At 40.4% G+C, this 72089-nt stretch overlaps 2 protein-coding genes and 1 pseudogene across 12 annotated transcripts; 2 read left to right on the plus strand and 1 right to left on the minus strand.

Annotated features, from left to right (window-relative positions):
• The first annotated feature begins 25781 nt into the window (after positions 1-25781).
• LOC147880463 (DNA cross-link repair protein SNM1-like) lies at positions 25782-45476 on the plus strand. 2 transcript variants are annotated; one of them, XR_015540580.1, is made up of 9 exons: positions 25782-26441; positions 29778-29958; positions 30125-30364; positions 30478-30622; positions 30805-30939; positions 31600-31668; positions 44632-44709; positions 45011-45063; positions 45183-45225. XR_015540580.1 is itself a non-coding variant. In XM_087371050.1 (9 exons), exons 1-9 carry the CDS (start codon positions 25790-25792, stop codon positions 45285-45287), a joined length of 1653 nt encoding a protein of 550 aa, XP_087227176.1. In that variant the 5' UTR covers positions 25782-25789; the 3' UTR covers positions 45288-45476. The 2 variants fall into 2 exon arrangements, 1 of the variants encoding a protein (XP_087227176.1); XM_087371050.1 differs by having other exon boundaries at positions 31600-31663; positions 45183-45476.
• On the plus strand, positions 34982-36103 carry LOC147880464 (uncharacterized; annotated as a pseudogene).
• A 4685-nt stretch (positions 45477-50161) lies between the features above and the next one.
• On the minus strand, positions 50162-56601 carry LOC147880465 (pleiotropic drug resistance protein 1-like). Of its 10 annotated transcripts, none has more exons than XM_087370799.1 (21): positions 56517-56601; positions 56241-56400; positions 56047-56123; positions 55911-55964; positions 55689-55779; positions 55213-55514; positions 54782-55063; positions 54325-54641; positions 54055-54215; positions 53850-53953; positions 53547-53709; positions 53270-53363; positions 52950-53079; positions 52513-52845; positions 52113-52403; positions 51828-51911; positions 51598-51731; positions 51249-51476; positions 50950-51121; positions 50544-50798; positions 50162-50435 (listed from the first exon to the last, which is right to left on the minus strand). In XM_087370799.1, exons 1-21 carry the CDS (start codon positions 56598-56600, stop codon positions 50163-50165), a joined length of 3789 nt encoding a protein of 1262 aa, XP_087226925.1. In that variant the 5' UTR covers position 56601; the 3' UTR covers position 50162. The 10 variants fall into 10 exon arrangements, with proteins under 10 accessions (XP_087226925.1, XP_087226920.1, XP_087226922.1 ...); XM_087370794.1 differs by having other exon boundaries at positions 52950-53184; XM_087370796.1 differs by having other exon boundaries at positions 52950-53124; positions 53246-53363.
• Positions 56602-72089: the final 15488 nt, after the last annotated feature.

The following is a 72089-nucleotide window of genomic DNA, read 5'->3' on the forward strand; positions in this document are numbered from 1 at the left end:
AAGGGACAACCGATGGGTGAAGCCTACATGATGGGGGGACAAAGTATGTGTAATCACATAGTTTTGTGTTGAGAGACTTGGTATTAAGGTGAATTATGTTTTGGGCTATAGGTTTAGATTAGCCAATCATGGCAACGTGAACTATTTGGGTGTCTTGAGGAAGTTCGATGTAAGGGTATTTGGGATCAGTGGAAGAGTATGTTTTTATGTAATGTCAGCTAGTATGGGAGTGTTCGTACTTATTTTGGGTAGACCATGTTTGGGGTTAATGTTCAGGCAATGCAAGAGGGGGGCAAGGGAACTCTCACACTTCTAGATAGGGAAAGAATTTGGCACAGTGGATAGGAACTTCTTAGGTCAAGAAGAGGAAGAAGAAGAGTGGAGCTCAAGTGAGAGTGAAGAAAGTAGTGGAAATAAATCTGGGGTCATTGATTTGAGTGGAGATGAAGTGGGAATGCTAGATTTAGAGAAGGTGGTGGAAGAAGAGGGTTATGTGGTGCATTTGGAGGTTGAAGAGAAGAGAACCAAACTATAGAGGAAATGGAAACTTTTAGGGAGCTTAAAAAAGGTCACAAAGAAGATTATTTGTCAAAGATGCTTAATACTGACTTGACTTGTGATGAAGAAGAATCTTATAAAATGATGCTAGCATAGTTCCCTAATCTTTTTGTTACCTCATATGAAGAGATAGGGACTTTCAAGGGTAAAACTCCATATAGCATTAAAGGAAGGAGCAAAGCACATATGTCAAAGACTAAGGCTTTTGAGTAAAGATCAGCACAAGAAGCTATAAGGGAAGAGATCAAAAAGTTTTTAAAAGCCGACTTCATCTATCTAGCCAGTTTCTGATTTAGAGTGGGTGAGTCCCATGGTCATATAGCAAAGAAAAAGTATGGGAGATGGTGAATTTGCATTGACTACAAGCATCCCAATGTTGTAACAAGGAGGGATCACAATCCTTAGGCCTATGTCAATGAGATCCTGGACTCAATGTCCTATCATGAATGGTATAGCATTTGTGATGGGGTACTCTGATTACTGTCAATAGCCCCAAAAGATTAGAAAAAGATTGCATTGCCATGGGGGTGTTTTAGTTATAGTGTGCTTCCTTTTAGTCTCAAGAATGGGCCATATCATTTCCAAAGGAGGGCATATTATGTGTTTGCTCCATTCTTAGGTAACTTTGTTAAAGTTTTTATGATGACATTTGCATTCATTCTAGTAGTCTTCTACATTGTGCAAGGTTAGATATGGATTTGGAAAGGTTGCCCTCTCAAGGTGGTTAGCTTAATATAAAAAGTGCTTCCCAGCTCAAAAGAGTATCAAAATACTTGGGCACATGGTTTTCAAAAATGGCATAGAGCTTGACAAGAATAATATAAAAGATTTAATTCTTCTACCACCACCTAAATGTGTCAAGAAGCTTATAACCTTTGTGCAAAAAGTCAAATATATGGCGATATTCATTTCCATGTCGTCAAAGGTATTGTATCCTTTATAGCAAGTGGCCAAGAAAGAACCACCCGTATGGACTATAGAGTGTAATGCAATATTTGATATGTGAAAGAGTTCTTGTGTAAGATGTCATCAGTGTACATGCCTAAGTGGGATAAGCCTTTCTATGTGGATGCTTTATGGGCAATGCTTTTGTAGCAGGGTTTTGGTGGCATGTATATGAGACATGTTATTATGCAAGTCATATGAAACTAAGTGGAGAGGAGCTACAAGGAAGCATATTAGATTGTGTCAAGCTTGATTTTTGCATGTCACAAATTTTGACATTATCTCTTGCCTAATCCATTTGTTATTCTTACCACTTATGATCATTTGCCTCAATTATTGAACAATAATAATTCATCTAAACAAATGATGAAGCGGCTTATTGAGCTATAGGAATATGAGTTTTCATTCTTGGTGGAAGCTTCCACAAGAGCAAGTCTAGCTGACATACTCACTTATCATGAAGGTCCAATCCATGTACGACAATTCAAATCCCATGAGGAAGATTAGGAGGAAAACAAGGACTTGGAGGGAGCTTTTGTTATGTATATTGATGGTTATTTTCATAGACCTCATAACAAGCCTTCTAGAAAAATTATATTGTATGATCCTATGGGAAAGAAAGTTACACAAAGGGGTGTGTCCTTGAATGCAAAAATTCATAACGAGGATGAGTACACGACTCTTGAAAAAGGGTTGGTTTTGCCTTGGACATGGGATTCAAAATAATTAAAGTTGTGGATGACACTTTACTTGTGGTGAGACAAGCTTTGGGTATTTGGCAAAGGAAGAATGTGGTTTTGAAGCAGCTATGCAACAGGGCAAAGAGTTTACTGAGAGAGTTTGAATCTTGGACCATTAATCATGTAGAGAGACCACATAATGAAGAGGCTCATGCTATGGCTGAACAAAATGTTTCTTTTGTTTTTTCATTCAGCCTAACTCTACCTTGTATTATGGTAGGGAGACATTAAAAAGAGAACACAACTTGTTGACAGGAGAGTTGCTAAAGGACTTGGAGAAATCATGGAAGTACGGATGAAAATATAAACCGGATATATCTTGTTATGATGCCTTATTCATGAAAGGAGATGATCTTATTCTACTAAGAATTCCTCAAAAAGAAGAAGTTTATAGGATATTGGAGGTAGATGTAGCACATTGGTGCAATTTTTGTGTACAATATCAACAAATGGGAACAATGGAGTGTATGTGAGGAGCGCGTTTTTCGAGCGAGCTTTGGAATGAGTTTTTTTTGGCAAACCACTATTTCTTATTCCACCTATTCCAGTTAGTCCTCTCTCTCTCTCTCTCTCTCTCTCTCTCTCTCTCTCTCTCTCTCTCTCTCTCCTCCCCTCCCAACCCTCTGTGTGTGTGTGTATGTGTGTGTGTGTGACATCTCTCTCAACTATTCAAGGTTGAGTCCACCTGGGTTCAACACTTGGATCATGGGATATGTTGAACTTGGATCATGGGATATGCCTTTGAGGCATCTTGGGATTGTTTTGACCACATTAAAGCCTCTCTCTCTCTCTCTCTCTCTCTCTCTCTCTCTCTCTCTCTCTCTCTCTCTCTCTCTCTCTCTCTTCTCTCTCTCTCTCTCTCTCCCCCTCCCTTCCTCCCTCCCTGCCTCCCTCCCTTTGTCCCTGTGTGTGTGTGTGTATGCATGTTCTTTATATCAGAAAATTGCTTTTGCTATACAAAAACACCATATGATGTTGATGGAGCTCCACTACCTGCATCCATCCACACAAAGGAAAAATTAGAACTAGGACCTTTGAATGTGGGACTGCAGGCTTCACAACACAGCTCCACTTGTTATCAATGTTGCAACATCATACGTTGTTCATAATAGCAAATTTCATGAACCCTTGATTATGGTGCATACTAAGGCACCTTACACTTGATTTTGACAGGTTTCCAAGTGCTTCATCAAAAGATCTTTTCCTTGTCATAGGGCGATATGAGCTATAATTGGAATTTTCACTCATACAATATACCATAAGTGCTATGTGAAAAAGTGACATAGGATCACCATACCCTAATGTAACACAAATGACCATATTTCCCTGCACAAGTAATTTTGCCCTTATTATTCTAAACGTGTAGCCTTGAGTATCAAAGTATGAATACCTACCATGGATACAATCTTTTGAACCCATGAAATAACCACTGGGTCATGTATTTAGGTTGTATCATGGGAATGATAATTATGGTCATGAAAATTTTAATAAATGCCATGTAAATGGCAATAAGTCATTCTTAATTCATACACACATATATCACATGAAAAATTCATATCTAATTTTCTAGCAGAGTTTTATTAGCACGTAGCTAGTCGTATATGAACTCGTCAAGGTCTAGGTGTGTTAATAGACCTAACTGAGTCATGTGCAAGGTAATCATAGTAAAAAATAAGACATTTATAAGTAAATCGATGATCATTGCAAATACCTCCATGGAGTATCCAGTGGTCGTTCTTCCTTAGTTTGTGCATCTCAATGCTGAAGCTCTTCTCCATCTCTTATTTGGCTACCTGTGGGCTATCAATATTGACATAAGTCCATCCCCAATCATAGCATATTATAAGATGGGCTATTAGTCTGCCCTATTGTTATTTTGGATCATCTTGCAGAGTGCCCTCTGCGTCAGTCTTCATATAATCCATCTTGTAGTATAAGACCCAATAGCATTGTGTCCTCCAAAATTGCGAGTACTGCCACTGGTTGTGAGATCCATCGTCAACTTCTACTACCATGGTCTTCATGAAGGAGTTTGCTCTGTGTGTGTGTGTGTGTGTTTGTTTGTTTAAAAAACAAAACCTATAAACAACACGGCACACGATGCTCAAATAAATGTGGAAAAAACTTTAACATTGACATATGGATTCTCATGAGTACAACTGGTACAAAAGTGTGGAATCCATTTGGTAGTCTAGGCTCCGAGTTTGGGGTCCACTTACTTGCCACCATCCAAGAGAAACTAAGTGTTCGAACATCATAGCTTTAATTGGGTAGACAGGCAATGCATGTTTACCTCGGCTTGTTATCGCTTTTACCAAATAACCAAACTACCTTCCAGATTCAAAAGTTGTAGGTGAATTGTGTATGAAGTAAGATGTGCATTAGAGTAGGGATTAGTATATTTGTGAAGGCTTATCCTTGGGAGGGTGATCCTTGTACTTATTATGTTGCATCATTGTGTCTAGCAACCCTATGTTAGAAAAAGGCCTGCAATGACTTTAAAATTTTGAAATGTATGAGATCATACAGGCATAGGAAAGAATTCTAATATTAAGAGGAGAAAGATATGGGGTTATCACATTAATCAAGTTCACATAAAGGAAGGGGATGTAAGAAATTTTAATGAAGAGACATACCTCATTAATTAAGTCCAAAACCAAAGTTTAAGGTACATTTTAATAAGCCGTGTTTCATAGTCTAAAGAACATTTAAATGGAAGACATCTATTTGGATTCTAGAAGTGAATAGAGTCCAAGGAAGATTCAATAAGGAAAAAGAAGGGTTTTATGGTCAAATAGTCTAGGAGAAATAGTAGAAAAAAATAGATTAAACAAGTAACAAGTGGGGAACTAAGGTAGAAGACTTAGATTAATCAAGAAAGAAATTAGTAAAAAATTAAAATTACACTAATGTACAATGTAGAAGTATATAAATATGTTGACATATTACTAAGTAATTGACACAATGAGGGCAAACCATTATTGTTGCCTAATAAGTGAAGGAATTACCATGGAGATGTATATATTTATATTCATTATAGAAGGAAGGAGAGATAAAGGATGAGAAGGTTAAAGAAACCAAATTATTACAAATTTAAATTTAACTAAGAAAACTATAGGGATCTTATAGAAATAATTATTTGAGCAATTATATATGTATGTATAGCCAAGAGAAACTAAAAGTAGGTCTACAAGAACTAAAAAACTTTAAATCAAACTAAAGAGAAATATAGATTTAAAAATGGGAATGTATATGTATGAAAAGATTAGAGGCCAAGCAATAAATGCAACATTTGAAATGCTCCTCAACATCTGATCATATGTGGACCTATAAGCATGGTCGTGGTACCAAAAGATAATTTGTAGAGATCCATTCACGCTTCAAATTGAAACATGATCATAAAAATTACTTATGGGATAGGGACTAAAGTGCAGAGACCTAAGTACGTGATCCTTGTACCAAAACCTTCAAACTACTGTACTTACCAAAACCTCGAAACCACATGAAAAAAATTGTATTTAATTGTAACTAAGTACCTTAGCACCCAACTTTGCTTGTACTATAGGAAGGCTCATAGCTTGTTCAGAGTTTGAAGGTGAAATGGCACATGAGGCCTCCTACTCGCATGAAAATTGAAAGAAGAAGCTTGGCCAGCCCAACCGTCAAGGCGCAATGTAGCAATAGTTTTTAAGGTGGGGCCATGCAATAGTTCAAGGCGCAAGGGGGTCACCCAATATGCACCATTCACCATGCACTATAAAGCAGAGCCGGTACGAAGGGGCCAGAGACTCAGGGAGTTGTAGCCTCTATGGTCATAAAGATCTGCACAGCGCATGGGAGGGCTTGCAAAGTACCTACAATGTAGCCTGCATACAATCTAATCTGACTCTAGCAATGAAAAGAGAGGTAGGGAGGCTATGAGTGCATAGAATAGTTTAGAAGCTAGCGAGGCATAGTGAGACTAGGGTAATAAAGGTATTTTATGGGCTAAGTAGTCGGGGTAGTTGGGTAGAGGGTTCCTAGGGAGGCGGGTAGGTAGTCTACTCTAGGGAAGGTATAAATACATGTGCCATGTGGAGAAAGAATTCAGCATAAGTAGGGGGGGTTTGATAAATGTTCTAGAAAAGTGAGTAGTTTAGGTAGCTCTAGGAAAGCATAAATTTGAGTGCCATTTGGAGAAAAGATAGAGGATGAAAGAATGGGGGGGGAAAGAAAAAAAGGGGGGGTTGGATTTTTCACTTCTAAAATAATTAGAAAATTAATTAGAAAGAAGGGGGAAGTAAAGGAAAGATAAACTAGGACAAGATAACTAATTAAAAGATAAATATAGGAAAATTAGGAAATTTTGAAAAAAAGGGGTTTTAATAGAAAACATATTTTTAAAGGAGGTAAAAAATGAAAAAAAGGAAAAAGGGGTTTTCATTTGGGGAGAGAGACAGAGACAGAGACAGAGAGTAATATATATATAAATACACACATATATACATATATTAAGAAGGGGAATAGCTTTGACTAGGGATAAATTAGGGCAAAGATTAATTGGGGGGGTTGCCTAGACAAGAGTCACTAACTCCATGAATGTGTGAAAGAGTGTAGAAAGTGTGTGTGTGTGTGTGTGTGTGTGTTTGTCCTATCAAACAACTATCCTACTACACTACTAGACCAATTTCCAATGTCAAAATAAATCAATTGCAAACATCCGCTCTTGCCTTTTTCAAACACTTAATGAAAGTAATCCATCGTTAACCAATCTCTTAATATTGCCTAAGTGAGAATAATTCATATCATACCATTCATTCTGACAAAGTTACAAAGTGAAAGTCAATTTTTATACTCACATTCATGTCAGAACATTGCAAAAAGAACAACAATATTGATGGCTAGTCTCCAATAGAATGTTCAATTTTATTTAATAATACTTGGAGATAATCTGCTGTAGAGTACGCTTCGAAGTTGCCAACACCGTCTTCATGCCTTAGAATTTTCAATGCAAATCTGATGGAGAGGTATGCCAACTCACCTACATCCATCCACAAACATAGCACGTTAGAACATGCACACTATGAATCGTGGGATTGAAAGCTTCAATGCTACAATTGTTATCCATGTCACTCGATCTAGATTAGCATAATCAAATCTTGGCATTTTACTATTCAATAGTAATTAGAGGTGGGCAATTAAATATATGAAGAAATGCATATAAAATATTAGTGAAATCCAAGTTATAAGTGGGAATCTCAAGTAAACCATAAATTTTGGTACTCCAACCAAGTCCAAGGGGATTCCCAAGGTCAAAAAATCCAAATATAACCTCAATATACTTATACCTTTCTTCGATCTCCTGTTGGCACTTTCCAAATGGTATAGTTATAGTATACCCTTCTAAAATAATTAAAGGGCAATTTGCTCCAATTACCAATAAGTCTTGGAGCATTAAATCTGCCAAATATATACTTATGGGCATTCCAACAGAATAAATGGATGGCCCAACCATTTCCAATTCTAACAAGCAAAGAATATCTGGCCAAGAGTGTCATATAATTAAAAAAGCTTCCCTTACATATAAAGAGACAATGAGAAACATAGAAAGTAAATGCCCCTCCAATCCAATGTAGTATGAGATTATTATTATGGGCACAGTACGTAGTTCCAAATTTGAATAATATAGATCTAAGCATAATGTCTCTATTGTATACATATAAGCTAAGTAGGCATTTGAATCCATGCAAACATAAAGGTCTTCTTTGCATAAATAAGAGTTATAAAGTGCTATAATCCACTAGGGCCCTATGAGTGGCTCCTCATGACATCAAAAGCCCCTTGAACTCAATATATTATACAAGAGTCAAAGTATATTCTTATTTTTAGAGCCGCATGTAGACTGACATCCATAAATAAGTCATGACCAAAGAGTAAAAACTTAATAGACATATGTAGAATGTATGTACTTCGGGTAGGCCAGACAACTAATCTCAGAGAACAAATCTCGGTTGTGGGCAAAGATTTGGAGCTGTGGGAGGTAGTGCAAGGAGGGAAGAGCCCCAAGAAACTTCATTGATGAGCCCATCCTACTTGAAGGGTTGCCCTTCATGAAGTTTGAATGTAATGCCCATGTATCAAGCATGTTTTTAGTAGCAAACACAAGCTTTGGGCATCGAAATACATCTTTTACAAAGAAAGGACTCCATTTATAGCCAGTCATAGCTTTCAGTCCCTACAAGCATATCCCAACCCAATCAGTTAAACATATCATCATGTCAGAGCTCCAAACAACTTTGAGGCTCAACTGTATGGCCTAAAAGGCATATGTAAAGAAGCATATTCAATGCTTATGGACATCTTCATGCTACGTGCTTGAAAGCCACCTTTCATGGTAGTAATTTTCATCTACTTATGCTATCATGACACTGCTCCCTACGACCAACAATGCTCATTCTTGCATGTTGCCTTTGTTACGTATAATGAGAGTTTTGGAGTATACAGATGAGAGTATACGACCCAGCCATGTTGAGTGTCAACCCTGGTGGATCAAACAAAAGAATTTGGGATATCCCTATGGGGGCTTTACCATGATTCAAGTTTCACCAAGGCTAGTCCCTTGGATTTATGGGAATCATAGCTCTAACCATGAGAGCCAAGACTGACAATTAAGGACATGCTATTACCATAGACCGTAATGGTGAGGTCCTAAGAAATAGAGGATCTCTCGATAGTACTAACACAGAGTGATAATTTGAAAGGAAACATAACCATTGAAGACAGATATTAGTCATGCCAACGGTTAGATCACTATGAATAGAAACGGTAATTGTGTTGTAATTAGGAAGGATGTGACCAAAGGTCCCCTTGGCGTGCATTAATGACCCTGTGGGAAGACTAATAATATACCACTTATTGGGAGAATGGGTCAAGTACAAGAATTATGAAGGGCAACCATGGAGCATATATGGAAGTACTGGCTCAAAAAACATGGGAAAGATTTGACCTCCAAGAGACGTACTCTAATGGCTTCTACACAGCTCCAAGGAGAGTATGAAACTTTAGATATCCTCACAAATTTAGAAGCTCATCTCCATGCACTTTGGATGCCCTTGCTCTTGCTAGCGTAATGGGATATCTTGGAAGGAGCACAGACAAAGACAAAATGCAAACTTTGAAGGCATGTTGCTTGCGATACCCTCCACAAAATTCCAGCTGTCTTTTGAGAGAATGGTGGATACAAAGGTACACAATTTACTGTTGTTTAGAAGCTTTTTGCTTTGGCATATGTCGTTAGCTCTGAGTAGTAGCACATTGTGTGGGCAAAAGGAGATTGAAATACATCTACTTGGAAAAGGCAACGATGAGCAATGGTTACTAGCAGACACTAGTTAGAAGCACTATACTATGCTCGTTGCTTAGACAAATATTGGTTTAGGCTAGTTGACTGGCCTCTATTCTATTCGTAACTAGGATTTCACATCGGTTATCTTTTCTTGCTCCAATCAGTCCCATGAACTTGCGTTGTTTCGACAGATTTTAGCATAAGTTTCTGAGACCTTCATAGGTTTGGAAAACCTTCTTATTCTACTATGCAACTGATAATTAGAATAGTGATACACTGCCTGATTTCTTATCCCTTGTAGAGGCTCTGAGGCTTTAAAAAGGGCCATCTACAACAATTTTAGTTGGAGATCAATGTAGGAATGTATATGCCAATAGCTCATTGTCTCCATTGTCCCCGACTTGCCGAGACATGAAGGACTTGCTTAGTCCTAGGCTTAGTCCACATGCTAGTTCTGTATGGCTCATTAGACTATGAGAAACATTATACTCTCCTTTCAGAGCTCATACAGAACCCCTTCCTCAAATTATCACTCTCGTTAGACGCTCAAACCATATGAATGAGAAAAAATGACATGCCTTAATATTTTATCTCAGTCTCCTTAGAGATTTGGAGCATCGATTTGCATTGGAAAATTCGTATGTCTAGATTCTAGAATCCATGATTTGAGTACTTCTTATATCTATATTCTACAATCAATGATACAATGTTCATTTATCTAGATTCTAGAATCCATATACTTTTCGCTCTATATATACTAAATGGTGTAAACTTGTAACTTGAGAATTAAGATTAAAAGCTTGACATAAATTTGGAAGAATATGGTTGTGATTTGAATTGTCTTCCTAGCTGTCTTGACTTGTATTTCTCCTGTTCACTCTAAACTTGAAGATAGCAAGCATTCTTTGCTACTATCTATTGCATTGAATTCGGAGTGACCTGTTCCTAGGTAGATATTCATATCAATATAGAGTAATTGTTGAAACATCCTATGGTTATTGTTGGCAAGGGCCTTTAGGACATTATGGAAAAGATCTTGTACGTTAAGAAGCAATCATGGTCTTACTATATTCATTATGTTTGGAAAAAATGATTTCCTAATTGGAAGTTATGATTGCCTAATTCTTGTTATGAAGAAATTGATAAGGATTGAATATAGGCCTTAGGATTTTGATTGGATTTTTTACACTTCGGAAGGACTTATTATGCTGAATATCTAGATGTATGGGAGTGCATCATGTCAAATTGTCTAGATGTATGAGACATTATATCAATCAAAACCTATCCATTGATACCAAACTTTTTTATATTGGGCTAAACGTGTCCTAGAGAGACTATGGAGATGGATAAGGATGCTAGTAGAGGAAGCACTAATTCTCTTTAGATGGATTCATCATTTACACTTCACTTTTGGGAACTGGCTAACTGCAGTAATTTATTGGTTGTAACAACAACAACTTTTAGCAGCCTTGTTGCTACAAATGTGGATTGATATACTTCCAAAAGAAAAATTAGAGCTTGTCCAAAGATCTGAAACTTATCATGTATTGGAAGATATGCACCTTGCAATATGGCTGTCCACAAATTTCCGTCACTACTTGAGAAGGCAGTAATTTACTGGCTATAACAACATCAACTTTTAGATGTATTGTAGAGAGTATAACTTTTTCTACAAATCTCTGATTGATATGATTCCAAAAGAAAAATTATAGCTTATCAAAAGATCTACAACTTCTCAGCTCAAGTCAAAATGAGATTCCTTATGTATCGAAAGATATGCTATCCACAAATTTCCATCACTACTTGAGAAGGGAGCCCTTTGTAAAATTGATTACCATATTCTTATTTTTGGGTCTTACCTTTAATTAAACATGCCAAGGTTTGAATTTTGTTTATCTAGATGGTGTGACATGGATAACAACTGTGCGCTAGCTTTGAAGCCTGGCTTCCACAACATGGATGAATGGTTCTAACTTTTGTCTTATTGTGATGGTGCCAGGTGAGTTGGCACACCTCTCCATCAGATTTACAAGTAGAGTCTTGAGTTGTGGAAAAGGATGTTGGAAACCTTGAAGGATACACTCAGGAGACTTATAATGAAAGATACAGTACTCTAGACCCTGTTATGCACACTTGCATAAATATAACTGTTGGCAATGAGAATAGGAAATTGAACTACCTTATAACTTGCTGAATTTAGAAACTATCTTATGGTTTTTATCATTGGAGAAATTGGTGAGAAGTTATTCTCTTGGACTCTTAACAAGAAATGTAGTTAGAGCAATCAGATGGAATTCTTTTTGCTCGGTGATTCTCTTTGCTACACCCTTAAGCATTAAGTTAAATGTAAATATAGTCATAATGAAACAATGGCTACCAGGGGCCTTTTGAAGCTTAAACTAAGAATGTGGATTAGTGGAGATTTAGATCCATTGATATAGTAGGTAACACACACACACACACACATGCCTCTCTTTAAATTCTCTTCTCATATTTCCCATACATGTGCTTAAAATTTTATAGCTTGAAATAGGCCTTTGAGTTGTTGCCAAATCCCAAATCTGAGCACACAACCAGAAAGAGCTTGAAATTATGAAAAGGCTATTAGAAAAGAGCACAGCATATAGCCAAGGCACCAACTCACTACCTAGGTTGCCTCAAGAACAAGGGTTACCAGCCACAAAGATGGTCTATACATCCATCAGATATCACCCATGGAGAAAGTGTAAAAAATCCCTGTAGGCCAAGCCTTGCAAATTGACTGTGCTGTGTACCATTTTTCATTAAAGTATCACACATTATCACTAGAACCAAACTTATGACTTGGAAATAGTAGTTCAAAGAGTTAAGAGGCAATGCCAATGTTTATACTTTCTAAGCGCAAGGTTGGCTCTAGTGATGATGTGCACTAGATCAATGTTGTAAATATGGTTTGGATTGATTAAAGTGTGTTATAGTTTGTTATTAGTGCCCATATTAGGGTTTATTGTTAAGGATCATGAAAAATCCAAAAAATCAATTGATGTAACTTGCACACATTTTAATGGTATCATGTATATTTTCATGAGTGTGGATTATGTAACTTATAGTTTGTTATTAGTGCCCATATTAGGGTTTATTGTTAAGGATTATGAAAAAATCCAAAAAATCAATTGATGTAACTTGCACACATTTTAATGGTATCATGTATATTCTCATGAGTGTGGATTATGTAACTTGATGTAACTTGCACACTTTTCAATGGTATTATGCATATTCTCATGTAATGTGCTAGTATCTAAAGAGCAAGGATTATTACATGTGTGTGCATTGGTTTTACTATGTGTGATTTGCTAGCATCTTGAGAGCGTGGATTATTACCAATTTGTGCTTCTAATGCATTATGTGCTCATTGGTTTAATGTTTGACTGCCTATGTTGATGAGCCATTTTGATGTCTACATGTTTACTATAAAAGATTACTTAAATGGGTTTGCTTCAATGGGTTTGATCCAATGGGTCGCTTCAATGTCCAAAAACATTCAACTTGGAAGATGCTATCTAGACAATTTAATGTTAACAACTCAAGACACATTATGCTAATTCCTAAAAGATAAAGGTGGATATATTCAAATGTTGGAATTTATTTAGTTTACATAAAGCATGAGCTAGCTTAGCAATACATTTCCAAGTCCAAAAAACATAGTACAATGATGGTGGAAATCTAGCACAACAAAAAGTGGACACATCCATTCCAAGGAAAATGCTTGGAATGTTCCTAGTAAACATATAAAATGAAACATATGCTCACAAGATGAGATATAAATTCAAATTAGATGCATAAAAATAGGGCATAAGAGTGCATCATCATTGCCCACTAGTAGCGCCTCCATGGGAACATGTAGGTTTGTAGGATAGGGACATATAACCATCACATTTCCACAAAATGTTCCCCATGCAATGCTACTCTTTTATCAATGCAATTTTTCCATAATGTTATAGACCATGAGGGATTTTTCTCTTTTCTTATCACCCAACTGTGGGTCTTTCAAAGCTACTACTTCTCTTTTCTATGTGAACTTCCCTTGAGTTCTTCCTTTCTTTATTCTTCTTAGTTGGAGATCCCAACAACCCTCCCTCCAATCCTATTGCTTAAACTTTGCATTACTCACTCCCATGGTGCCATGTGTATTTCAAAGGACTTATCATACTAGCCCTCTAATGGGATGCCCTATGCACCCATTCATTAGTGGCAAGTATACTTAGGTTTTATCCCAAGTTGTTGTGGCAAGCACTATCAGGCCCTCTTGTTTCCCCTTGTATCTTTTCCAATTCTCTTAAAGCATTAGTCCCACAATACCTAATTTGCACTTTTACTCATCTTTAGGGTAATTCTAGAACCCTAAGATAGAATTTTTCATTTTCTTCAAACTCGAACTTTTTTTTGGTGTGGTTTGCATAACTTCTTGCTCTATCTTGAGCCTTTATAATGCTATCATTAGCTAGCTTAAGCATTCGATTCATATCTTCAAGAAAGTATCCGGTTGCTTGAATCTTCTCTTTTCAAGTCCCACCATAATTATGGCTCTAGATTGAAGTCCATGCATCACCATGGATAGACTAAAACCTTTTGATGAATGTTTGGCACTATTGTATGCAAAATCTAATATAAATAAATAGTGCTTCCAATTATTTTGCATTTTACTTGCATATGGTCAAAGCATATCCTCAAGGACTTGATCCTTTTTTGTTTGACTATCACTCTATGGATGATCCACAATGCTCATAAACTATTTAATTTCCAACCTCATAAAGATGACCCTCCAAAAATGGCTACTAAGTTTTCTATCCTAATCACTAAAAATAAGGATTGGTAGCCCATATGACCTACAAATATGCTCCACAAATAGTTTACAAATTCGAGAGCCTTAATATCTTCATTGGTTGCAATAAATTGAGATATTTTAGCCAAACAGTCCATGATAACCCACACACATTTGTGTTTCTTTTGTGTCCTATGTAAATCTGTGGATGTTCTTTACCATTTCTTAGAGGGGATCTCTAAAGGATGTAGCAAATTGCCTACCCTAAGACATTCAAATTTATTGACCCAGCATTTTTGGCATTTTAATACATAATCTTAAATATCCTTATCTATTCTAGGCCAACAAAATTGTCTTTTCAAAAGTACATACATCTTTTGAAATCTTGGGTGTCCTACATTAAGATTATCATGACACTAAAAAAAAAGTCACCTTATGTCATGATTATCCAAAACATATACTTGAAATTTGTAGAGTAGGTGGCCACCTCCAATACTATACTTCATCCATTTAAGTCCTTTATCACACCAACCTATGGTGTGTCACCATGAGCATGTGTCTCCTCAATGAAAACTCCTCAATTTGTTGGATAGTTCCTCATATTTTCTTTCCATATTTAAGAAAGTGAGGATCAAACTCACATTTTCCTTTCAGGGATTCTAGGAAATTGTTTTCAAATTGATTAAAAATCACTTCATTAACCATTGGCATTTGGCTTAGGGAATCTACTACTAGATTTAAGCTCCCCTTCTAATATTGAATTAAGCTATGGCTGACTACAATCCCTAGTTGATCCTTTCTTGGTAGAATGATCTCAAATTTAGCACCATATAAATAGTGCCTCCATTAGTTAAAGCATAAACTATATCCTATTTCTCATATACCCAATAATTCTCTTGAGTGAAATCTAGCTGTTTGTTGGTCAATTCTTTTGTAAAATTACCACCCAAGAGCAAAATCAGTGGTGTCTATTTTGACCACAAATGGCTCATTGAGGTCCACTAACTCTAAGATAAGATCTTTAGCTACTATAGCTAATTTTAACTTTTCAAAACTCTTCCTTTGAGGCTCATCCATATGAAGGTACTTCCATTCCTCTTAAGCTAATCCATCATCAAAATGCTATCTTAGCATACTATTAGATGAATCTTTATAAAGTTTAGGCAAACCCAAGAATATCTATGATTCCTCTAGGTCTATAGGATGTGACCATTTCAATATGGCTCTTTTGGGATATAATGTGTTCCAAGTACCATATGTATTTTGCAAAGAATTCACTTTTTTTTTCAAGAAAATGACTTCATTAAGTATGAATGAAAACTGCGAGAGCAAGCTCAAATGCAGGAGTACATCATGCAATGCATGAGGAAAAAAACAGTTCAAAGTGAGCTAATAAAGAACCAAGGTGGATTGTTGAGGGGTATTTAGGCACCTAGGCTAAGTCAAAGTCATGTGGAAGTTGGAAGGTCACAAGTCATATACATGAGTGGTAGTTACAAAGAACCATAGTGGGTAGTTATAACTCCTTTTAGGATCTTCTTTGTAACAATTCTTGATATGTAACAGTTGGACTGCTATCTGACTGCATTCAGCCTACATATTTCCTTTTGGCAAACTGATCATATGCAGATTGAGAGGACATTTGTCCATGTTCTTGAATGGAAATGATGTAGCTTTTGCTTCTATTCCAATGTTGAATGCTGTTCTTTAATGAAAAACTACATTTGGATTGCTCTTTGTCTTCCGACTATGATCCGTCGACCATCATCTAACTGTGTATGCTTGTGCTTGCTTCATGTTAATGGTTGGAAAAGTGAAGTTCTAAAATGTTCAAGGCTGAATGTCTATGAGGGGCTGAATGTTCAGAACATTTGTCCATGTTCACGAATGGAAATGATGTAGCTTTTGCTTCTATTCCAATGTTGAATGCTGTTCTTTGATGAAAAAGTACATTTGGATTGCTCTTTATCTTTCGACTATTATCTGACCATGATCCGATTGTGTATGCTTGTGCTTGCTTCATGTTAATGGTTGGAAAGGTGAAGTTCTAAAATCTTCTCCCGTCCCTGAGAATGCTCCCCACCAAGTGGACTCTGTAAGCGGCATGTCATCTATGTCATCCACTCTAGTGGAATGGCTGCCTGTATTTGCTATATCCTAAGTGCACTCCCTCTAAGGTGGCCAACTGCTAAAAGTCTTTGATCCTCTAGAAGTCTCATAAAGTCCTGCCAAGTGCCTATAGTAGAGGCAGGTCCCCTCTCCCATCTAGACCACTGCATATAATGTGACACTCCAAGTGGCTTGCCATGATGATCCAAAATTGAGTCATTCCACATGGCTGGCTACCTTTGAATCTCTTCACGAGAAGTGGATGGAACTCTATGAAGTGTATTTTTGAAGTAACCCCAAGCTTTCAGAATAGCAGCCATGAGAGGGGAAGGGGGGGATTTGAGATGGGCTGAAGTAAAGATCCATGTGCTGCTGTCCAACCAATCTCCCCCATGAGAAGGGGTGCAAGACTGAATGTTGCATGAGAAAAAATCCTTCCAGGGCTCCTGTCCAAGCATCAATCCACGTACTACAAACTTGTAGAGCAAGCCATACACTGCAAGCTCGAGTTAATAATATTGAGACCCCCTTCTCCTGTGGGAAGAATGAGGGTCTCCCAAGCCACCCTAGCTACAACATTTGAGGTGCCACCTAAACCGCTCCATAGGAAATTCTTGATAGGTCCCATGAGCTGAGCGATACAACCTCTAGATCTGTACCAACATAAGCAGACAAACCAAGCAGTGGCCAACAATACCTGGTTCACAACCACAACTCTGGATGCAAGGTCAAGCTTGGTTGAGCTCCAAAAGATGAGTTTCCTCCTGATACTCTCCAACACGGGAGCAAACTGTTGTGCTGGAGAGATGCCCAACCCAACCTGGCATCCCAAATATCTAGCGGAGACTCGACTATGAATCCAAGTGAACCCTCGATTCCCCAAACTGGAGTGTCCTCATCACTGATCCAAAAGACATTAGATTTGTTCTAATTAAAGTGTGCACCTTTTGCAATGCAAAACAAAAATCCAATGTTGTCCTGAATGAATTCAATGTGTGTGGAGTGGCATCCAAAAATACAATCCTGTCATTTGCCAACTCACTGTCTAAGAGCTCATCCTCCTACCTCAGAGTAAGACTGAGCTCTACGATTCCAAATTGAGCTCTAATGTAATAGCTCATAGCCTCAGCCACAAAAAGGAATAAAAATGGGGCTAGGGGGCATCCCTGACAGACTGATCATGTAATCTCAAACATGTCTCCCTTGACTCCACCAATAAGAACCTAGTTGACACCCCTCTGATCCATGCATCTGAGAAGCTAAAACGAGTAAATGTGCCCTCCAGAAAGCCCTAGTCCACCCTTTCATAAGCTTTCTCAAAGTCCAAAAGTAGAATGGCCCACTTGTGGCCATTATGCATGGCCCAATTTGAAGCCTCCCAAAATGAGAAGATGTTATCAAAGATGCTCCTGCCATGCACAAAACCCATCTGCATATCTTGGAGAAGTTGTTTCTAAGAAATTGGAACACTTTTCTCAAATACTCTCTATGCTACTTTTTGGTTTACTATAGATAAGGACATCATCTAAAAATGATTTGGGAAAGTTTCCTAAAATTTTCATTAAGACACTATTCCTAAGTGTCAAAAAGGTTGCTAGACATTAGTTAAACTGAATGGCATTACTTGAATTGATAGTGCCTATACATAGCACAAAATGATGTCTTAAATACGAACTAACTATTTATCTCCTTGCAATTAATTAAAGAGCTCATCAATGTGAGGAATAGGTTGTTTATTTTTTATTGTGATTTTATTTAAGACCATTATTTATGCATGCAAACATAGTACCATTAGGCTTCTTCACTACTAATACTATGAAGGCCAAGTTCAACTACTTGGTTGAATTTGGACTTTTCTAAGATATTTACTTAGTTTCTTTCTACCTCACATTCTTTGTCTTGGCTAAGTCTATTATTAGGTTTACATATAGGGGTAGATTCAAGAAATATATGATCTACTTCTCTCTTAGGAGGTAAAACATAGGCAAGTCAAATGGAGAATCCTCATTAAATTTGACCATTAAATCTTTAAAATATATCTTGCATTCTTGTTAGTGTAAAGCTCATTCCAATTCCATGACAAACGAGTGGAGAATTAGGTAGATCATGTTCTCCTTGAATCTAGAAGACTCTACCTTGTTTTTCAAAGATGATGGCATTATTTAGATAATTCCATTTGCAAGCTATGCCTAATATTGTAAAGCCATTCTCGAACCAAAACCACATCTATTCCTTCCAGATGCATAATTTTGAAATCCAAAGTATCTTAATAGCCTTGAATTGTTCACCTCTACACCATGTATCATCATGTCCCAAACTTACTTATCATTTCCCTTTGCAATAAAGGTCACATATTTATGAGAACTTGGACTCTGATGCAACTTCAATTTCTTAATTAATGAGTAGTTTAAAGGTGTGTTGGATCGTGTCTAGCAAATGTTGTGGAGGTGTAGTGTCAATCTTCTAGATGTGCTCAAAGCATGCACTAATTGCATGATTATGGTCCTCTTATTCTTGATCCTTCTCATGTGTAATTGGTCTCTTACTTGCTCTTTTGGATTTTCATCAAATGGTGGCTTGTCTCCTTTTGACATTTTATTAGGTGGTGTGAAGCTAGTTGGCACGTATATCCATGATCATCAATTGCACCATGCATGAAGTGCAATGTGTATTTGTAGGCAAGGTATTTTGCACACATAAATTCAAGAATATGGACAAATATAATTTCATTACATGGAGAATAAAACATTTCACATTTTAAATTATGACACATGTATGTTTAAAATTTAATTACATGTGCAAGTTTTGAAATGTGCAAGCATGAAGCAACACTATCAACACACTATGAATAGACATGAATGTAGATGATGCTACATGATATGATGTACATATGATGCAACATGACAATGCTACATGACTATGTAACATGAAAATGTAACATGATATGATGCATGGTAGGATGCAATAAAGACGATACATGTACAATCAATTTAATGCTACTTTTAGGAAACTAATCTTAAGATGGACAAACTTGTCTTGTATTCTAAAGGATAATTTGTTTAAGTTGGAAAATAGGTTACTAGTTCATGAGCTTTAGTGCAAGATTCATCTCTTGAATGGCCCACATGACTGGCTCCCCATCATAACCAAATGCCTTAATAGCTCCTATTGCAACTTCACATGTTTTCCTCTCCATCGGACTTTTTGCAATAATCTTATTATAATACGAAACACAATAGCAATGATAAAGCCATTATGGATGGTGATAGCACTGTAACTGGTAATAACATTTATCGGCACTAGTATTGATAACTTTTAAGGTAGTAATACTATCTATATTGATAGTAGAGTGGATGTACTGACAACAAATTTCTCCTAATTGATGGTTCTTTAAATAGTACCAATAGTACTTTGCTAACTTCTAGGTCTTTTAAACTTATGATATTATCCATGATTGCACTAATACAATGATGTTCACGTACATAAATCATGAGAAAAATGCATATGATTATGTGAAAATGCAATCCCTAGTCAGATTGAGGTGAAGAACATCCTCTTCTCCCCCTCCTTTGTCATGTCCTTCTTTACCTTCTCATTTGCCTTCTTCTAGCTCTCATCTCTTTCAAGCATTGGCATCAACATCTACCTCCATCTCTCAACCTCTACAAGAGCCTCATCGTTGAAGACGACAAAGAAGAAGAGAAACTAAGCAAGTATGGGTCCAAAAGGATCTACTAGAGGCCCAGGGGTCCTTTGAAGGTGAATCATATATTTGAGTTCCAACAAAACCTCGACATCAAAAGCCACCCCATCATGTAAACAGCAAACCTCGACATCAAGAAACAAAACGACGCCATCCAAAAAGGAAGGTGCAATATCGTTGGGTTTCCAAAAGACTACTAGAGGCCTAGGGATATTACCTTCGAAACACTTATGTTTGGGTACCCAATGTACTTAGGGCAACAAACGTACCTCCATCACCTTCAAGCAACAATGACAAGGTGCTCAATAAAGAGTAGAAGAATGACAAAGCCTGAAAATTTGTCATCACCAACAAATGAGAGGCACACATCAACATCGGGCCTATCGATTATGAAAAATCAAGGCAAAGATTGGAGAGTAGAACCACAAGAACCTACCTTGAAAAAGATAGAACCACAAGAACCTTCTTGCAAGGATAAGGGTAAAGAACCAATACAAGTGCATCGCACTCAAAGATCATCCTCTACCTCCTATCGTGTAATTACATAAGAACCTATCTCAAAAAGAGAGAGAGTAAAACAAAAACCTACTTGACCACCAGTCTATCAAAATGCCTTTGAATTCATTACATCATCTTCAAGGAAAATGGCAGTCACACATAAACTTGTCTCCAAAAAGAGATCATAACACAAGAACCTACCAAGAAAAGAATGGAATCTACTTTGGAAGCTACACAAGAACCTTCCTTAGTAAGAAATTCAGCATCAAGCTTCGTAATAGTTGCACAAATCACACCAACCAGGCTAGACATAGTGGAAGTCACACATGAACCTTCCAATGAGAATGATGAATTATTTTCACTGGCAACTTTCTCTGAAGCAACTTGGGCACAACAAAGGAGATCTCTGAGACACTACAGTCCTTCTCACATTTGCTCCATAGGACATATATCACTTTATTATGGTGAGACAATGGAAAGTGAATAGGGTAGAAGATGTAATTGACAAAGGCACCAGAAAGATGGGATTAAGAAGGACTACTGCAAGCTCAAAGATCTTACGATGGCAATGTGGATCCCTAAGCATCATCAACACAGTCGTGCTTGTGTCATGGCCAGCTTCACCCCTCTAGAGCCACAAAAATAAGAGAGATCTGAAAGTGTTAAGTCTACAACACCAACAACGAAGAATTCACCAACAATAGCTACACAAGACACTACTCCTAAAAAGGGAGTTGTAACATAAGAACCTATTGCAAGCTCCACAAAGGACAAGACAATGCTAGTTCAAGAACTTCATCAATTTTCCCACGAAGAAATACAAACCCACTCCTTCAGTATGGCATTCAATCCAAATCCATAGAAGTAGACCCACAAGAACCTACTCATAAAAACTAGAGTAGATCCACAAGAACTCGATGTGACAAAAGATACTAGAGCCCTTCACAACATTTTGTTATCATGAAACAAGCTCCTCACCAATAAAAATATGGGGCCTGTCAAAGATACCTCAACGCCGGTCTCCCAAGGCACTCCTCCACATAAGGGACAATCAAGGATCCTACACCAACAGTTCTACTAGATGAGTCTGATTATTGCAGGGTGAATTTGATGGCATAGAAAGGGGTTGGGATGAGTTTCTTGTGATCCTCAAAGATTTATTTTTTCTCACTTTCATTTACTAACCCACCCCTTCCTTCACTAACTCCAACTCTCCCTCCTCTTTTTATTTCTTCTTATTCTTTTTCTTTTTGATGCTTATTACTAGTACCCACTTAACCATTTGGGCCTCCCAAGATCCAATGAAGACCTATGAAGTACTGCAAATGGCAAAAGTTCACACGAGTGCACATCAGGAATGATCTTCATCGACAGCGCTCTAACAACCATGACCTTTGCATGATCCAGAGGACTAGATCGAGATTAGCAGGAAGGGGGGCATGTTAACCGATTGGTTAACAATATGCCACTATTGGTTAGTGATGTCATTTGATGGATAGTGGCAAGTCCATAGAGCTAGGATTGTGCCTTGGACCCAAATAGGCCCAAGTTGCTTGTAAATAATGAGGAAAGAGAGTGATATAAAGAGATTAGGGTTGGCCCTCCCTTCAAAAGGTGGCATGTATAAAAGGCCAAATGGTTGACTTTGGTCGTCACTTGTTGGGTTGCACAAATTGGAATACAAGCTCTCCTCCTCTTCTTTGGAGTTGTCTCTTGTTCCCTCATAGTGCCTTTCGTGAATGCCATGTCCTCTTCTCCTCTCCCTTCTTCTTCTTCTCCTCCTCCTCTCCCTTTCCCACTCCCCTCTCCTCTCCCTCTTCTTCTCCTTATGGATTCATGATTACAACAAGCCAAGAGTCGCTAGAGTGACACTAGTGGATAGCATTTGCATGCATTGCTCTCAACCCAGAGTAGCTTGGAGGAGTACTCCATCGGCGTTCTTGTAAGATCCCGATGACACTTGAGTCACCGCCGGAGACTACACATTTTTGGCACCGATTGGTTAACAAGGCTTCTTGTCTTTTTTCTCATCCCTATCATCCATTTTCCCTTTAAGCTTGCATTTTTGGCAATCCCGTGCGACATGTCCCTCTTCCTTCTTGTAGTGAAAGCATTGATTTGCCTCCATCAAAGCTTTCCTTTCCTCATGTGATAGCCAATTGGAACCTGGCCTATCACGCTTCTTCCCTTTGTTAAAGGGGGCCTTGGAAGCATTCCTTGGCTTCCCTGCTTTCTTAAAATTCTCAGACTTAATGCTTTTATACTCGTTAGTTTTTCCCAACAGCAATGCATTAGCTGTAGTAGCATTCTCAATGAGCTGAGACATGTTGGTGACCCTTGTCTTCGTGCATAGTCTATAATTTCCTTTGGCAGCTCACAACAATATTTTTCAATATATTGTGACAAAGGCCCATGACAAAGCCCATCCATTGCTTGAAATATTGAACCCCCACCAAAATACCTTGGATGCAAAAAGGGTTGAGGAAAGGTTTGCTGCTATTGATTTAAATTATAAAAATCTGTCCCTTGGCCGTGCATATCCATACCATGACCTTGAAAGGGCTGGTGCACTAGAGCACCCTGTACATTTGGCATTAGTGGAGGCTATCCATCCAAGGGCATCATGCCAAGTGACTATTTTTGAACCCCACTAGCCATCTTGCAGGAGAATGCTTCTTTCTCTCCTTAAACCTCAAAGGAGTCGGCATAAACTCAAAGAACTGTGGGTCCTGCGTGAGTTATGAGTGTTCCCCCAGCGCTCATTAACTGTGCCTTAAACATAGCATCAACATCATCTGCATCCTCAGCATCTTTTGACCTTTTGACTAAGAGGCACTCACACCAAAAGAATTTACAGCTTGCTGTGCCTCAACATTTTGGTCATCTTGGGAGGCTCTCTCTCCATAGATCGCTCTTCTTGCTCATCCTGGGAGGATTGCCCCTCCATATCTCAATCATTAACTGCTAGAGACGTATTTGCTGATTTTCTTCTTGCTGTAATCCAATTGCAGTAGGCAACACTTCACCAGAGACAATCACAAGCTCACCTCCTTAAGAAAGATGGTGATGTCTCGGCAACAACGAAACCATGAAACCAACCTTAAGACCAACAAGAGGGCAGTATAGACAACTAACCAGCCAAAGACTTCACACAAGAATATTCAGCAAGTAACTCAAACACAAATTGGGGGAGCAAAAGGGCTCTCGCTCAATAACAAGGACACAGATGGGCCCCAAACTCTTGGCCCCCCTTTCGGTATTTCTTTATTAATTGGAGAGTCCAACAAATAGATTACACAATGAATTCAACCTCACTTGCATTCAATTCTCTTCCGACTCTCAGTAGGCATCAATATCTCAAACAGTAGCCCTACCCAGCCTGTCCCTCTATCAGCAAATTTGTTGTTGCTTGAGCCCCTCCTCTTGAGTAGGGGCCAAACCATCCCCGGGCATACCAAACATACCCATAGGAGCTCCAAAGGTCCCTAACCTTCCACTTAGCATTCCTGCCTGCATGCCGAAATTGCCATACATTATGTTAGTCATTACGGGTTGCATTTTCCCAGATACATTGACTTCCATCCCTTGCATCCAAGGCTGACAACCATCAGGGTAATTTCCAAGCATTCCTTGACCATCATTAGCCCATCCATTGCTTGAAATATTGAACCCCCACCAAAATACCTTGGATGCAAAAAGGGTTGGGGAAAGGTTTGCTGCTATTGATTTAAATTCTGAAAATCTGTCCCTTGGCCGTGCATATCCATACCATGACCTTGAAAGGGCTGGTGCACTAGAGCACCCTGTACATTTGGCATTAGTGGAGGCTATCCATCCAAGGGCATCATGCCAAGTGACTATTTTTGAACCCCACTAGCCATCTTGCAGGAGAATGCTTCTTTCTCTCCTTAAACCTCAAAGGAGTCGGCATAAACTCAAAGAACTGTGGGTCCTGCGTGAGTCATGAGTGTTCCCCCAGCGCTCATTAACTGTGCCTTAAACATAGCATCAACATCATCTGCATCTTCAGCCTCTTTTGACCCTTTTGACTAAGAGGCACTCACACCAAAAGAATTTACAGCTTGCTTTGCCTCAACATTTTGGTCATCTTGGGAGGCTCTCTCTCCATAGATCACTCTTCTTGCTCATCCTGGGAGGATTGCCCCTCCATATCTCAATCATTAACTGCTAGAGACGTATTTGCTGATTTTCTTCTTGCTGTAATCCAATTGCAGTAGGCAACACTTCACCAGAGACAATCACAAGCTCACCTTCTTAAGAAAGATGGTGATGTCTCGGCAACAACGACACCATGAAACCAACCTTAAGACCAACAAGAGGGTAGTATAGACAACTAACCAGCCAAAGACTTCACACAAGAATATTCAGCAAGTAACTCAAACACAAATTGGGGGAGCAAAAGGGCTCTCGCTCAATAACAAGGACACAGATGGGCCCCAAACTCTTGGCCCCCCTTTCGGTATTTCTTTATTAATTAGAGAGTCCAACAAATAGATTACACTATGAATTCAACCTCACTTGCATTCAATTCTCTTCCAACTCTCAGTAGGCATCAATATCTCAAACAGCAGCCCTACCCAGCCTGTCCCTCTATCAGCAAATTTGTTGTTGCTTGAGCCCCTCCTCTTGAGTAGGGGCCAACAAAAAAAACGGGCTTTCCTTCCAAGTGAACCCAAATTCAAATTTTTGGTTTGTAACCCCTCCCTTCGCGTGAACGCCTAGGCTCTTACTCTAGAGCAGGGGCCAAAGGAGTAACCCGGTTTTCGGTGGAAAACCCTTAGAGAGCATTCCCACGACGAGTCGGCTTCCTTCGAGCGAAATTTACGGAAGGCCAAAATATAGGCGTGCAACTTGAAAATCACCGTGCTCTACGGGAAGAAAGAGGGGCCCGCTGAAATCGTCCGATGTTAAGCCGTACATGTCTCCTCGAGAGTAGGGCGGTGTTCTCCGGGTTTGTGTGGCGGAGAAGTGGGTACTCTCGCTCGCGTGAACAAGCTCGGAGGGGGCACTGTGTGCTGACGTGGCTGGCACGCTCATATTTTCAAAAAATGTTTGAAGAAGATGACCGGTCGCCTTCGAAATTTGAAGCTATGGAGGAAATCTCTCCTTCGCTTTCTTCCAACGAAGATTTCTGCTTCGATTTTGATCCCCATCCTCTTTCTCCTGCTCGCAAGAGACCTGCTTCCGATCTTTCCCTCGATCCAACAATCTTTTGCGAGGAATCCGCCCTTCAAGCTCCACTTCCACCACCGACAAACCATCCTTTGAACGACTCATGCCGTGATCAGAGCTTCAGAGAATCGTTCTACCGCAGCGGCACTGACTACAGCTGCCTCTATGACGTTGACGATTATGGAATGCCTTGCAAAGGCAATGACAATGCCGGGATGCATCAGAGGCCTGAAGTCGACTTGCTCAAAAGCGAGTGTGCGTCTGACCGAGAAGCTCTCGGAAAACCAGAGAATTTAGAAGTCCCCGGTAAACTTGTCCAAAGCACTCTGGCCGCTTGTTGGGGAACTAATTCCAAACCAAGGGGCAATCCCCAACACACTACTGGGGCCGTGATAGTCTCTAAAAACGTTGCAACTCCAGCATCTAGTTTTTGGGCCAAATTCAAGAATCCAAAAGTATCCGCTGTCGATGCCGGAGGAGAGCGGTCGTCGAAAGCTGCACGGGGACCGGTCGACATAAAAGTAGCTTCCGCGACCGGCAGAAATTGCCCTTTCTATAAGCGGATTCCCGGTAATTTTTCTCGTGGTATAGTCCCAAAGGTTTGCAAAATATTTACTAGAGTGCGAGCCCAGTTTGAGCATATTTTGAAGGGGGTTATAGAAGGGCGTGTCACTGATTGTTCTCTTCCTCTGGGAAACTGGGAAGCAAAGGGAAAAAATGAAACTGGGAGATTCTTGTTACTTATAGCTCTTTTGAATAATGCATATTGTGCGCTCTTGCGTCTTAGGAGCTACCTGCCTTCGTGTTTCTGAATTTGCTAGCCACGAAATGCACTAGGAGTCACTGAACCCGGAATGCTATGGCCACGACAACCAACAGCGAGCTATAGCACCGAAGCCAATGCACCTTAAGACTTAAGGTCCATAAAGCGCACTGCATTTTCTACATTCGTTATTTGTTGCATTCATTGAGAAGACTTCATCTTTTTGCAGTAATACATTACCTGTGATTTAGCTTCTTCCATGACTAGGAACATTTGTGGTTAAAAGCTTTCTGAGCCTTTCCCTCTAGAAGAATAGGAAATGAATAAGTTTGGAAGTTCCTTTCTACTCGTGTGCCTTAGAACGTGATTAATGGAGAAAGCACAGATTGGCATGTTCACCATACCTGCCTAGTTTTGATTGCATTGAGTACATGCACTAGCAAGTAGTAATGCTACATCTTGTGAAGTTTTTGTTTATTCCGTAACACTTATTTCTTCTTTTGTGCTGCATCATCCCATCGGCTATCATTTCTAAGATTTTTAGTGTGGTTGTTTGTTTTGGAAAGTGAGGAAATGTGCATGTCCCGTAAGTAAATGTCATGTCTGATGCTTATGAAACTTTCAGCGTGTAAGGGCCGTCTCTTTAAAGTTTCGAGACTACACATAGAGGTATTGTATAAGCATACCGATACACAATATTTTGGTAATTATGCACCGTGCATGTTTGAAAATGAGAAAATTGCATGTCCCACCACACGAGTGATGTCTGATCCTCATAAAACTTTTCAAGTATAAGGGCCTACCAATTTGAGGGTCTTTGCAAAGTAACCATTGGACACGTGGAGATATGGTATAAGCATACCAATGCACAATTTTGCACTATGCATAATCGAAAGCGAGAAAAATATGCATGTCCCACACGAAACTAAATTGAGTTCACTAGTAGTTGTACTTTGGATGAAGAGACTTCAGACTACTTTTTGATTGGTCTCTCCTCGAGTGCTATGTCATGACTGAGTTTTCCCTTCACCTTTGCTAAATATGAAGATGTTTATATAAATAGATGCTCGTCTGTGCAGGTGTTTCGGTAGGTGCATGTGTGGGAGCCTATGTTAATACATTCGGTATGTGCATGTGTGAGAGCCTGTGTTTATAAATTCTCCCACCCCCACTGTTGGGCACTGATGCTTCCGTTAGGGATCTCACAGTGGCTAGTTCTGGCCATGTGATGGAGTTAATGATTTTCAGCCTTGTGGGTGACTATCATGAGTTTAAACTGTTTTTGTTTGGGCATGCCCAACTAGACATTTTTTAAATACAGTAGTCTACTTATGGCCCACTTTTGTGATCTCTGATGCACATGCAGCAAGCTATTCCAGGCACATTTTAGTGCATATTCTGCAGTCTTCCAGTACTGCAATTGACTTCAAGGCATTAGTCCTTCCGTTTGACTAACCTTTCATTAAGGGATTCTGGGATTTTAAAAGTTGAAATGCAACTAATCCCGGTACCCAAACACTTAGAAATGGCCTGTTCAAGTTGGTGGGTTAAACCATATGGAAAGAAGGGTATTGTTGAGTACTTTCACCTCCTTGGATAACCGAGATATGTGACATTAGTTACGAGGGCATAGTTGACACATATGCCCAAGACCAATTGATTTAATTAGAGCCTCATACGGGCACCTAGTGTAGGTAGCTTAGGGGATTAGAGATGTAGAGATTAAGGTCCAAGATTTGATAACAGCTGGGCCTCAGAGTCAGACTCTTCTTGGGCGTTAGATGGCTAACATCTGAACCTAGATACATAATAGACATTCCACACTTCGTCCATCTCTTACCGGGTGGAGACACACAGGATCTTCATAGTATATATTAAGGAACTTCACAGTGTTCCGCACAGAGCAAAAATCTAGCTCATTGAAGACTACTTACTGTAGCAGGATCAATTGGTTTTAATGATTACAGACCAAGAGATAACTGTGTAGGTGTTCACTGTTGAGACTGCAAGAGACCAGAGTTATTTTCCCACAGATTGGTGACTAGTTGGGCCCGAAAGAGGCAACTCTTCTTCTTTGTCAAAAGGGGACTAGCCTTCCTCATTCATTTGTCATTTGGAGAAGCACATAGAGGGAGCAATTAAGCTTGGAGGATGTAGCTTCCACTAGGGAAGTTGGTGTGGCTCATCATTTGCCTCCTCTTTAGTTAGTTTTCTGAAATGAGGAGTTGAAAACAATGAGAGTGCCTTAGTTTTTGGAAAAATGTGAGATGTACTCCTTAAAAAGGGAAGGAGGCGAGATAAGCAAGTCCAAATCAGATGAATACATCTGTAAAGAATGTGGATTAGTCAATTCAATTGTGAATTAAAGAGAAGCTCCATCAGGTGGTAGGGCCAGGGGTCCCTTTGATGGGTCTCGGTCTTGAGAAATGTCAATAAACGGTCTAGGGGACGTGGGGCAATCCCGCCTCCTACCATATTCATTTGAACCATGAAGAGTGCCTTAATTCCACACAAGGAAACTGAAGCATGGTGATTAAAACCGGAGAGCTTTTTACTTGATTGTGAGTTTCAATTGAACCTAACTGTAGATAAGGGATAGAAGCATGGATATGGATAACAAGAGAGAAGACACAGGGTAAGGTAGGTTGTCCTACATAGGAAGCTTAATTGAGACCAAAAAGTGAAAAGATGGAGATTGCATTATATGTTAATTTAGAGTAAGACAGTCAATGACTTTTTAAAGATCAGACGATAGACACATGTTTGAGACTTTCAAAACTGACTCTACCATTTTGAGTACGATTGTGGTGGTGTCTAGTATGGGTTTCTGCAAGCAAATTTTGAATTCTGTGACTGAATTTGATTTCTTCAGTAATATTCCACGTTCAAAGCAGAAGAAACGTGCAGGCAGGTTGACTGGTTTGAATCCTTGTGAAGTTCTCCTTGCATTGTTAGGAAAAACCTTAAATAATAGATTTTATTTGGTATAATGTGATGTGCATAATGTCATTTTAAGTTGGCCTTGATTTTGTGTAGTTCTCCTTCGTAGATTTTCATTGCCAGTCCTTTTGTCCATATAATTTGGAGACGTTTGTTAAGGTCTTCTTATGCCAATGTGTCCATTTCTTTGATGTGATGCTCAGGCACATCTTTCACTGTGGATGCCTTCCGCTATGGAGCGGTTCCGGATTGTCTGGCCTATTTTCTAACTCATTTCCATTCTGACCATTACGGGGGCCTCACAAAGTCATGGTCACATGGGCCAATTTATTGCACCCCTATTACAGCTCGACTAGTTGTTCTTTGTTTGTCTGTGGATGAAAGGTATGATGTTAGTTCTTTAAGGAATCTGGATAAGTTTTGACTTTGAAATGGTTCATACAGCTTCTGTGTGGAATTGTCTGCACTATTGTACATGTTTACATATTCTCACTGCTTCTCTTGCTCTTCTCTTCCTCTTGGTAAATGTCATGTTTTAAAAATGCACTAGGTGGATTCATCCAGTGTCACTTGGCACTACTCATGTAATTGAAGGAGTCGAGGTGAAATTGTCGGAGGCCAATCACTGTCCAGGAGCAGCCATTATATTTTTTCGGCTTAAGAACGGTCAATGCATGCTTCATACTGGAGATTTTAGAGCTTGCAAAGCAATGCAGAGCTATTCAGAACTAACAGAGTTCCATATCAACACACTTTTTTTAGATACCACCTATTGTAATCCAAGATATCGGTAAGGCTTTGTTAGATTATCATGCAATTCTGACAGGATGTCAGGTTCATTTATAATTTTGGTCTCACATAAGCTCTTGCTAAAAGCATGATTTTTTTCTGGGTTTTTTGCAGGTTTCCACTGCAAAAGGAGGTCATAGATTTTGTAATTGATATTACACAGGCCACACTAAGAAAAAACAGCAGGACTTTGATAGTCGTTGGAGCCTATAGTATTGGAAAAGAAAAAGTCTATCTTGGTATAGCAGAGGCTTTAAATGTAATTTACAGTCACTTTCTTATGTTACTAATCTTGATTTATTACAACCATAGCTGTTCATATTATGCACAAGTTTGTGTATATCTGTGCATGCAAATATACACATGTGTGTGCATATCTGGGTATGCAACTGTGTGCATGTTCAAAGCTGTTTATACTTTCTCTGTCAACGGTATTTGCAGATTCCTATATTTGTGGAAAAGCGACGATGTCGAATTTTAATGGCACTGGAGTGGCCTGAACTTGCTAGTAGACTTTGTGCAAATGCTGCCAGTACAAGCTTGCATGTTCTGCCCATAGGATGTCTGGGCCCTCAGGTATGGGTGAAATGAGAAACAATCCATGGCTATCTGCTAAGAAGCAGAGTGGAAGGGCTTTGATAGAATTGATGGCATGAACTTTGGTGTGACTAAGCAGAAGGTGGAAAGGGACGTGATAAACATAGATGGCACATGGAATACAAAACTAATTGATTTTCTTAGATTTGTCACCCTGCATGCTCTTAAACAGTTTCTATCTGCCTTTGTGTGCCTGTGGCAGCACTTTGGTTCACCTTATTCTTTGCTGTAAATGAGCTGCTATTATTTGGTATGTAGCTTTCAATAAGATTTGGCATAGCCAGTTGACTAGCATTATTGGGGGAAGGAGGTTATATGGCCATTGGCTGCGCATCCTCCTGCAAAGTTCTGATGGTGTATCATAAACAAGCTTAAACATATTTCTTTTGTCAATTTTGAATGTAATCAAATCTCTACCTAGAAAAGCCTTATCTGCTTGTCTGGACACAGGGAGCTTTGTTTTTTGAGCGTCTACGTAGTTTCGTCCCAATCCTTTTCTTTTATTTCATTTCTTTTTTTTTTTGGGGGGGGGGGTGCATGTTGTGTTTCTGTTTAGTTTTCTTTCAAAGGAGCTATGCTCTGCCATTGAGTTTCTTTGGCTGGCAAACATATCTGATTAGATGCTGATGTTTTTTACAGAAGCTGAAAGCTTACTTGCAAAGTCATCCAAGGTTCACATCGGTATTGGCTTTTCGCCCCACTGGTATTGTATGTTAACCTTGAAAGATTTTGCCCCACATCGTGACTCTTCACTTTCTTAGCAAAGATTTCCTGCCTGCTTTCAACCAATTCAGAGTGTATTTCTAAGGCCTTGAGGCCAGTGTTTTGCCAACTACCACGTTGTGTGTGTTTCGCCGTCTTTAAATTCAGGGTTAGGAATCACCACTTCCTAACCTTAGAGAGAAAGCTCAACACATAACTCCAACATAGGATGATGTGACTAAGTTCCTTTGCACTACATGAGCATTATGACATATTATATATGTGCACATATTGGGCTCGCTCATGCTTAATACTGCCAATTAGGTTGTTGGTCCAGAGGATTGGATGAAAAGGGGACACACTTAACAGTTATAGAATTTTGGTGGCTCCTTGGAATAAAGGTGCTGGTTTGTCTTTGATTGATAATGTCTATATAATTACAGGACTTCTTTGGATGAGGATTATAAGGGTTCTAAAGGCCAGAGGAGGCACATGCTTGGTTAAGTAAAATTCTAGAGTGAACGATAGAGGTGGCGAAATAGATGGACACAAGATATATCTGGAAGTGACTTTTGTCACAGCGTCCACCAAATGGTGAGGTGTTAGAGCCACACTTTTTTCTTGATAAGAAAATAAAGATTCGCAGATTTAGGGGTTGGTTTCATATGACATATGACAAAGTTATGGTGATGGGGAATTGCCATAGGAGAATTGTACATAGGGGGTGATGTTACCCTGGGATGCATCTTGTATGGAGAGGATTGACTTTCCAATATATGACGGATTTAGAGAGCTAGATAAACTCTTGAATTTAATAGGGCATTTTGAGCTGTTATTTTCTACAGAACGGGTGAGCAAAATAAGTAATCATTAGCAACCTTGAACGGGAAAGTGATGCCTCATTATGGTAGTTAATTCACCAAACTTAGGAGAATCTTGTGAGGGAATGGCAAGTCTTTGTAGGTGTCCTCAAAGATACCTTCCTTCTCTTGGATGATCAAGAGAACATCACAAGAGACTTCGCCAATTTGAGAAGCAGCTTGCTTTTGGAAACTTTGACTTGAATTCAGGAGTAAATGAAAATGAAAGTGATAAGCAGACTAAATATCTCACTTCACTTAAATCTAATATAAGACATGAGGTAGGAGTCTGTGGCTCTTCTACCTTGCATGGAGCCATAAAGATGATAAAGTTGATTGAAAGAAAGATTAATCCAAAAAAGATTGCTTATTTAAATGAAGCATCCCCTAGACTTTTTTTAAGTCTAGGAAAAGCTTTCATCATTGAAGAGTGGGCAAGATAAGAGTGTCAATAGCTCCAAGTCGAGAAACCCTTTCAAATCCTTGGGAAAGCCCAATGTTATAGGGGATAAGGATCCTAAGTAGGAGGGAGAGAGTTCTATAGCAAGGAGAGAGTAAGGTTAGATAAACTTGCTGCAAATGTATGGGTCTGTGAATGGGCAAAGGATTGTGACCCTTTTGGATGATGGCTATAATCATGATCTTATTATTGACAGAGTTGTTATTCTTGTCCATGCAAAACTTCAACCATTGATGACATGATGCTTGGTAACCCTTTTGGATGATGATTGTAATCACGATCGTATTAGTTAGAGAGTCGTCAAGCTCATCCATGCAAAAATTATCAACCATGGGTGACTTGATGCTTTTCAAAAACTTTCTAAGGTCATGAAAAAGAGCATGCATCCATGGTCTAAGGCCTGAAATCTAGGATTCAGAAAATACCAAGATCAGCTGTAGTAGCATTGTCAATGGGCTGATACATGTTGCTGAGGCATATACATGCTGAGGAGGAAAAATAAGTAACAAGATATCACCGAAATATCTAGACGTGTGCAAAGCCTGAAAGAAATCAAGTGTGTGGCTTAAAGAGCCACACCAATCAAGCTGCATTTGAGATCCTGTATGGTCAAACTCTTCTGGTACCAGCCACACAAAGTGGGTATAGGGTGATTGCTGCTCATGATTTGCTGAGAATATGTGACAGGTACTAGAACACGTGAAAGTCCATATTGAACAAGCTCATAGACAATATAAGAAAGCTGCATATGAGAAAGAAGAGGTCTGAAATTTCAGAAAGGAGTTGAGGTTTTGTTGATGATTGACAATTGACGTATCAAGTCAGTGTGAGGACATGCTAGATATGTGAAGCTAGGGGTCAAGTACTATGGTCCATTCCAAGTATTGTCGTTCCAGGAGAGAAGCAAGTTACTTGTACATGGAGAATGAAGGACACCTTCCATGTTAGTAATTTGAAAGAGTTCAAAGAAGTACGACCAACATGTTGGAATACTATGGTCAATGCACTATCTGTGAGCCCCCTAGATGAGGACTAAGGGACTTGACACTCGTAGCAATATAAGTGAGAGAGGAACATAGTGGGCTGCGGCTGAACAGAGGGCTGCCAGGTGGGCAGCAACAGCAGATACTTTTAAGGTCTGTTTTAAGGCAGCCAGTTACGCTAGCAAGTCGGGCATTTATGGCTGGTATAGGCCCTGGATTAGGGCAGGAATGGCCCCAGCGGCAGGCCATAGGCAGCAGATGCTGGCCTGGTCGGCAATCCTATAGACTGTAGTCGGCAGTCTGTGGAGGGTCTGTTTTGGTAGACTGGCAAACTAACGGTCGGCCAGTCTGTAGATCTGGTCAGCAAGACCCTATAAAAGGGTCCTTTTTTTTTTTTTTTTGGGGCGGGGGGGGGAGGGGGGGGTGACTATTCAGTCTGCAGCAATTTTCAAGCAGTCTAGGGCACTACATGGTGCAGACCTACACCTTGTAGGAGAGCACATGTGAGTGCATAGGAGGGAGCAGAAGATAGGAGCTCACCCATGAGCAGCTACCGAAGCCTACGTGGGCACATGGCAGTTCAGGAGGACTTGAGCAGGTGGTACAGCAGCATACAGTGCCAGTTTGAGTGCCTACCTCAGCCGGTGTATGCTACAGGCAAAGGGCCACTGGCCTATGTTTAGCCAAGATGCTTTCCAAAAAGCGGGATGCTCTTCTATATAAGAGTGGCCAAGGCTATTGTGTTGCATTCAGTGTGCACACACCACTGGATGGTCTGGTTTGGATCCTTGAGCCTAGCCTCTCCGTTCACGACGCCATCTCTGTCATTCTCCATTGCCTTCTCGCCGTCAACGTTGCCTCCTATACAGAGACCTATTTCTCTCTACATTTTTTCTCTCTGGTAAGAGTAATCCCTCAGCGACGTCTCTTTCTCTCTGGTTGAGGTCGGTGTTTGCCTTTGCTTTGCACCTGCTGGAGTTTATGCTCTCTCTTTCTCTCTGGCTGTGGAAACATACATGGCTGCTCTTAATGAAGGGGATGCCACACCAGAGATCGCAAATGAGGCTGAATTTCACACACCAGGAAAGACACAAAAAATCCCCAAGTTTCGTATCCGGAAAGGCAGAGAATGGATGCTCTCTCCAAGCTCAAAGAGATTGGGAAAAACCCCCAAGATGATTGATGAAGTAGTATATAACGAGATGTACAAATTGGTAAGAGCAGAGATGCGCACCATGCGGGAGGAAATTATGCAAGAAGTCCAGACACAAGCAAAAGTAATGTATGAGCAAATAAAGAAGCAGATGGAAACCGAAGTATGCAAAGCCAAGAAGGAAATGGAAAAGCAGCTCAAGGTTGAAATGCAAGAACTGAAAGCAAACATGCAAGCACAGTTACTGTGTGAAATGCAATCCAGATTGCGGGCTGAAGTGGAAGTACACCAAGTATTGCTACAAAAGGATATGCATAAGATTATGAAAGAGGCTTGTAAAAATGATGTATTTGCGGCCATGGACAAAGAGTCTCAGAAAAGCAGGGAGGCAATTGCAGCCGTGGAGGCAAGTGTTGTTAAAGTGAAAGCAAATGTTGAAAAAGAGGTGCATACTTGGGCCGAGGTGGCTAAAGATGCAAAAAAACAAGCACAAGAAGTGGGCAATGAGATGAAAGAAAACGCACCATGGATTGAAGTGGTCAAGAAAAACAGAGGAGTAATAGCTAATAAAATAGAGGTCATGAATGCCACATTGGAGGAAGAGGCAAGGAGAAAGGCTCAGATCTTGCATGTTAGAATTGTGGGATGGGAACAAAAAGAGGATGCCACTAAAGATGCGAAGGCACTAGCATTGAAGATAGGGGCGGAAAATGTACCTATTGCTGCTGCATGGTAGGTAGGAAAAGATGATGCCCGGCCCAAGGCCTTGATTTTACGATTTGAGGACATGGGGGGAAAAAAGGCATTTTTGTCCAAAAGGACAGCCCTCAAAGGTCAAAAGATCTACTTAGACGAGGACCTCACTCCTACACAAGTTGCACATAGGAAGGAATGCATGCCAAAGGTGCTTGAAGCCCGGGAACAGGGCAAGTGGGCCGTGTACAGAGATGGGAGAGTTATCATCACAGAGAGGAGATCCACATGACGGTATGCGGCCTCGGAGACTTTAAGGTTCAGTATATGGAACTGTAATGGTTCTCTGAGGCTAGATGCAAGCTATTTTGAGGATTCCTTTAGGCATGCAGATATCGCTATTTATATAGAGACACACCAGTGCAAGGGGAGGAAACTTCCAGAGGGGATTTATATGTAGCTGCATGCTACTTTCCACCTGCCTACTCGAGGTATGCACCTGAGGGCGAGTCGCCGTACTTGCCATTATATGAGGACATTATGAGATATGCGAGCATGGGGGAGATATTGCTAGTGGGGGACTTTAATGCCCGTACACACTTGAGGCAGACATCAATATATGACTCCAGTGATGCCATCTACAGAGAGATCAACGCAGAGGAGGTTGGTTTGCATAGGTTGGCATAGGACTTGGGAGATGTGACAGAATATGGTACACATTTCTTAGCATGAGGGAGTGCCCATGGATTGATTATCTTCAATGGTCTGTCTTATTGGCCGGGTTCAGACCACATCCGATAATACGAGCTGAATTAGCAGTTGCTCCACTAGTGACTGAGGCTCTGTTCCAGGCAGTAACTTGCATACATAGATTGTGGGATCTACCTGGCTCCAGATATGCATGGTTGGCTATGATATCATCCAGGCAGCTAGCAGAGGAGGGTCGAACATGGTGCTGGTATGCTCAGCTACAAAGATGGTTTGTAGAGCATGAGTTGACAATGGATGCACGGCCACCCTTTCAATATAGTTTGGATTAGACTTGTCTCGCCATGATCGAAACAATATCATTAGAGCTGATATTGTCAAGTTGGAGACTAAGAGAACCTGGAACCACATGAGCCCTTAGGGAAGAAGATGGCACACTACCAGAGCCATTTTCTTCATTTATCTCCAGATGAACTTATAGCGAGGCCAGCATACACACCTATCTCACGGGCTACGTAGTATTATTGGCCAAATTCGAACCTCATCACATCAGTTGAGAATAGAGACAGGGAGATACACCCACACAGCGCCTCAAGATCAGATATGTCAGTATGCCAGCAGGAGGAGGAGACAGAGGAGCATTATGTATGTAGATGCACAGTATATTATGAAATCCGAGGAAGATACCACTGTCTATTCAGAAAGGGATTTGGCCCACTCGGTAGGGTGATGGAGTACGAAGATAAAAAATGCTTGGGTTTGTTTTTATCAGAGCTCAAGCGACATAGAGAGACTTTGTTGGGAGACAGACAGCCGAGACCAGCCCCACCCAGGCAAAGTACACTCAGAGACTTCTTCACTGCCAGCACCTCAGCTAGTTTTATGCCCTCCTCGCCATCAGAAACCCCTGGCGCCACCACCACCTTATCACACACAGGCAGATTGCCACACTCTAGTGGTGTGATTTTGGACCGAGCCATCGCCATATCTAGGTCAGAGAGGCCCAGGCCCCCAAGACCCCTTGCTCGGCACCCATATCTTCATGGGATCCGTGCCATCATTGCCAAACACCGGAAACATGTGGCACCGAGTTATGAGATCCTAGAGCTGCCCATGATTGGGATTTTTGACAAAAGAAGAGTGCAACCTTTTTATTGATTAGCTTTCTGCCTATGCTGATCAATTGGTACTTTAAGTAAATACTTGCTTGGTATTGCATTAGTTTTGGGTCACTTGCAGTCCCTCTGACTGTAAGTACCTTTAGTAGCTCTCAGCCTTCAGCTTATTTATTTTGTTGTTCTCTTTGATGAGACAGCACTAGCAGATGTATCAACTGTTTTAGTCTCATAGGCCGTTTGGCCTTTTAGAGACATTAATATCTATCTATCTATCTATCTATATGGTGGATCACTAGATGTTGTGCCATGGTTCCTTGGGAATGGGTTGTGGTGGTATGGGACGGCATAGCTATAGGCGTAGGCTTGTAGCCCACGTGCTTGGGCATGATTAGGAGGTGAGTTGACTGCTGATTTCCATTGTGTGTTGCTGATTGTATTTGGACCGTGTTTAGGGTTAGATCCTAGTGGGATGCAACAACTATTGTCTTTGATTGGTACAAAACAAGGGCCAAACTTATACTAGAGTACCGTAGCATGGAAGAACATAACTTGTACATTGCCTGTAATGTGGGAACATCTCACGACGGTGAGACTAAGGGGAGGTATCTTCTAAGGCTAAAACCTGGGTGCATGTTCCTTCAACCTCGACTTCTACGTTCGATGCTCTCCCTTCTCTTCAAGCAGAACCTAGGTGGTGGGAGGTGATAAATTATCGATTGTGCTTTATAGCGCTACTAATAGACAGAGACATACATGTATTGATTTGCACTTTTGAGACAAACTAAACCTGCAAGAGACATTTGAAGTCCTTGTACATGTATTTGGTACGAGCTGAACATTGCAAACAATTTTTGCAGTAATGAAGTTCACCCACAAGTTTCAGAGCAATACCAATCGAGCAACAAAGCAATCTAGCTGAACCTACAGTTCAAGCAAACATTTGAATGCAATTGGGAATGCCTAAGAAACAAAACCCTGGGCATAAGTGCAACAAAGGGATCAACATTCGCACAACATGAGCCTTATTGGAGATGCTCACAATCTTCTCAGCCCACATTCGATCTTAAGCAAGCAAAACCTGCTAGCCCACAGGCCATCTCTCACGTTCAGTGCATTGCAGTTCTAGTCTATTTGTATGTCTTACGCTTGTCTTGACTCTTTATGCTTGCAAGGAACGTGTATAACCAAATCTTTTGCCATAATGTGCCTAAACAAGCATTTGCATTTGTATCTGTAGCTGACAGTGCTGTGATGTGAGTTGTAACATACTGCTAACTTTAGCACCTTGTGCTATGTTTTTTATTGTGATTGTGCAAACTTTTTTTTTGAAAACCAGCTCTGTCTCTTTCTATCATTGAACCAATTGACAATAGATTTTAAGCCCTTCTTCAAACTGTGAAGAACCAGAAATTCCAGAATGCAAATGGGTGCAATGCATGCACAATTTTGACACTAATTGGGTCCTTCAATTGGGGAGAACCCATTGATCCATGGTGTCGTTATGTCAGCTATCTCCTCCTCCTCTACTCCCCTAGGTCCCGAGGCATAGAAATCTATGACGTTGCTGTGCTTGACCTGTTTCTGTCTCTTGTGGCACTGTCACCTCCTATTGTCTAATCTGCCGCAATAGTGTCTCTCTGTGTCGCATCTGCATCAAATAGAGACCAATGCAGACCTGGTCATGAAAGTTGATCAGCCAAGAGAGTGGCCCAAAACTGTGCCCCTCCTGAAAGAGATAGTGGTACTGTCCTCAGGTCTAATAGTAGACATAGCAAATGCTCCTTTGTCTCCACCTTTGCAAGTGTGTATAACCGATAGATCCGTTGTCTCTAGGCATGCATTTGGCTCTTCATGAAAACTAGCAGGCTGTCCCTAGGTAGGTGTATGATTGCACGATTTCCACGGGCTCTCCTTTGTAAATGAAGGTGTGTCGATGAAGTACTGCATGTGAGGTGTTGGAAATCATTAGCTTGGTCTTGCCAAGGTTGACTGTCGGGTCTCTCTCTTTGAAAAACACCTCTAGCCTCTAGGTGTCTCTGTATGCATGTTGTTGAAGAGGATATGAGGACTATATCATCTGTGTACAAGAGTATCTATATGGTCAAATCAGCAAGCAAGAATCCCTCGTCTCCTAGGCGATCAATGAACGTTGTGATCTCATTAATGTAGCCCAAAGAGTGTTAGTGAGAGGGGGCATCCTTGCTTCACTCCGATTGTGCTCTTAATCCAATCTGACAGGCCTCCAATGGTGTGTACTCTCCCTTTGATTGACTCGTATAAGCTCACCACCCCCATATCATATCTCCTAGAGTTTCCTAATGATGCGGGCTAGTGGGACTGTGTCAAAGGCCTTCTAAAAGTCTACAAAGCCATGGGATCTCTTGCTTTGTGTATCGACATGATGGTAGTGGTACTCCAAGCAAGGGGGAAAGCGTGGCATGTAGCATGGTTGAACATCTATGCTGAGATCGGGGCCAAGACGTGCAAAGGACTCACGGCAGACACTCGTCGTCCTAGGCTGTCTAGTTATGGAGCCTACGCAATGCAGCTTGCACATTCTGTGCGTTGAACAAGATAGATGTGGTGGGGCTTGGGCATAGAGGTATTGCATGGATCGGGACATCATATAGCGATTATTGCATAAGTGTGCCAGACACCTGGAACCGTGATGGCTTCCCCTGAGAGAGAAGCCCTCTCACAAGGTAATGAGTGTACACCTTGCTCTTAGGTGGACTCTTTCTCCTCTCATTTCGAAAATGAGAACTCTCTATCAAGAGGCTATTGCAGGAAAGAGGAAGGTAATTCTATCCATGGGTTGTTATAATTAAGATGTGTTTAAGTCTCACCTATCTCTTTAGGACGAGGTGATGGTGTTCTTTCTCTCTCTCCTTCAGGCAATGGAGTAAATGAGACAAGTTCATTACTATACCTCCCTTCCCCTTCCATTCCTTCCTTTCACTACTAAAAGAAAGGGAATGACTAGATGTAATTTCAAAATAGAGGTCATTGTGTTAGTGGTACTCCTCCGACTCTTGCTTGATTTGTGTCAAAAAACGACCTCAAATGAGCCCTTCTTCCTTGTCATTTGTGCATTGACTTTAGGCAGCTTAATGTGAGTGAATCAGAAGCATCAACACCGTTATAGATACTTGGAAATCTTGTTCGAATCCAACTTTTCGTTAGGGAGACCCCGCAAGGGGGGCTTCTCTAAGGGGTTTAAGGACACATTCACACGGGGGAGGGGACACCTCGGTAGGTCACCTATTCCCCGTCCAAAAGCAAAAACACATTGAGGTTTTAGGAAAAGGGCTTCCTAGAAACTCGATGTTTTTGCTCTGCTCTTCTGTTCCAAAATTTTCCCTTCTGTCAAAACTTAATATGCACATATCTAGTCTCTACCCTCCTATGATCACACTGCAGGGTCTCGCGGTGCCTATTGCCTGTATGTGCTGATTGCCATGGCACTTCTTGTGCGTTGTCGCTACTTCCTACCCATGTCCATGTGGCCTACAATCCCTGCTCGTACGGTCGCCGTTTTTTGCACGGACGGCCTGCAATCTTTGCAACAGATTCCTCTTCCTCTTACTTCCCGTCCCTGGAGTGGATCGCCTCCGCTCTGATTACCAAATGTGAACAAGAAATTCCAGAATGCAAATGGGTGAAACATGATTTTGACGTTGATTGGGCCCTCACAGAGAGAGAGAGAGAGAGAGAGAGAGAGAGAGAGAGAGAGAGACAGAGAGTGCACATGCATGCAAGATGGTAGAGAGAATAATACGTGTGATCACCCTTCCATCAACGTTTCTTTAGATCATTCAAGGTCCATCTTCCCATTTAGACCTATCCTGAGCCTGTATACCATGCACCTACTCATTTAATGCACCCTTCCCTTTCCTATTACCCCTAGGACCTAAACTCGTGAGTACACGGCTTTACTTATAAAATAAGTGTTACATGTCCAAATTTGGTGCCATCTGAAGCATTGGCTCTAACTTGAGGGGCCCTATCTACTTAGATGATCCACTGCCATAACAATATTGGACAGTGTCCATCACAAGTACAAACACATATTGCACCATCGAATTAGTGCTTAACGTACCAATGTTCTTATGTCTACTAATTACAAAATAGTCATTTCTCGTCATGACGAAACGTAGAAAGCATCAGTGGTACTACCTACAGAACTATGGTTGCTCTATAATGTGGTTCCTGTCACAATTTTGATTGCTGTATTGGTAACTCAATACCTCTTTGCTCCATTTTGGATACAAATTCCTAATAACCTTTGCCTCTCAACTTCCATGTCTCACATTGAACTATTATTGGAAGAGCAAAGCATGTGATTTGAGACACCGCTTTGATTGTGTGTTGATGGAAAGGGAACCTAAGGCTTGCCAATGTTGGAAACGTAGCCAAACAAAGAATTGTAGACATGTAACAACTTAAGATATTTGAATGTAGAAGAAGCACTTTATTGACATGTAATTCAATGCGGGGCATATTTATTAGCCGATTAAAGTGACAGGCTTTGGCAGCTTTTGAGCTCTACGGGTTATTCCACATGCACTAGGAAATGGATAACAATGAAACTTTGGGCAGGCAATCGGCATGTTCATGCGAGGAATGAAAGCACAAATACTTAGGAGCATTGTAGGCACTCTAATGATGCTCTGCACCCTATATTTCCGAGTCTTTAGTGAATGAAAATGGTGCAAGATTTAAAGCTTTCTTAGCTTGGATTTTGCAATCATGACCCCAATAAAATATAGGGGTCGAGTTTCACAAATGCTAGTACCACCATTGGAATGAAAAGAAAAGTAACACCAATGGCAGCCCGAGCTTGGTCGAAGTCCTCTTTGAACCCAGAGCAAAGGGAAAAAGCGAGCAATAAATAGCTTTCTATGGCCTCAAAAATGGTCAACTTGCTAAATTTTCTTTGTGAATGGCCTAATAGGTCAGCTGCCACTTGTAGTTCTTGACTACTATTGTTGAGGACAAAGAAGGCATTGGTAATAAGGCTTTAAAGCTATGGCCAATGATGAGAAGTGAGGCTCATGAGCTCTACTATTGCACTTGTGTATTAGCTAGCTACCCAAAAAAGATGCTTATCAGCTCTTGACCTTGGTCACTAAAGAAAAATTTGCAAAGAAACACCCATGGCTTGATTGTAACTTATAGGAGGCTATTAAAAAATATTTCTATGGCACGACCTTGCCCCTTGAGCCTTCCAAGTCTATTGAAGGCCTTGAAGCTTGTTCCATGAAGTTCTAGGACTAAGAGGTCCTAAAGAACTTTAACATGAATTTTAGAAGCTTTAATCAGCTCCCTCGTGATTTTTTAAAAGAAAACAAAGCCTAAAAGCCTATTGGTGAGGAAGGAGACATTTCTTCTCTAATGAGAGATCTTCTACAACTCGTGAAAAAGCAAGAATCATTCAAACAAGCTTTAGCATTGTGAAAAACAAGATATCTTTAAACAAAGATATGTTGAGATAAAGAAGTTCTTTTCTAAGAAAAATAGAAGGTAAAAATTATAGAAAAGGATATGCTAATAGTTGTAGGCCAGAAAGATAGAGATGATTTTGATGCCAGTTGATTGGGTAGGAGAGAGTGGGAAGAGAGGAGAATGCACAAGTGTGAGTGAGATAGAAACCAACACAATGAACACATAATAATCGTACATCATTGAATTAGGGTATGTATACATGAATATTTCGAGCTAGGTCCTAAGCTCCATTATAGGTCCTTTGAGGGACATATGCACATGTATTGGAATTTATATATGTCAGTGCTCCTTAAATAGTCACCAGGCTAGGTAAGATGATTTTAGGTAGGCTTATCCATCTCTTATTTCAAGGAGCTATGCATGCTCTTAGTGTCCATCCTTCTTGGGAACCACAAAATTGAATAATTGCCTCAACCATGAAGAAGCTAGGATCATGGAAAACCTTGTGAGTTCCTAGGAATCACCTCTAGGCTGCTTGGTCCTCCATGGAGTCTAAGAATGTGACCTAGGCACCACTAGCCACACTCTTTTGTGTCTTATGAACAATTCTGACCATGTATTTTCAGTCACATACTCATCTGGTGTTTAACTGTCAAAATTATGTTGTTGTAAGGGTTTTAAGTGCTCCCCTCCAAATGGTGCTGTTTTATCGGCAAGACAGGTCTGGTTGATGACTGATAAAAAAATCAGGATCTCCTCATGTCAAACATCAGGCAGATCCTTGGCCTAGATTTTGTGAGGGTTGACTAGCCCAGATTATGGTCTGGGTCAAAAATAATGACTGATGGCTGAAAGGTTTTTTGATGCTATAAGGAAAAGAAAGAGCTTTAGGAACTATCTTTCTATCTACACACACACACAAGTGATCCTTCCACTGTGAGCCTCCTGCTATAGAAGCCCACAATGGCATTCTTGTAATCTACTTCAACAAGTTGAAGGATCTCTCTCTCTCTCTCTCTCTCTCCAAAGTTTCTGAATGCTCTCGTCCATGGCTTCCCATATGCTAATTCCTAACTTTGGTTAGAACAGGAAGCTAGATGGAACAAATCATCTGATCTGGAAATAAGATCCATAGATACAGGATATTTGTCAAACTTGGGTAAGCACATTGGCCTTTTATAGGCCAATTCAAGAGCTGGTAAGCGGCCTGAACAGACCTACCTGACTGGCCATACTGGTTGGCTGGCCGACCCTCCCTCTAAACAGAACCAGATCAGGCTTGGTTAGGTCGGGACAGCTTGGGTTGGCTGCCTGTGCTATGGTCGGCTGTTCCCCAGCCTATAAAAGGAGGGCTTGGGTCATTCGGATCAGTGGTTTGGTATTGGTATGTTGTTTTTTGTTATGCTTATATAGGGTAGTGTTGGGCTGTTGGCCCGATACATACAGACCTGGGTTGTCATCTGAAAGTAATACTATATATCTATATTGATTACATATATAACTACTAGGAATAATGCAAATTTGTAACCATCTGTTCGCATGCTTGTAGGCTGGACGTATTCTGAGAAGATGGGAAATCAACTACACTTTCTCAAGCCTGTAGTCAGTGGGCCCATCACCATTTACGGTATGTCTTCTCTATCTTGATGTCATTAATTGACAATGTCATTTTTTAGTAATTTATGATACAAAATTTGCTAGGTTTCTGTTTATTGGATGTGGGGCCGTGTAAATTACTGCAAACTTATAAAGTATCACGTTCCTCCTGGGTCCAGAGGCAAGAAAAGAGAGACCTTCATTGAGTGTTGTCTCCAGTCAAGCTTTCCTGAGAGTAGACCATTGATTTCGAGTTTCAATGAAATTGTTTGATCTTTGGAATTTTGGAAAGCCTGATTCATCTTTGAAGTTCTGGGGCCTTGGCAATGCAGGTGTCCCATATAGTGAGCATTCTAGCTTCATTGAACTCAGGGACTTTGTACAGGTGATATTGCATGTTCTTTTAGTTACTTTCCAAGAACAACTGTAAAAACCCATGTGGATTTTTGGTTCAGCTATGCATGTTTCTGGACCTGAAGGGGTGATAAAATTTCTTTTCCTCAGTTTCTTCAGCCTGAAAGGATTATCTCAACTGTCAACAATGGGCGACCACAAGAGAGAGCTCGAATGCAATCTCATTTTCGTCAGTGGTTGATGAAACCGGCTTAAACTTTCTGATCCTCTCTTACTAAATTCAAACTACTGTTGACCCTTGCAGATAGCAATTATTCCCTCTCACAAGCATTCTTACACAGTCAACGAAATGCTGTTGACACTCCCGATTTAGTTATTCTTTATGAATGCTGTTACGCGACCAATGTCGTGCAGGTGATTAGTCAACAGTTTTAAGCTACTGTTACACCCTCTTGTAATCATGTAGATTCTTCAAACATACTTGGGATGTAGTCCACCACCTGAATTGTTACTTCAAGAATTTCTCAAAGGAATGTAGTCAAGATGATTATAACTATGACTTTGTCAAGGCTGCTCCGGGTTTCAATGTGGAAAGCTTTGAAGTGTCTGACATCTTATCCCAATTGTTGTTTGCAATTTATTGTGAAGCATTTAAAGCGATCCATTTAAGATTTTGTTTCGAGTAGTGTGAAAGAAAGTTTAACAGCAGTAGCTAGAAGGCTACTCATTTTAATGAAAAGATGTACGTTTTTCTATAGTCTAAATCCACAAGGATGCATATGCACTTGCACATGCCTCCACGTTTGCACGCATGCTTGTGCGCAAGCACACATAGAGCCACAACCCCATGTGTGCCCATGCATGTGTGTGCACAAAAGTATTAAAAATCTATATGCACAAGAGTATTTAAAAAATATATGGACTTTTTGCTCTATATGGTTAGACTAGGGCAATAAGATGACGCATGCTTTGAACTTGCTTTGACTAGATCCAAACGAGGATTACTATGTGGGTGGATTGCTTTAGGGTTGTTCACAATGTTGCCAGTTTGTGTTACAAATATTAAATTTCATTCTCATAATACATGTAGAATGGCAACATGTGAGCTTTGTGTGATTTTTGGAGGTGTGGAAAGTTTGTAAGTCATCAAGAGTTGTGTGCTTTAATGTAGAAGCCCATATAGATGCCACATGGATGTATTATCTCAAGGGACTTCTATAAAGGGAGCTCAAGAAAGATATTGGAACATAACATATTGAATGTTGTCCAAAATACAAATGATAAAAGTAAGGCCTATGAGAAAGAGAGCGATGTATCACAGGAGAAAAATTCCAAGCACAATTAGAGCTTCCACAATGGTGCTTGTGTGCATGTGTTCCATTATGCACATTGCCATACATATGACTACATAATGCCGTTCTTTTCTACCATAAAAATAGGCCTACTTGCTCGTCAGGTTATCAAATCCAAATTCAATGCATTCTATCCTTATAGTGGGGTGCTTGAGATTTGACACTTCTCTTATGCCTCTCATTCCACCACTGTAAGGAAACATCTCTGTGTATGCAACTATATAGTTGAGACCTTACAAGGGTATTGTGCACTGTATGTACAATATGCAAAACAACTTCGTTGAATCCATTCATAGTTTAATCGGTTACATGAATGGGACTGGGAGCTAGCAAGCATTTGGATCTGTCATTGAGCCACATTTGTCTTCCAGATGATTGGTGAAGACGCCTCAGCTCAAGCCTCTACCACCAAACCAAAAGTTAATGTTGGCTTACTGTTGACACTCAGGTAATATGTTTGTATCTTATCCATTTGCGAGATTATTTGATGCTAATATTCTCAATGTTCTAAAACTTGATGCCCAATGAAGGGCCCATTTCCTCATATTATATTTCTTTGGGGAATGAAGTGTGCCGCCTTCGTCCCCACACTATGAGGTTACAATAATTATATTATATATTATTATACTTTTTAACTGCTTTCCTTGCCCTATATATATTCATTAAAAATACCCTACATATATGCAACTTGTGGCAAGCCACAGGCTACAATCTCGATTCCCTTGTGCAAGACCAATGTTTGTGCCACTTGGATTCTATCCACTCCAAGAAAATCTGCATTGCTTCTTGGCACGATATCCCAAGATTGATGTTCGCTTGAGAGAGCAATGTGGACACTCTAGAGATTGTACTTGCATATACCTCTAAGGTTGTCCCTCGACTGGTAGGCAAGAACCCTTCCCACTCTCTTCATCATCATTGTTGTCAATCTCAATCAATTTCATGCCACCCATGTTAGAGATGCTTTATGGATGGAGTGAGATTTTGTTTTCCTACTTAGCTGGGGATATTTGATTTTAGCGTGCCGTTCTTTCATCTCGTGTTTAATTACCTATGTACTTCCTGTAAAGGTTGGCCTACGTTGCACTTCCTTCTTGAAGGCAAAGTAGCTTGGTCTTCTTCATCACAAAATGTCTACACTTTAGTCTTGCTCTGAATATCCTAAACGCTTTATTCAAGCATGGGTCTCCAACAATGAATTCACGACTCTTCATCATCACTGCTGTCAATCTCAATCAATTTCATGCCACGCATGTTAGAGATGCTTTATGGAAGGGGTGAGATTTTCTTTTCCTGCTTAGCTCAGGATATTTAATTCTAGCGTGCCGTTCTTTCATTTGGTGTTCAATTACCTATGTACTTCTTGTAAAGGTTGGTCTATGTTGCAAGGCAAAGTAGCTTGGTCTTCTTCATTACAAAATGTCTACACTTTTGTCCTGCTCTGAATATCCTAAATGCTTTTGTACACCTTTTAAAAAACAAGGTGGGGATCCCACTATGGCCTTGCCTTTTGGAGTGTCATTATAAGTCCAAGTGTAAGGAGCTCGATAAATATTTCAAATAACTTTTGAAAGAAAACGATAGGTGTAAATTGAGAGGAAAGGAAAAGAGAAAAATCAAGTGAAGGTGAAGGAATATCTGAATAGGTAGATGAGTGAAAGAGAGGAGAGAAAAGAGATGAAAAGGTACAATATGTGTGTGTGTGTGGTCGATGGGCCATTAAATAAAAGTGGAGACATGCCTATTATGGCAAGAGTAATATAAATGTGGTGTCATACAAGAGACAAAGAGAGCCTCTTTAGAGAGAAATACCTAACAAAAGACAAAAGCCTTAGGATAAAAGACAAAAAACATTTAGCAAACAAAAACCTTAAACTTCTACTAACCCACATTTAAGCCTCATACTAACCATAATTTGCAAGGTCAAATTGACCAAATGAACGAACTTTAAAACCATGGCCCTGATTAGCAACTCACTAACCAAGTCATCCCTGAGGACCCTTGGAGGGCCAATAATCAAGAATGGGTGTCTCCAAGAATGAATTCACGAGGGATATGATGGGCGGCTTGAATCTCTTAGTCATCGAAGGTTTCAAGGTCCACTAAGATTGTAAATCCCAAACTCGGATTGGGCTGGTTATATATCCCTATACTCACATCATCAGAATATATCATCCTTGGAAGCCTCTTTCTTAGCATAAATTTGCAAACTCGAGCATTGAAATTCTCGCCAATGATGCCCAAATATCTATTCTCTTCCCCTTTCGTGCTGCTGCTACTCCCCTCTCCTCGGACAGCATCGTGAGCTTGACTCCCTCGTTTCGGTGAGCTCTCACTCATCTTTTCAAAGGAGCCCTGCACAGAAGAGAGGGGCAAAGAACATTAATTTTGACCTTCAAGTCCAAGAATTGAAAACCATGCTTGCTCAGCAAATAATGCTGGAGAGAGCGGGCATCTATGGTTGGGACTCGATGTAAATGGCGAGATTTGGCCCCAACCGACGCTAAAGAGAAAAAGGAAACTTGCATGTAGTATGAATTGATAAAATTGTTGTTCTTTCCTTTGGAGAAGCGATCCAAGGATGTTATGGAAAGTCTTCTTGAGAAAATAAAGAGAAGGTTATGATATGAAGCAGGCATCGTGGGTGCGTCGAGAAGGTAGGCATAACAGGGGTAGTGGGTGTTGTGATAGAGTTTGACTTGACTTCAAACTGTCTGTGCCAAAATTTGGCTCCCTTAACGTACATACGAAAGAAAATCATCTCCAGGCATGCCGAAGGGGTTCGGCTTTGGTTGTACCACTTACAAGAAGAAAGACGGCAAGAAAACCATGAAAGATCTCAAAAAAGGAAGAAAAGCAGCATACGAGGGAGGATTACACATGTTTTTGAATCTAGGGAGCACCATCAAGGAGCACATATGGAAGTGTGGGAGGAAGAAATTACCTTCATAAGAGGGAACGCATGAAAAAAGGGTAAGAGAACAGAGGAAAAGGAAATGTTAAATGATGCGGAAGAAGAGGTGGGAAAGAGGAAGAGCTGTGGGGATTGCAGAAAACCTAGCTGCAATACCTTCTGTGAGGATGACAGAGAAGAAGCACGCGATGAATGTTGCGAATGGACATGCCTATGCAACTGATTTGCATTTAACAATCCACATTAATCGATTGAAATGGAAGGGCCTAAGTTCTTTTTATTTTCCTCCATTTCTCTAGTTAATAGATAGAATAGATAGATGCTATTGTCCATTGTTTTTTTAGTGGTTGTGCTTTGAATTCTCGTCTTCTACTCTAGTCTAAAGGCTGGCTACCCAATCTAGTTTCACACTCCAAGATCAAACTATCTTAATTCCATGCATGTATTTTCACACACGTTCCATTTTGTATTATCTCCTTCATTCCATGTATAGTTTTGAAACAATCATATTCTCATTGGTCAAATTTCTGCCGAAGGACATTATACAAGCAACTATAATGAGCTGCTGCACAAATTGACTTGACATGCTCTCAAGGCCAAGCGATGTTTTACATATGCGGTGCATTGAAAATTTTGCACCAACCTTGCACCATCTATTGTGGATTGACTTCAAAAATTTTGAATGCATCCAAACTCCAAGATTTCGTACGTTTGGACCTCCTTTCAATTTCTACTGAACATCATGCATTCACACTGAACAGATGTAGATTGCCCAAGGATTTTGTATTTTACATTGAACGTAAGTCTAACAAGATGCCTTCATCAAATGTTCGGTTGAATACTCCATGGAAAGCATTTTGCAGCTCACCGCTTTTGGAAGTTAAGGAACTTTATGGAGAATGCGAATACAAATGCGAACAGTATTATCATGCCCACATGGACACCGGCTACTACTCCCAAAAAGTCATGGCGGAACCCAAAGTATTCCTGGAGATACTGTGGCACTGTCTCCCTCCCGCTTCCAGCAACATCAATTGTTATGTTGTCAAGATCCCCTAATTGAGAAGTGATTAAACCATATAATGTCCATGAAACTGGATTACCCCAGTAGTACCATCTCCACCAAATAGGAATTCTCTGAAACGTCAACAAGTATTGTTAGAAACAAACTACCCGGACAACTCCTGACAAAATATTAGGACTGAAGGCATTAGAGAAAGTGTGTAGCTGACAGATGGAACTTACAGGGCGCGGGATCATGAAACCTGAGAAGAGGTTCCAGAGGCTGTAGAAGGCTGATGAAATGATAGCAGCAAATGCATGGCTTGGTGTGATTGCGACAATCATCATGCCATAGAAGGTGAAGTACGCGAATGTACAAAACATAAAGAAGAGGAACCAAAAAAGCTTGACTACCGTCCATTGGAAGTTCATCATGGAGTAAACTATCAATCCGTATACAAAAGTCTGCACTAAGTTATAGGGGATCTCAACAACCACCTGCATAAAAAAATTTAGAAAGGCATTTCCAAATTAATGGATATGAAGATTGATACTCCAGCAGTAGAGAGAGTGTGATTAATGTGGCCATACCCACAAACCGATGAGACTATGGCTGTTTGACAACATTACAATGGTAGAAGTAGCGCACCTGTCCAAAAGCGTAAGCGAGTGGAGAATACATTCCAGCTGCCTTTTCACGATAGAAGACGGTTCTTTCAACATCTACAACTGGTTGAATTGTGTTTGCATTGGTTATTCCAAGAAACAGTGTAGCCGCATACATTGCACCCATGATGTTGGCTATATCTTGTTGTCCGGTTCTGAGTACACAAAGCACGGCAGAATACTAAGAAACTTTCTCAAACAGGCACAGCACATCCTAGTTTCAACTGCTGCAGATTCTTGCGATAGCTCAACTGTACTTGAAAATAAGGCAAGTGTACTTACGTTTTGGAACCAATGTCCCAGAATACCGTTCCAAACAAAATTGCAATCACGGTTGTGAAGAAAAGCCGCACAGCATTGTATTCTGGATTGCGCCAATATGACCAGTGTTGCTTCCAAAGACAGGAAAGGCACTGCACAGCAAAGCTCTGAGAGTACTTGGTTGGAAAGTACAGGTCCTTTGATCCCGGGGCTGGTGCACTTAATTCCTTGATAAGCTCTCTATTTCGTCTGTAACAGAGTAGTTGTGAGCTCAATCTTAGATTCAAAGGTGTTGCTTCCTATTTGTAGACTTAATATAATGTCTTTACAATGGCATGCTCAGGCACAAATCCAATGGAAAGACACTTACTGAAAGAGAGGTGAGTCTTTGTATATCTGAGCAAAGTCAACACCAAGGCGAGCCTCAGCTCCTGGTGAACTGATGTCCAACATCCATGTTGCTGGATTGTAACCTTCCTTAATTTTGGGAACATAAGGTATTGCCTGTGTAGTGAAACTGTGGTCAGCATTGGATGTTGCACGACACTGAACGGATGCTGACAGAAAGTCAGTACTTTTCAAGATTTGAATATTTCTTACCTCAAAGTATCTGACAAGTTTTTGAGAGTGGTGACCGAGAGGCCCATTGTAAATGACTTGCCCTCCACGCTTCATTAAGAGCAACTGAAAGGAAGATTGGAGTCACTCTAACTCTGCCTTGTTCACTTCATTTGATCAATCTCTATTCCAAAAATTCATCATCTACACTCCAATGACCATGTATGCAGAGACAAAGGATTGTGTTGTCTATATGCTCTTATAGGTGGACAACCACCATCAAGCTATGCACTGTGAAGAATCAATTATGCAATCAGGTTCTTATACCTCATCAAATGCTTCAAATATATCAATGCTAGGCTGGTGAATTGTGCAGACCACAGTACGCCCTGTGTCCACGGTGTTACGAACTGCTCGCATGACAATCGCAGCAGCTCGTGCATCCAATCCAGAAGTTGGCTCATCCATGAAAATGATGGAAGGATTTGCAACCAGCTCCACAGCAATAGTTAACCTTTTGCGCTGTTCGGTTGAGAGACCATTAATTCCAGGAAGGCCAACAATAGCATTTTGAATTGGATTGAGCTCAACGAGCTCCATAACTTCATCAACAAACATCTGCAGAATACAGTAAAATTCTAAATAAGAACCTTTTATCCTTATGATACCAATTATACATTAGTATTTGGCTCTACATTTTTCTCAAGCTTTCGATTGTGGTTCTTACCCTTCGTGTGTGTGCATCCACTTCTTTGGTGAGCCTGAGCCATGCAGAATATATAAGAGATTCCTTAACAGTGACGTGTGGTGAATGAATATCATTTTGTTCACAGTACCCTACAATACGAGCAAAAGTTTCCTGCTTCTTGGGATATCCTGATATGGTTATGTTACCCTTAATGTACCCCCCTGTTTTTCGTCCTGCCAACACATCCATCAAAGTTGTTTTGCCAGCACCACTAACACCAACCAAGGCTGTCAAAATGCCTGGTCTAAAGGAGCCACTCACGCTCCGTAGTAGCTGTAGACATGGTTCGGGTACTCCTTGTTGACTCATTTCCTGTAGCATAGCACAAAAATGAGACAAAAAACTGCTTTATAATTTTACTACTCAAGGCACATGTGAAAATGATTCACTAACAAAAATGATGAAGAAAAACTTACAGAAGGCATATCAACATAGTAGTTAATCTCATCAAAAGCAATGGCCAATGGCTGAAAAGGTAAAACCATGCCCCTATTTGTAGCTTCCACAACTACTTCATTGATGGCCTCGACATGTTCAGAACCTGAACTAGCAAAATGACTTGAATTTTTTTCCTGTATTTCAATGCCTGTCAAATGCAGACAACCTAAGATAAGCAACCTCACCGACTTATATGTAAATGCAGAGTAAGATCTAGGCTCACAAAAGGATAAGGACAAGGTGGTCTAGACCTTTCGGAAGCACTTTTGCAGGGCTTGAGAAAGATTGCCTTTTTAACCTTGATTGTGATGGGCACAATGAATCACCAGTCTGATTTAAATGTGTCTCTTCACGAGCCTCCTCTGAAAAAATAGCTTGTGGCTGGCCAATAGCTGTAGCATTGGAGACATGTCATAGAAACTTAGGCTCTGTTGGACACAATTGTTGAACTAATTAATTAAAGTTGTTTCAGCTTTGAGATTGAGAAACACACTTTAGCGTTTACATTAAAATGTTTTGTCCCTTTGTGTACTGTGCCTACAGGATATGATGACTGAATAGAAGTAGAGTCTCACGATTCAAATATGCCAATGCGATAGTGTACAACACATTGAAGAGAACAGTAAATCCAACCAGTGCTCCAATACCGATCCAATACCAATAACCCTCAGTAAACATTCCTCGTTCCTTCAGTACAGCTTTGCCGATAGTTTGTGCAGCTATAGTATCATTAAAGGGCTGAATGAAGACAAGCTAGTCATCAGTTTGGAAGACCATCACTACTTTTCCATATCCTAATGCAAAAAGAATAAACACATGACTAAGTAGCTAAGCTTCATCAAGCTAGCTATACTATTAAAAAGGCAATTCTCACATACCAAGTTCCAACGATGTGCCAAAAATTCATTCACAGCCAATGCGTTCTGTCCATACATCATGGGTGAGATCCAATATCCCCAAATCCACCATTTATGTATATTGTCTGTACACATCAAAGTTCTAAACTATTAGTTTTCTTTTAAGTGACAATAATTCAATCTGGTTTGAAAATAGAATAATTATTAGGCTCACAGACTTGCATACCTTTAGATATAACAAATCCTCCTAAGACAAAGATAATCATGAGTGCAAATGAACCAAACGTATTTGCTACAACCATGCTTCTTCCAGCCGCACCAAGGAAGCGAAAGAGCGCATAGGCCATTTGAGAGACCAAAAATAAGAGCAAAAACTGCCCAAAAAATCTGCAATGTAGAAAAACACGTTAGTACCATTTTGAGCACAGGTGATTCATGAATCCACAGAAGAGTCCACGCCTTATAATTAAAATAATGTACGGAAATGCTCGCAGACCTGCCAGCTTCAGGAGCGAATCCAATGATAAAATATGTGAGACAAATCCAGATTCCTGATTCCAATATGGATAATGGTATTCTAGTGATAAAAGTTGGTATGGAAGCAGCCCACGCAGGGTAGAACATTTGATCCCTTTGTTTGTAGAACACAGGAAGTCGATCAACCGCCATAGAAAGCTCAGCAAATCCATTGAACATTACGTTGACCATGCCAAAGAAAAGGGCACCTAAGTATAAAGTGCCATCTGTGATGTTGTCCGGATGTAATTTTGTTCGAAAAAATACAGTCATGGTAATCACAGATACCACTGATATCTGAAAGGTGAGAGAACAAGTATATCAGATGATCTCTCTAACTAGTTCAATGGGTATCCAAATGATGGAAAGCTTTATCTAAAAAAGGTCTTAGTGTTCCATATTGGACAACTAAGGGTATGCCTTTTTGAGATAGCAACCTGAACAGTCTTGAAGATGTAGAGGAATGAGTTCCGCTTCATGAGCAGCGACTCCCTCCAAAAGCAAGCCTTTAATAAGTTCCACTTGTCAAGTCCATATTTCTTCATGGAAAGAGATGCCGGATGACTCAGTGTTTTGTCAAATGGTACTGCCAGGTCTTCTTGAATACGCTCACCCACATGGAAAGAGGAGAAACCTTCTCTGAACTCTTTTACAGAGATGAATCGGTATGGCTGGTTACAATTGGCCCAATATTGTTCTTGATCCTTCCGTGAAGTAACCTACATATGAGTGAAACATTAATCTCATCTAAATGAGCAAGTCCAAACCATTAAATTCATCTTCAAATTGTGACTGCCCCACACCATACGGTAGTCTACATGCTCTGTGGCTTGCCTAGTTCTGAATACATTAGAAAAGGCTGGATTACCTCTTGCAAAAAATCTGCCACGCTTTTTCTCTCAGGACACTTGAATCCCATGGCCTCAAAGAAGTCAAGAATCAACTCTCTAGGTCCTTGATAAACAATGTGGCCTTCCGAAAGTAAAATAACGTCATCAAACAGGTTAAATGTTTCTGGAGCAGGCTGCAGAAGTGAAACAATCATCGTCCCATCTAGCAGATGCACAGATTGGCGCAAGCATTTCACAATCTGATAGGTCGTTGAACTATCTAGTCCAGTAGATATTTCATCCATGAACAAGGCCCTGGAAGGTCCCACTAGCATCTCGCCTGAATGAAACATAGAGAAAAGTAACCTTAATGTGGGATGTGGACCCTACATTCTTTAAAGGATCCAGAATGGCCAATATCTTGAATGCAAAAAAGGACAACGATCACACTAGTTTCACGATGGATTTCTACTGAGCCTCTAAATTGTTTACTGAGATTCTTCGATCCACTTACCAGTTGTCACCCTTTTCTTCTGCCCTCCAGAAATGCCTCGCAGCATAGCATTACCAACCAAAGTATCCGCACATATGTCAAGACCCAAAATCTGTGACATGGAATAGGTAATCATATGATGGCACGGATGTAAAATTTGAGGAAAACCATAAGCACGGAAACCTTATTGTTATAATGCTCATTGTTTCTGTGTCAAACACATATGAAGCCTAAAACCCATACCTTCATCACATAGTCTGTGACAATACTGGTCTCCTGCCCTTCCATGGCAATTGCCTATAAAAATCAGCATCTGAACATGTCAGGAGCTTAGAATTCAAATGCCTATACCTAATCATCCAAATCAGAAAGACTGTACCTTCATCAGGATATCAACATCAGGATCTGGTTTTATTCCAGCTTCTTTTTCTCTTCTTGAAAGCTCCACTAGCATTTCTGTCATAAAATACAATTGTTGAAGGAAAGAGTTACAGTTTATGTCGCTTGCATGCTTAAACTGTGATGACAAGGTGCTACAAGAAACCACCAACAGCTCAGCAAGGAAATACTTACGGTATCTTGTCCCCACACCCTGGCAACGACCAGAAAAGTCAAGTGTTTCACGAACAGTCATTTCACCAATCTGCCTATCTTCTTGGCTGATGTAAGCTGATGTTCTTTGAGGGACAAATTCAGAAAATGCATGTCCATTGTAGGTTACTTGCCCTGAAACCTGTAATGAAATACCAGTCATCACTATGTAAACACCTGGAACTAAATTACTAACAAAATGCTTTCTTCTGCATTTAAGATGGAGCATTCCATTCCATTCCAGCCTTTTGTACTAACCCGCAGTTCGGGGTCGAGCTTTCCTGCAAGAGCCAGCAAGAACGTTGTTTTCCCAGAACCTGGAGGCCCTAGGAGCAGTGTCATTCTGGAGAAGCTCCAAAAGTAGAACAAGTTATTCAAAAGTTGTCTGCGTTAAATGACATGAAGCTCGCTCTCTTTCATTTTTGAATGTGATTTTATACCACCAAGTAAAGGAAACTGTCTTGAACGTACCTGGACGGCTTCAAAATTCCACTAACGTCATTGAGAATGGTTAGGTTTCGTTTCCTTGTTGGTAAGAGGTGAATTCGACCAAGGAGCCCCTAACGGAATGAGATCGAATGGCGACAGTTAGCTTTGCATTGTCAGTGTGGAAAGTAGTTCCCATGACTGTTGAAATACTGTAAGTTAAGCTGGTACTACATGAATTTGCTTTGGGCGGTCTGCAAGTAACTCTATTCCTCATGTGTCTGTCTATCGAAAATTGAAAAAGAAGGGTAGCAGATCCTGCAAGCATATACCTCTATCATGTTCATGGTAAAATTGAAGAGTGTTGGCAGGGCTCTGCTCCCAACGTACGCATCTGCTTCAACTGTTAGGTGCTTGTATCGAACTTCTATCTTGGGAAGAGGAATATTGACCCTGCCTCAAAGGAGAATTTTGGTCGGTTAGTTTCCGCAGGACTGATGATTGATGATCCGTGTGTACGTGACGGGCAGTAAGTACAAGTTGTTCTTGATGATCTAGTCATGAGGTTTTTAATGATGGGAGCTAGTGTTACTTTGAATAAACACGCATGAGAGCGTCGACGGAAGTGAAAAATCTAGAGCATAACAGAATATTGTTGTCACAGTCCAGGTATGGAAAAAGGCAGCGTACAGGTCGATTCTATCCTTGAGCTTGGTAAGAAGACGCTCATTGTCTTCGTCGGCGACGCGCAACAACTTATCGAGTAGCTGAAGTCTCCCGACATGCCCAAGCCTGGTTACGTCCACCTCCTCATGAATCACATCCCCGTTATCTGAGACATTTTTCAAGATGCCGGTTCGCAGGCGGTCAAAGGTAGGAAGCTTTTGGATGGCAGCCCATTTGAGAGCCTCGTGGTCGTCCTCGTCGCGACGGAGGGAGGAGGTACGAGAGAAGACATTGTCATGGGGATCGAAGAGGCTGTTGATGCTGGCTGTGCGGAGAGAGCCAGAGAAACCGGAATCGCGGGGCAGCGGCGACATGGGAAGGTGGAGGAGAGGGAGCAAGGAGAGAGATGAAATGAGGGTCCGAGCAAGGAGCTATATTATATGATTGTGAGATGGAGTTGATTGAAATTCGAAGGTGGCGTACGTTCTCTAGTGTGTTTTCTGAGCTTCAGCTGAAGTTGGACGTTATCTCAATTGCTTCCATTGCATTGTATTCTATCTACACACTCGTCCGTTTCAAAAAACACCTATTACTCAATTACTTGGTTTGTTTTTCCTCCCTCTCTTATCACCCTCACCCTCCGCACATGCCACGACATCCCGGCCACCAACTGCTGCGTTGGCGAGCTGCAACAAAGGCAGGCCGAATGCTTAGGAACCAGCCTCAATTAATTATTCATTAATGGCCACTCACCCTTAAGCCACGGAGGGAGAGACTGAGAGATGGTGCAAGGGAGGGAGAGGCAACAAGATGTTGATCGAGGGAGAGAGAAAGCGAGAGGGGAGAGGCAGAGCCATAGGTTAGGCAATAAGTTAATCGGAGCAATTTAGGAGGAGCTATGTTCCTGATTAACATAACGTAAAATTGGTTCACATCAAATACACATAGATTCACACTAATTAATTAATGGAATTGAGAGGCCGAGTGAAATAGGGAATAGGGAGAGGCAATATTGAAGGTGCTTTCAGCTCAAGTTGGACATTAAGTGACATTTCCATTATGCTATATAGCCTCCCTAATGCTAAGTGAATTTTGAGACTCGGGCCACTAAATTTGGGAAACTTCCCAAGGTGCCCACCATCTTGGGCACTCCCACTCATAAAGATTACCCACCCATGCCCAACCCACGGCCAAGTGCATTCAATGCACCATGGGTGGAGATGGGCAAACATAGTCTCTAAACACAAGCTGTGTTAGTGCCCCCTATGAATTCCACAAGGGGTGTCACTCCGCCTATGGATTCACGCACAAGTACCGTTTGCCCCATGCGCCATTTCTTGCCCACTCCTTTTCTCAAGTGGGAACCTTCCAAACAGGCCTTCCGGCATTCAAATGGACCATCTTTCCCTACATGGAAATAGGTTCTCGAATGCCCAAATGGATTTCAAGGGTGCCATTTTGGCACCCATCCACCATTCAGGGTGACTGGCAATAGCTAGTCACCTTGGGGGGCCCATTATGTTAAAACTTCACATAGCACGTGCAATCATTTGAAAAACCCCCTACCTATAGATTTTTATAACCTATATACACCCCTTCTGTAAATTTTGAGATGATTAAAGTATCACTTGTGTATGAAAAAATCGAGTTTCTAAATTAAAAACCCCTTATGTATGATATTTTCTATAACTCCATGAAAATATAAAACCCTTTCCGTTGATCGCACGTGCTGTTTTACATATCTCTTAGTGGCCCTCTCGCATATCACATACAGTCATTTGCTTGATTCTTCTATGCCTGATACAAATCTACTTGCTGACTCAAAGGAGTTCAGGTCAGTGCACATACCATTCTACATTTCAGATGATAGGGAACATGATACCTTATTTGTGCAGCATGCTTTTCTATTGCATTGGGAATGGTTGAAAAAGAAAAATCCCCATGCAGAAAATATAAGACAACATTGGGTGTGGTCAGATGGTGCTGCCTCTTAATTTAAATTAGTCCGTGGATTCTACTTTGTCTCAAGGTTCAAATCCTTGAACGATATAGAGATGATGTGGAATTTCTTTGGGTCTAGCCATGGGAAGGGTGACATGGTGGATGTGATGTTGTTATTAAGCAAGCTTTATTTAAACACCAATTAACATGCCCTCAAGAAAAACTCAATGATGCCCATGATGCTGTAACATGGCTTATAGCCAACTTCTCCATAGGAAATAAACAAAGCCTTAAGAATAGTGTAGTATGTAGAGTGTTCCATGAAGTGAAAGTGGATGAAGTGCAAAGGAGAAGTTGGCATGATTGCTAGAAAATTAAAGGAGTTTGTGGTCTGCACAACATATGGGGAATTTCCAACAACCAACTAATTAAAACAAGAAAACTTTCTTGTTTTTACAGTGCATGCATCATAGTGCATGCATCATAGAGGATTGAGACGATTGTGAGAACATTACAACTGTAAAGACATGGGAGCGAGAGTTCAAGCTTTCCCTCTATGTTTAGATGGAGTGACAATCAATGGAGAGACAAACAATGACTCGCCACATTTTGGGGAGAGTTTTGATGACCTCACTAACTGTCTAGAAGAGGAGGATAACTTTGCAATTGTCACCGCCTCTGGGGAGAACGAGGAAGATGACCCATACTTTCTGTTGCAGTGCACAAAACCTAAGCACAAGGTTAAGGTAGCATTTAAGGATAATTGGGGAACAACCTATGAGAAGTGGGATGTAGTAGTTGGAGCTTTTTGGTACCAAAAAACATCCAAGAGATGTCGCAATTACTAACTACTACATAAGGGTCCACAAACATTTCTGTACTCTCATCTAGTAATGTCTTGGAGTGGTGGATGAGGACGACTGAGATAGTACTAAGAAAATGTAGTCTCATTGCAAGGAAATAATATTCCACTTATCCTAGAAAATGAAAAATGTATTTGAGACTACACTTCTTTTAGGAAATCCCAAACTAACCACTGCACTTGTTTTTGTAAATCCCAAGCGATAAATCCCATGCTTGTTTTTAGTATATCCCAAACAACCACTATGCTGGTTTTATTAAATTGTCTTTGTGAATCCCAAATGATAAATCCTATGATTGTTTTTAGTATATCTCACACAACCACCATGCTGGTTTTATTAAATGATTTTTGTAAAGCCCAAATGATAAATCCCATGCTTGTTTTTAGTATATCCCAAACAACCACCGTGCTGGTTTTATTAAATTCCATAACGAATCCACACATCCACAAATTTATTCATCTTGTAATAATAGAAGCAAATCACCATGGTGGTGGCTATTAATATCCTAGTAACCAACCATTGCACTGCCGACCACTTATCCTACACTATCACCATGCTATCCTAAAATTCATTGCATAGTGCTATACTAAAAAAGTCCCCTTTAGACTGGTTATCTTTAACTCTTATATTTCAACCATCGGGCTACTTAAAACATTTAAGTACTAACATGGAAGCAGGACGACACAAAATCATGTATTATGAGCACCATAGATCATGGATGATGGCAGTCCGAGAAAGTCCACAAGTCCAAGAAATGCCTGTAAGATTTTTACTTTTTCAAAAATACGACATTTGGCAGCTCAAGGAAATTCCAAACTCCCAACTATCTTATCAACCTCTCTATAGCAAGCATCTCCTAGCTCTTTAGGCCAGTTTGATGAACTATCATACACCTCATTACACACTCGGACCACCAACTGCTTGCTTGCCTCTACCAACTTGTACGCCCATAGTAACTCCTCCTTTTGTCGGGGTCCTCTTCATCCGTGTATTTGCTCTCTATACAACTTTGTGCCTCCACCATGTCCTCCCAAAAGAAACTTCCATCATGAGCTTGACAAGTACTTTAAAGGAGCTGGAAAAGCGATAGCCGGGGAAATTAATATTTATCATCTTTGTCGACTCCAATTCATACACCCAATTGCGAATCATGTCCTCCTTATAGCTATTTTTCTCCCTCTTCTCCGGGTCTATTTCTGTGAGGAGGTCATCCAACATTGTTCTTAGATAGAACAAAATCATTCCAAAGTCTTTTAGGCATGCCATAGATTTGCAGTAGGTGGATTGGTGTCTCATCGGTGTATAGAGTTTTGGGGCTAGATTTCATAATAGTGGGCTCTTAGTTTTGTTTGACTGTAAATAGGGAGAGATCTCATTGAGCCCGACCTTCTCATTCTTCTTTCATACAACTGACTAATTGAAATCTTTCAGTCTCACATTAGTAGTCTAATTGAAATCTTTTGTCTCACATTAGTTGTCTAATCGAAATCTTTCATCTTACATTATGGTTCTTCGCCTGTCAAAGGACACTATCTAGTCACATAGCTAAGAAAGCATTGCCCAAGTAAACTCTAGAGAAGGTTAATAATTCAATAGATTACATAAATTACATCTCAAAGGCTCCTTCCTTCAGATTACATGTCAAAGGACTCCTTTCCTTCAGGGGGTTGGTTTCACATTGCTTTGAGCAGGTTGCCTTTTTTAGCTCCCTGATTGTAGACTCAGCCCTCCTTGCTCCTTTCCCGAAGGGGGTTGATTCCTTCCTTCAAGGGCCCAGCCCCTCCCTTCATGTACCTTCCTCTTTCTTGATTTGAGCTTTCTGGTTGCAGGCTTGGCCCTTCTTGCTCCTTTCTTGAAGGAGGTTGGCTCCTCCCTTTAGCTCCCTTTAGGTTCCTTTTCCTCACACTCAGTTGGCCTTCTTCAATTTGAGCTCCTTGTCTTTTGCATTTTTTGCCCAAATGGCAAATTGAGTTGCAACATCTACTTTCTCGTCATAGATAGTTGTAGTAGTAGGCAGGAACATTTGATTTGTCCATGACCTGGGCAATAGCAAATGGCATTCTCTACATAGTGATCTTGCATGCACAAACATCCCAAAGCATGCAGATCATCGAATCATGCAGTCATCTATGATGGGGGTATGGAAGACCATGCATTTTGGACTATGTTGCATAGTAGGATAGGCATCCAATTTAACTATTGTAGCCATCAATACCATAGTCTTGCTCTATACATGATGAAGCTACTTCTTGATTCCTTCCTCCCTCATCCTAAGGCTATGGATTTCTCCTCCACTCTTTGCTCACTCTATGCAATATCTTCATCTGAATCCCTCAGCATCTGTTGAAGCTGCTTAAATTGCTAAAAAACATCAACATGGGCCGTTTCCAAGACTTCCACTCTAGTTTGGAAATCTCTCACGATGACATACTCCTTTTTAAAACTATCAAAAGCTATGGCAATCTAGTGCACAACCCTATCACAGTCTTGTTGCAAGGTATTGTAGCTTACTCTTTGAACTTCCAATAATGTTTCAAAAAGACAACCCCCACCATGGCTGCTACAACTTGCTCCACCATGGCTGCTCTCTACATCCTTGTTGGCTTGCAGCTCCTGCATCACCGCTCTAGTTTCTACATTCTTCCTTTTTAGCTCTTCCATCATCTGGTTCTTTTCAATGTTCAATGTGTTCTGCATGTTGTAGAGCCATTTGTAAAGACCCTCCTTTTTGGCTCTTTGACCTTCAAGCTCCTTTCACATCCTTTGGAAAAGTCACTTTGGTTTTGCAAAGTGGTTTTGAGAGCCTATTATGTGTTTTCAAAGAAAAAGTCATTTTTTAAGCTTTTCCCTGTTCCGTTCAATGATAGAGACTCCGTATTGACTTGTAGAGGCAACTATTGCTTGCTTTTGGTGTCCACTTCACTTCAGGAGCTTGAAAACACCTTCATTCTTGAATCTGGGATCATTTCATTGGATTTCTGACTCACTGTGTCAGTTCCTATGTTTTTTTTTTTCAAAAAGTCAGTTCCTATGTTTTTTCTGATCGGGTGTTGGAACTCAAGTTTGGAGCAACCATTTGCAGATCTGTCAATTCCGGTGGACTCAAGAGGTCCTAAAACTTCTATGTTGCTCATCATTCGCACTCCGATGGAGTTTACAAATAGTTCTGTTTCTAAAAACGTTTTTCAGTCCGTGTGTTGGACCCAGTGATTTAGACCACGGTTTCGAAAACCGTCTATCCCATTGCGTTCCAGATGCCCAAAAACCCCTACCTGTCAGTTCTTGCATGATTCAGTGGAGTATTTTCATAGTTATAGATCTCTATGTATTTTATTTTGTCTCTCTGTTATGCATTTTTCATTCTAAGGTTTTGAAACCTTAGATTTATGCCACATGGCAATGGATAAGTGTTGACTCCCATTTCTCACTCATCGGTTGGGATTTTGGAGTTTCGACAGAAGAGAGATATTTGCAGATTTTCTTGCTGAGTCCAATTATGCAATGGCGCCCATGTTTTGAGGCATCTCAGGTTCTATTTTCAGTAGCAGTCATTTTCGTGGGACCATGATTTCTTGAGCATACCTTATGCAGATCACTCTAGTTATAGTTTAAGCCATGTGCGCTCATTTGTGGTGTGCATTGGGTTGTAATGGATGATTTATAGGCCATTTGGATGCATTGCTATCCTTATTGGATGCGCTGATAGGCCCAGATTGCCTTGTGGGATGCTATTTTTATGGACGCTTTGCACATGGATGCTATTTTATGTTGAGGGACAGCTTTGACACATTGCAGGTGATGCACTGGTAGTGTTATGCTCTCGTGGATGAGATATTATTGATGCATATGCCCATGGACGGTGTTTATGCTTGAGCCATTTCGCACTTATTGGCATTTTGAATTGCCATTGCAGTTGGCATTTTCTTTTGGGCCAGATTTGCTCATATGGATGCATAGTACATGCACATGAGTCAGTTGGATCTTTTGATGCTTTGAGCTTTGAGTTTTGGTGATATTTCACTCTATTGTGGCATACACATTTGGGTGCACCTGGTATTTGGAGTGATTTCTCTTTTGCAAGTACTAGCATTTGGGATTTTGCTTCATTTTCATCATGGCATCCTCTTCCATTCTGAAAAGGAGTTTTTCAGCATTAAAAAGTTTGATGGGACAAACTTTTCTTTGTGGAAAGAACAGATAAGGGATGTGCTTATTCAAAAGAAGCAGATTAAACCCTTGGCAGGGATTGAAGCTAAGCCTGCAAATATGTCTAAGGATGATTGGAATGAGTTGGATGCACATTAGCAAAGTCTACTATTAGACTTCATCTTGCGGAGTCACTTTATTTCACAGTAGTAAATGAGTAGACTACGGAAGATTTGTGGAAGAAACTGTGTGCCACTTATGAGAAGGAAACTGCCTCTAATAAAGTTTACCTCATGAAGAGGTTATTTGAGCTCAGATGAAGGAAGGGGTCTCCATTGCTTCTCACTTGAATGAATTCAATATTATTTTCAGCCCAGCTTCAAGCTCAGAAGATGAATTTTGATGCGGAGACTAAGGCAATATTTCTCTTATGTTCATTGCCATCCTCATGGGATACCTTTTGTACAGCTGTCAGTAACTCTACACCTGGTGGAGTACTGAAATTTGATGATGTTGTGGGTAGCTTGTTGGCTGAGGAGATTAGACAGAAGTCTATGGACGGCAACAAGCAGGATGCAGCCTTAAATGTGCAAAGGGGTAGATCACAGTTCAGGGGGAAGTCCCAAGAAAGAGGGAAGTCTCGTAGCAAATCCAAGGCACGGAACATTGAGTGTTACCACTGTGGCAAGAAGGGCCATATGAAAAAGGATTACTACAAGCTAAAAAGAGAAGCTAAAAAGAGAGCAAAAGAATAAGAAAAAGAATGCAAATTGGGGTGTAAATAGGAAGGACGAGAGTCCAAGGGAGGACAAAGGAAAAGTAAAGATTGAGGAGATCAATGCAGTCACACATGATAGTGACAATGACATTCTCTTTATGTCTAGTTTATCTGCAAAGTTGCTTACCACTTCAGATGATGCATATTCCTAGGATTGGATTTTGGATTCTGGTGCTTCATTCCATGTTACTCCCCATAGGGAATGGTTCTCTACTTATGACAGGGGAAAGACAGGTTGTGTGCATCTTGGAAATGACTATGCATGTGACATAGTGGGAGTGGGTGACAAAGTTTTCTTTTGCAAATGGGTCTGCATTTATTTTGAAACATGTGAGACATGTGCCTAAGTTGACCAAGAGTCTTATTTCAGTGGGTCAACTAGATGATGCTAGTTTTCACATGGCTTTTAGAGTTGGAAAATTCAGAAGGGCTCTATGCTTTTGGCCAAGGGTGCCAAGTGCGGGACTTTGTATCCCTTACATGTATTAGGGATATTTTATCATGTTGTTGCAATAACCAAGCAGCCAAGCACGTCTTTATGGCATTGCTGGTTGGGCCATATGAGCCAAAATGGGATGAAACTCTTATACTGTTTGGGTTATGTACCGCATTTGAGTTTCTCTGATTTTGAATTTTGTGAGCGCTGTCTCTATGGGAAGCAGACTAAATCAGCCCATAAAAGAAGGGGAAAGAAAGAGTTTGAAAAGCTTGATTTGGTGCATTCAGATGTATGTGGTCCCATGCCTACACGGTCATTAGGCAGGGCTGAATACTATGTGACATTCATTGATGATGCAACTAGGAAAGTGTGGGCTTATGCCATAGCTCGGAAGAGTGATGTGTTCTAGGTATTTCAAAAATGGCTGGCCTTGGTTGAGAATCAGTCAAGTAGAACGCTTAAATGCCTACGGACTGACAATGGTGGAGAGTATCTCTCTCATGACTTTCAGCATTTCTGTGATACACGTGGGATTAAGAGGGAGCTCACATCCCCTCGTACTCCAGAGCAAAATGCAGTTGTAGAAAAGACGAATCGTACCATTCAAGAAAGGTTGCAATGCATGCTTTTCAATGCAAGACTTTCTGGTGGTTTTTGGGCTGAGGCAATGAAGACTACAGTGCATGTGATCAATAGATCACCTAGTAAGAGTTTGGATGGTGGTATTCCCGAAGAGGCATGGAGTGGCAAGAAGCCCTCTTACTCTCATTTGCGTATATTTGGGTGTGAGGCATATGCACATGTGCCAAAAGAGCTTCGAAAGAAGCTAGATCCTAAGTCTATGGGATCCAAAAGCAAAGAAGATCATATGCAGCCATGATGTAGTCTTCAATGAGAAGAAGATGCATAAGGCAATGAGGAGAATCACTTTCCAGGATGTGAATCCACCTACATATGTTGATAGACAACAAGCTGTCCATGCACCAAATGTGCAAGAAATGGTACCACCAAGTACTCCCACAGGTATGCAATTAAGGGTAGATGATAGATCATCTATTGATGGAAAAGATGAGCCAAATGTGGCTGATATGCAGGTGGGACAGTAAGCTAAAATGCCCTTGAGAAGATCATATAGAGTGTCTAGACCACCTGATAGGTTTGTTCCAGGGGTAGACTATGTGATGCTTATTGATTGTAGGGAGCCTTCTTGCTATAGAGAGGCTATGATGCACGAGGATCAGCGCAAGTGGGAGTATGCTATGCAATCAGAGATGAGTTCACTTATGAAGAATAAGACTTGGGACTTGGTTTCTTTGCCACATGGAAAGAAAGCATTGCCATGTAAATGGGTCTACAAAATGAAGGTCACAAGTGACGATGTGCCTAGGTACAAGGCCCGTTTGGTTGCTAAAGGATTCAAGCAAGAGAAGGGTGTGGACTTTGATGAGATATTCTCTCCAGTTGTGAAGATGACCACACTTAGATGCATGCTTGGACTAGTGGCAGTAGAAGAAATGGAGCTTATGCAGATGGATGTCAAGATAGCTTTCTTGCATGGGGATCTGCATAAGGAAATTTACATGGTGCAGCCGGAAGGCTTTGAAGAAAAGGGCAAAGAGCATTTAGTTTGCAAGCTGAAGAAGAGTCTCTATGGTCTTAAGCAACCTCCTAGAGAATGGTATCAGAAGTTTGATGCTTTCATTTGGTCCCAGGGTTCTAGAAGGAGTGAAATTGATCACTGCCTCTATACTAAAAGGGCTAAGGATAATAGCCTGATAATCCTAGCACTATATGTGGATGATATGCTATTGGCTAGCAAGAATACTTATGAGCTAGATGCATTAAAGGCCAAGTTGCATGAGGCCTTTGATATGAAGGATTTGGGACTTGCAGGTCATATTCTTGGTATGCGCATCACGCGTGATCGGAGTAGGAAACTCCTTTGGCTTTCACAGAAGGAGTATGTTACAAAAGTATTGCAGCATTTCAATATGGAGGGGGGAAGGCAGTGAGTACTCCATTGCCTCCATATGTGAAACTGAGTCATACAGATAGTCCCAAATCAGATGAGGAGAGGGCCATGATGGCCAAGGTTCCTTATGCATCAGCGGTTGGGAGTCTTATGTATGCTATGATAGCTACTAGACCAGACATTGCATTTGCAGTGGGAGTTGTTAGTTGGTATATGGCTAATCCAGGAAAGAGGCATTGGGAGGCAGTTAAGTGCATCATGAGGTACATGAAGGATACTAAGGAGATGTGCATCTGCTTTGGTAGAGGAGACATGCATGTACTTGGGTACACCGATTCAGACTATGCAGGGCATGTGGATAGTAGGAGATCCACTTCTGGTTATGTGTTCACCTTTGCAGGTGGTGCAGTGTCGTGGATTTCTCGTGCATAGAAGTGCGTTGCTTTGTCTACCACAGAGGCTGAGTATGTTGCAGCCACAGAGGGTTGCAAGGTGGCTATATGGCTTGATCAGCTAGTGGGAGACTTGGGGATTCATACAGGTGTACCAACATTGCATAGTGATTCCATGAGTGCTATTCAGCTAGCATAAAATCCAGTCTTTCATGCAAAGACCAAACACATTGAGGTCAGGTACCACTTCATCAGGGAGGTACTTGAGGACAAGCACATAGAGCTTGTCAAGGTTCATAAAGATGATAACCCTACAGATATGTTGACGAAGAGTCTACCTAGTTAGCGGTTTGAATTGTGTCCTGTGGTTGGACATAAATATCTTTGGCAATAAGAGGTGGAGTGGAGGGAGAGCTGGGAGATTTGCCAGGTGTTGTTATGATGCCCTTTCCATCTTGACACGCCATAGTAGAGGAACTTGGGCATCACTGTGTAGGAGCAAGGCAGAAGAGAGAAGCCGTCTGCTAACACGAGTGAGGACTTAGAGGCGGTGAGTTGTGACTGTAGACAACAAGTAGATATGAGTTGGGAACTTTGGCAATGGGACTGACCAGAGATGTGAGAATAGATTGGTGTCACTGGTGACTGTCTTCATGGTTAAGCATTGATGGAGTGGAGTGGAGAGTGTGCATAGCAAAGAACAATCGCGCGGATTGGAACAATTAGGTTGAAGGATGAAGGGAGGGAGTATAGAGGCCAAGAGGCCAAGAGATGTACAGCAGATTGCCCAGCAACTGGGGATCGACACATGGCAAATTCTGCAGGGGTCAGAGATTGATTGCGTAGAAGATTGACGTGGTGTGGTGCAATGCGAGCGTAGGCATGGTGATGTGGCAAGGTGTAGTGTTGACACTGCTGAGGGTCAAAAAATTCGTAGCAAGTCGTGACATGTGCCGCGTGTTGTTGAGGGGCAGATCGAGGGCATTGGTTGGCTGAGGCCATGTAGTTCGACTCACGCATCACATGTGCATCGTGCCACATGTCGCTGCGACAACAGAGCCTGACTGCAAGAGTAAATGCAGAGCTGCAGAGTGCAGACACGGCGTAAATGCGGATAGAAAGAGTAAATGGATAGAGAGAGAGAGAGAGAGAGAGAGAGAGAGAGAGAGAGAGAGAGTAGAGTGAGGAGAGAGAGTAGTATGAGGAGAGTATAGGGAAGAGCGAGACACACTAGAGGGGAGAGAGAGAGAGTGAGAGAGAGGGAGGGGAGAGAGAGAGGGGTATATTTATTTATTTATGAATATATATAAAAATAATAATATTAAAAAAAAATATCAAGAGAGATTATATATAAGATATTTATTCTATTTTAATATATATATATATATATATATATATAAAATAATATATTATATATATACATTATAGGATATATTTTATATATATACATATATATGTAATAAAGAAACATATGTATCATATATATATATATGTGTGTGTGTGTGTGTGTGTGTGTAGGTCTATGTAAGGAGAGAGCAAAGAGAGTAGAGAAGAGCGCGACACGAGAGCAGAGAGATGGAGAGAGAGGGACATGGAGGAGTATATTTATTTATTTATGCATATAAATAAATAAATAAATAATATTATATGTATATATTATATTATATGTAATATATACTACAATATATATATATATATATATATATATTGAGAGAGAGAGACAGAGAGAGAGAGATTATATATAAGATATTTATTCTATTTATATATATATATAAAATAGTGTATTATATATATACACTATAGTATATATTTTATATACTATTATATATATACATATATATGTAACAGTAATAGTATATGTAACATATATATTATATATATATATATATTCTTTATTTATATATATCTTCTCTTATCTTACTATATATTTAGGAGAGTGGGAGGCAAGTGTGCACCACATGTCATGTGGAAGGTATGCCATGTGTTGCATGGCTAAAGAAGTTGGAAACACCACTTGTCATGCAGTTGGAGAGGTTTGAGGGGAGCATTAGTTGCCCAGATAATGTTTGGCATATGTAGTCGAGGTGAGGTTATTCCCTTGATGTCGGCACTTCTTAATCTCTAGTTACTCACCACACACACACAGGAGGGGGGAGGTGAGGGAAAAGGAAGGAGGGGGGGCACGGGCATCTCCTTACATCACTTTTCCCCCCCATCACCTTTGTGGATAGCTCTCCTTGGAGTCATTCGTACAAGGGGGGCATGGGCATCTCCTTACATCACTTTTTTCCCCCAACACCTTTGTGGATAGCTCTCCTTGGAGTCATTCGTACATAATGATACCATTAGGGTAGTATCCCTCTCTAAAGAATTGCCACACTCTATCAAGGCTATCGATGATGCTTGGCACAACACCATACATACCATGTTAGTCATCTGCCAATCGTAAAGTTATGGCAGTAGAGGTTTTATGTTGAAGTCCAGTTTCCTTTGGGACTCAGTGGTGGTGGTTAAAGGCATAAGGATCTTGGAAGTCATCAGGTAATTGTCATAAGTTGAGGTAAACAAGATGAAGCCTTGTGCAATTGTCAATGAAGGCCTATCATATGGGCATGGAAGCTTACAAGAGTCCATATAACTTGCAATGTGCATTAGGTGTTGGGTCACACATGCAAGAATCTATGAATGGGATGAAAGGCGTGCGCCCTCTCCACCATATATATCACTCCAGAATAGAGTCACATCTATGTAAGCTTTAAGAAGCGGATAAAGCATTATTAGTAAAGGAGGAGATGAATAATAATGATAATGAAAGCTACCAAGATAGTAAGGAATTAGTACGAGACTATAAAATGAGGTGTGGCACATCCTGTGAGTCTAAGACAGATGCAACCTGCTACCATCATACCACGGAAGTTATCCCCTCACAAAATTTTGGCATCGTCAAAGGTTGTTATTGAAGTTAAATGACCCATTCATGAGTCCATGCATCAAGACTTCCTTGCAAAGGTGGATCCTATATGGTTCATTCACTTCATTGCCTCCTTAGGGTAGCAAATTGAGGAGAAAATTATATTAGAGAGGAAGGCACGGTTAGGATAAGAAGAGGAGAACAATCCGAGAACAATAGAGAGTAGCATCCAACTTGAGAGGCTTGCTAGCCTAAAAGCCACAAGGATAGGAAGGGTAATCTTGACTTAGGAACCTTCACAAAAACATGTGTGCCATCAATTAGCATTGGAAAATCTATAGAAGAGCAAAAATTTCCCCTTACAAGATGTGAAATTAGAAATGAATATATCCTTGAAGCTATTCAAGTTTATTGAGCTATGGTGCACAAATTTCTTGATTGTAAAGTTGGAGAAAGTAATATTGTTGAAAACTTGAATGCATTGAAATTAGAGACGAGTAAAAACTTCATTGTAGACAATGATTTGTAGTGGATGAAGTCAGGGAAGTTTTAGGCAATTCTTGCCCATCTGAACTTGTATACAGTTGCATGCTGGATTGCATGAGTCTTCTTAGCTTGACATGTTGTTGAACAAGGTTGCCCCTCTTTGTTGACACCTTAACGGATCATGTTATCTCTGATTATGAGGCCTAAATGAATCTTGCATTCATATCAAGACCTTCTTGCATGTTTTTGAGCGATATGCTTTGTGTTTAGATTCTTCTTTAACCAAACCTCATCTTCGCTATCCTCCACCTCACCAATTTGCACTAATTGCTCATCTAGATAGTTAGTAAGCTTACTATATTGATTCCTAAGAAGCTCCTTCTATTGATTGTGTTACCTTCTCCTTTTGGCCTAGTGGTAAATAAAAAATCCATGTCATAAAAAATGCTGATTAATTGAAACAAAAATGGCATACAAATATGGAAAGCTCATCTATCTAAAATTCAAAGTTGATAGTCTATACAACACTTATGGGGTCATGTAACCAAGATTGAGTGTGTTACCATCTTTTGTTACATGTGATAGTTCTATTGTCTAAATGTATGATAAAAATACATAAAAATACAACACGAACTATAGATAGATGAGCCCAGAGAAATTATTGGGTTCTTTTAAATTAGGGCTTAGGTTGTTGAAATGTGCATTTAGCAACTATGGGAAAAACTAACTACGGTTCAATTTAGTGGAACCCAATCTCAATCCAATGTGCCCTAAGGAAGTATAAAATTTAGAAGGCATGCATTATAAAGTA

This window comes from Dipteris shenzhenensis, chromosome 32, assembly GCF_047967505.1.
Source record: "Dipteris shenzhenensis isolate YYH24624 ecotype China chromosome 32, Dip_SZ_1.0, whole genome shotgun sequence".
Taxonomy (NCBI): domain Eukaryota; kingdom Viridiplantae; phylum Streptophyta; class Polypodiopsida; order Gleicheniales; family Dipteridaceae; genus Dipteris; species Dipteris shenzhenensis.

Excerpts from the sequence above, each read along its gene's own strand:
- LOC147880463 (XM_087371050.1), top strand. The coding sequence starts at position 25,790 with ATGGAGGAAATCTCTCCTTCGCTTTCTTCCAACGAAGATTTCTGCTTC. Across the intron at positions 26,442-29,777 it reads TTTCTATAAGCGGATTCCCG|GCACATCTTTCACTGTGGAT; the intron begins GTAATTTTTCTC and ends TGTGATGCTCAG. Across the intron at positions 45,064-45,182 it reads AACTCAGGGACTTTGTACAG|TTTCTTCAGCCTGAAAGGAT; the intron begins GTGATATTGCAT and ends TCTTTTCCTCAG.
- LOC147880465 (XM_087370794.1), bottom strand. The coding sequence starts at position 56,600 with ATGACACTGCTCCTAGGGCCTCCAGGTTCTGGGAAAACAACGTTCTTG. Across the intron at positions 51,732-51,827 it reads AACTTGTCAGATACTTTGAG|GCAATACCTTATGTTCCCAA; the intron begins GTAAGAAATATT and ends TTCACTACACAG. Across the intron at positions 50,436-50,543 it reads GTTTCATGATCCCGCGCCCT|AGAATTCCTATTTGGTGGAG; the intron begins GTAAGTTCCATC and ends TTGACGTTTCAG.